The 67,645-nt window shown below is 45.6% G+C and overlaps 4 protein-coding genes across 6 annotated transcripts in view; all 4 read left to right on the forward strand.

Moving 5' to 3' along the window:
* The first annotated feature begins 713 nt into the window (after positions 1-713).
* Positions 714-18,226, forward strand: LOC121484153 (zinc finger protein 256-like). Its single transcript, XM_041742979.1, is given in 5 exon segments — positions 714-847; positions 1,119-1,378; positions 3,524-3,650; positions 8,551-10,700; positions 10,702-18,226. Coding segments are annotated over 4 exon segments (2,460 nt in total). The 5' UTR covers positions 714-847; positions 1,119-1,291; the 3' UTR covers positions 10,798-18,226.
* LOC121478609 lies at positions 15,317-32,917 on the forward strand. Its single transcript, XM_041733719.1, has 4 exons — positions 15,317-15,378; positions 22,424-23,090; positions 25,239-25,365; positions 31,465-32,917. The coding sequence occupies exons 1-4, from the start codon at positions 15,317-15,319 to the stop codon at positions 32,025-32,027; spliced, it is 1,419 nt and encodes a 472-aa protein (XP_041589653.1). The 3' UTR covers positions 32,028-32,917.
* An 8,820-nt stretch (positions 32,918-41,737) lies between these two features.
* On the forward strand, positions 41,738-55,635 carry LOC121484146 (zinc finger protein 418-like). Of its 2 annotated transcripts, none has more exons than XM_041742972.1 (3): positions 41,738-41,989; positions 44,657-44,783; positions 50,118-55,635. In XM_041742972.1, exons 1-3 carry the CDS (start codon positions 41,873-41,875, stop codon positions 53,018-53,020), a joined length of 3,147 nt encoding a protein of 1,048 aa, XP_041598906.1. In that variant the 5' UTR covers positions 41,738-41,872; the 3' UTR covers positions 53,021-55,635. The 2 variants fall into 2 exon arrangements, with proteins under 2 accessions (XP_041598906.1, XP_041598907.1); XM_041742973.1 differs by lacking the exon at positions 41,738-41,989 and adding an exon at positions 42,253-42,510.
* A 9,511-nt stretch (positions 55,636-65,146) lies between these two features.
* LOC121484145 (zinc finger protein 850-like) overlaps positions 65,147-67,645 on the forward strand; it is a 12,226-nt gene continuing 9,727 nt past the window's right edge. The window contains exons 1-2 of one of the 2 annotated variants that reach the window (XM_041742971.1): positions 65,147-65,330; positions 67,433-67,559. In XM_041742971.1, coding sequence (XP_041598905.1) covers positions 65,289-65,330; positions 67,433-67,559 — 169 coding nt within the window. In that variant the 5' untranslated portion in view covers positions 65,147-65,288. The other variant, XM_041742969.1, reaches the window with a different exon arrangement.

Consider the following 67,645-nt stretch of genomic DNA (forward strand, 5'->3'; position numbering starts at 1 on the left):
GGAATTTTGTATTCATCCTAACCAATTCCAAAACTGACTAACGTTTCGGGATACAAGCATTGATGAGCAACATCTTTCAACTATGTACATTCATTATATATCTGGAGTGCTGTACGAAATGACATGTAATTTACCTAAGTAAAAGGATTTGAGAGCACCTAAAATAATAGTGTCTTGGAAGCTGACTGAACTTCCTGGAGTCTAAAATTATGACCTCTCTCCGCCTTTATTTATTTTTAAAGTTTTTATTTACTTATTAATGAGAAACACGGGGCGGGGGGACGGGGGCGCTGAGACACCGGCAGTGGAAAAAGCAGGCTCCCTGCAGGGAGGCTGACCTGGGATTCGACCCTAGTTCTCCAGGATCAGGCCCTGGGCTAGAGAGACTAAACCGCTGAGCCACCCAGGCCGCCCCTTTCTCTGCCCTTAACGGGAAGTGATGACAGTGCCTCTGGGTAGGAGCAGCACTTTCCAAAGGCCCCAGGATGCCAAGTGACCTCCGCTCCAGTACTCCTGGGTGGAGGACCCCCTACGGGAGGCTGCCTGAGCTCTGGAAACCACACTACCGGGAAGAGCCTGGGCACGGCGTAGCGAGGAGCCAATGAGGGAACACAATGCCGCGTTTCTAGGCGGGCGCCATCCTAGGGGGCGGGACTTCCGGCCTCATTTCGCTGTAAATACTTTTCCTCTGGTTGGGTCTGTTTATCCCCCAGGGGTCGGGCTCAGGTCGGGGTGACTAGTCGTGAAGACGCAAAGGGACCCACTGTCCTCGCCAGGCACACGGAGGGCCGGGCCCATTCCGCCTCCGAGTCCGATGGCTGCGGCCGCGCCCAGGACCCCGGCGCAGGTAAACGCTCGTCCCCCGGACCCTCCCCGCTCTCCCTGCACCCAGACCCCTAAGCCCGAGCGCGGGGCGCCTGCTCGTGGCCCTGCGGCCCCGGCCCCGGCGTTCCGGACGGGGAGGCGCCGGTGTGCCGGGTCCCCGCGGGTGAGCGCCTGCGGGCTGTATTGCTGCAGCGGGCAGCAGGGGAGGGGCGGGCAGGGGCTGACTGCGGGGGTGGGGGTTCGCTGCGCCAGCAGCGGTGAACTGCACGTGTCCATTCTTTCTGTCAAAGCAGGTGCCGCGCGGCCAGTGAGGCCTGCGCCCTCGCTGCCTGACGGGGCCGTCTGTCTTGGCGGTGCTGAGAGGGGGGCGACCCGGGTGTACATAGGCTTTATCTGGCCGCAGAGAAGGGCACGCCCCGCGGGGGTAAGCGAGGAGGAGGGAATCGCAGTAGTCGGTGGATTGTTGATGGACTCCGTGGCCACCGTGGACGTGGTGAACCGGTTGACTGGTCTATGTTCTGAGAAGGGCCGAGGCCGATTGTGGGTGTTGCAGGTGAGAAAAGGAAGGGAGGAGTCAGGGCAAACCCCAGGGCCTTCGTTACGTGAACCTTAAAAAGTGCCAGTTCCCCGCAAAAATGGATTGATGTAGGAGCGACAGAGAACTGCGGTTTGGAATAAAGCAGCTGAGTCAAAATAGCGGGCCAGTGTGGAGAACAAGAGAGAGGTAGTCTATTTTAAGGGGAAAGGGGGGAAGTTGGGGAGGCTGTTGTAAACTACAAGTCCACTGGAGTAAGTTGGGAGTTGCGGCTTCTCATTGGCTGAGCTGTTGGGTGCGGTGATCAGGAAAGCCTGTCTTTTGGGGTCTGAGGTAGTGAAGTCGTGTCCCATATAAGGTCAATCCCATCGCTTTCTGTTGGGCCTGCAGTTGATCACATTGGTAGTGCCTGAGAGCTCCCCGAAGTGCAACCTCGCGACTCCAGTTTAGTGAGGTTTCCCGTTATGAATAGCAGCGTAAGGGATTGAAGCTCCCGTGAACCTGATGGAAGTTAGCAGTATGTTGATTATCGCTTGGGGTGTCCTCACTTGTCTTGACATGGTTAAGCATCTTAGATGTTTTAGGAAAGTGTGAGTGATGGTGTGGAGTGGGCAGCTGGACAGGACATTTTGGGAAACTGGGGGAAAGTTGCAGATTGGAGGCTTCCCAAAGTGATGGCTGTTGTGCGGAGCAGGGGGAGAATTGGGTCCCATATAGGAAGGGCATGCAGGGACGCCTGGGTGGCTCAGCGGTTTAGCGCCTGCCTTCCGCCCAGGGTGTGATCCTGGAGTCCCGGGATGGAGTCCCACATCAGGCTCCCTGCGTGGAGCCTGCTTCTCCCTCTGCCTCTGTCTCTGTGTCTCTCATGAATAAATAAATAAAATATTAAAAAAAAAAAAGGAAGGGAATGCAGAGAATATTAGCAGTGCTATTAGTAGGTCACCGAGTCCTACTAAACTGTGCTGAAGAGTGGTTCTGTTGTTCAGCGTGACTTTGTATAGTTGCTGGGCATTGCGAACACAGGTGAAGGTAGAGAGAATGATCTGGCAGTCAGATGGGCAAGCCTTCCACAGGGTGATGGATGGAACAAGAGATAGCAGAGGACAACTGGGAGTTTTGGGGGTTTTTTGTTTTTGGTTTTTTTTTTTTGTCTGTCTGTTTTAAGGCGGCTCCATGCCCTTGTGGAGCCCAAAATGAGACTTGACCTCTGGACTCTGAGATCAAGAGTCAAATGCTGAACCTACGAGTGTTTGGGAAACAGGGGCTACTATCTTACCAGTTTTGTAGGGCTTCACCAGAATTTTGGGATCAGCTTTTACCATATTTGGGGTCTTTCAAAGTCTTGCTGCTGGATAAGGTCTGGGCAGATGTGATCATTGCTGCTTCACTGTGCCTGGCAGGGAGACCTTTAGTGCTGGGGTCTTCACAACGGTTCAATGGACAGTGGTGGGTTCTGATGGTTGAGGGACAGCATGGGTAGCACAGAAGTAGAAGAGGGTCTGTGAGTATCCTAAGTTGACATGTGCTTGTGAGTGCCTGTCATTGAAGGGAGGATTACAGGCAGGTTGAGGAGGGCTTCTCAGCAGCATCTGAGACTTTCCCTCATTTGGGATTCATGAGAGTCCTGGGGCGGTAGTGGAGCCATCAAACATCCTTTGGATGACCTGTGACTAGTACAAGGTGAGAGAATCGTGTGGTGTGGGGGCAGGAAGGCGTGGGCGTTCATCTGTGGGGTCTGAAGACAGGAGAGAGGTACAGTCTACAGAATCATGTGCACATGGAGAGGAAGTGTGAGCCAAGGACCTCAGGGTCCTGATATTGAGGACTCTCTGTTAAAGCAGGGCCCATACCTGGCTGTCTCAGGGCATAATCTGGGAGCCTGCATGGGAATGGGCTCCTGACAGGGGGATGGGACCTTGCAGGCCACACCCAGATCTTAGATTGCACCTACATGTCCCGTGTCTGTTACTACTGAGGACTGAACAGTGATTGACGGGAAGGCGAGAGGAGTGCAGCATTAGTGGCACCAGGACCTGGCATTTATCTTACAGTGGGGAGCTGAGGTGGCAGGGGAGACTGGGGTGCTGTGTGGGGGGGGGTTGGATTGTGGGTTCTCAGAGAGAGAGAGAATGTTCATGGTTCCATCTGTCGCTCTCCTGACAGGGTGGCGTGACCTTTGAGGACATTGCCGTGTACTTCTCCTGGAAGGAGTGGAGACTTCTGGATGAGGCTCAGAGACGGCTGTACCACCATGTGATGCTGGAGAACTTTACGCTTATATCCTCACTGGGTAAGGCCTTCACCATCCTCATTCACCTGGAGTAGTAGACTCTGTATTCCACATCCCCCTCCTCTCTTTTCCAGGGGATGGTTTGTCCTTCTCATGTGTGGCCTGTGGGCACTGCTTGCTTCCCCAGCTTTCTGGGTAGTTGCTTTTGTGGCTAGCTCTGAGTTGTTGGTGTTTCCTTTCCTCTGCCCTGCAGTCCCTGTACCCTGTGTGCTGAACCCTGAGGGTGACATTGGAGGTCAGTAGTCCTGCAGTGAAGCTGATGGATTGCACCTGGCTTGCCCTCTGCCCGGCTGGGTACAGGTGTTCCGATCCGTGCCATTTCTGTGGCCCGCCTTTTGATACCTTGTGACATTTCCTTGTGCCTGCCTGTGCCTGAAACTGCAGGCATTGGCATGTTTACTTCTTAAGTGGACCATGGGCTACTTCTCAGGAGTGTCCTCTATGGTTCTTCCTGTAGTGTTTACATCTCTTCTTCCATCTGGTCGCCTTCCTTCAACTTTTGAGAAATGATTAACAAATAAAATTATATTATTGAAAGTATATTATATGATGATTTGGGATGCCTGGGTGTCTCAGCAGTTGGGCGTCTGCCGGGTGTGATCTCCGTTCAGAGATCATGTCCCGCTCTGGGCTCCCTGTGGGGAGCCTGCTTCTCCCTCTGCCTGTGTCTCTGCCTTTCTCTGTGTCTCTTATGAATAAATAAATAAAATCTTTAAAAATAAATAAGGTGTATTATATGATGATTTATTATAGAATATGAAACTATTACCTAAATTAAGGCAATCAACACACCGATCACTTGATATAACTTTTTTCAGCAGCCCGGGTGGTTCAGTGGTTTAGTGCTGTCTTCAGCCAAAGGCGTGATTCTGGAGACCTGGGATCAAGTCCCACGTCAGGCTCTCTGCATAGGTCCTGCTTCTTCCCATGCCTGTGTCTCTGTGTGTGTGTGTGTGTGTGTCTCTCATGAATAAATAAATAAATCTTAAAAAAAATTTACTTTTTTGTTAGTATTGTTGAGAAAGCTTAATATCTACTCACTTACCAAATTTCAGGTGTACAATACAGTATTAACAACTGTATTCAAAGCAGCCCGGGTGGCTCAGCGATTTAGCGCCGCCTTCAGCCCAGGGCGTGATCCTGGAGACCTGAGATGAGTCCCACAGTTGGGCTCTCCGCAGGGGGCCTGCTTCTTCCTCTGCCTGTGTCTCTGTGCCTCTCTCTCTCTCTCTCTCTCTCTCTCTCATGAATAAATAAATAAAATCTTAAACAGACAAAGAAAAGAACTGTATTCAAACTGCTGTACATTCGGTCCTTAGAACTTACTCATGTTTTAAGTGAAAGCGTGTATCCCTGACCACCATCTCCCCATTTCCACCAGTCCTAGCTTCTGGCATCCTGTTTTCTTTTTTTGTGAGTTTGGGTATGTTTGTTTTTTCAAGAATATCCTTATATGTAATACTGTGCAATACTTGTCTTTTACTGTGTGGTTTATTTGACTTAGCATAGTATTTTTCAGGTTCATCCATATTGTGGCAAGTGGAAATTTTGCTTTCTTTTTTATGACTGAATATTCCTGTGTATGTGTGTATACTAAATGTTCTTTGTCACTTTAAACACACAGGCACAGTTAATGATATTTCCACATACTGGTTATTGTGAATAATACTGCAGTGAGTATGTGTGTGAAGATACTCTGTGGAGATACTGATTTTCTTTGGTATACATACCTAGAAATGACAATGGTGGACCATGTGGTAGTTTTTTTGCTTTTGTTTTTTTGTTTTTGTTTTTGTTTTTTAATTTAAACTTAGTTAACATGTAGTGTAGTAATAGTTTTTGGAGTAGAATTCCATGATTTGTCACTTACATGCAATTCCCAGTGCTCATCACAAGTGCCCTCTTTAATATTCATCGCTTATCTGGCCCATCCCCACCCACTTCCCTCCATCAACTCTTAGTTCTGTATCCTTTTTCTTTTTCTTTTCTTTTCTTTTTTTTTTTTTTAAGATTTATTTATTCATGAGAGACACAGAGAGGGGGTGTGGGCAGAGACACAGGTAGAGGGGAGTAGCAGGCTCCCCAAAGAGAGCCCAATGCAGGACTCAATCCTGGATCCCAGGATCAGGCTGTGAGCCAAAGGCAGACGCTCAACCACTCAACCACCCAGGCGTCCCTTTTTTTTTTTTCTTTCTCCTTTTTCTACTCCCCCTTCTCATTTGTTCATTTGTTTTCTTAAATTGCAGATATGAGTGAGATCATATGATATTGTCTTTCTTTGATTGACTTATTTCACTTAGCCTAATAACCTCTAGTTTCATCCATGTCATTACAAATGGCAAGATTTCATTCTTTTTGAAGGCTGAGTAATACTCCATTATATAAATATACCACATCTTCTTTATCCATTCATTAGTCAGTGGACATATGGTTCTCTTCTTGTCAATAATGCTGCTGTACACATCAGGGTGTATATACGCCTTCTTATCTGTGTTTTTGTATCCTTTGGATAAATATAGTTGTTGGTTTGTAGGGTAGTTCTGTTGTTAACTTTTTGAGCAACCTCCATAATGTTCTCCAGAGTGGCTGTACCAGTTTGCATTTCTCACTAACAGTCCAAAAGTGTTCCCCTTTTTCCACATCCTCACCAACACTTGTTTCCTGTGTTGTTAGTTTTAACCATTCTCACAGGTGTGAGATGATATCTCATCATGGTTTTGATTTGTAGTTCCCTGATAGGAATAGTGTTAAGCATCTTTTCATACATCTGTTAGCCATCTATCTGGATGTCTTCTTTGGAAAAATGTCTATTCGTGTCTTCTGCCCATTTCTTAACTGGATTATTTGTTTTGTGATGTTGAGTTTGGTAAGTTCTTTATAGATTTTGGATAGTAAGCCTTTATCGTATATGTTGTTTGCAAATATCTTCATCCATTCTGTAGGCTGCCTTTTAGTTTTGTTGATTGTTTCCTTTGCTATGCAGAACCTTTTATCTGGATGAAGTCTCAATAGTTCATTTTTGCTTTTGCTTCCCTCATTTCTGGCAACGTGTCTGATAAGTTGCTATGGCTGAGGTCAAAGAGGTTTCTGTCTATGTTCTCTAGGATTTTGATGGTTTCTTGTTTCACATTTAGATCTTTCATCTGTTTTTTAATTTTTTTTTCATGTATGGTATAAAATAATGGTCCAGTTTCATTCTTTTCCATGTTGCTATCCAGTTTTCCCAGCACCATTTGTTGAAGAAACTGTCTTTTTTTTCCTTTGAATAATATTTCCTTCTTTGTGGAAGATTAGTTGACCATAGAGTTGAGGGTCCATTTCTGGGCTCTCTTTTCTGTTCCATTGATCTATCTATCTGTTTTTGTGCCAGTACCATACTATGTTAATCACTACAGCTTTGTAATAAAACTTGAAATCCGGAATTGTGATGCTTCCAGTTTTTTCTTTTTTCTTTTAAGATTTTATTTATTTATTTATGAGAGACACAGAGAAAAAGCAGAGACACAGGCAGAGGGAGAAGCCAACTTCCTGCAGGCACCCCAATGTGGGGCTCAATCCCAGACCTGGGATCCGGGATCATGCCCTGAGCTGAAGGCAAATGCTCACTCATCCTCTGAGCCACCCACGCACCCCTCCAGTTTTGTTTTTCTTTTCGGAATTGCTTTGGCTATTCAGGGAATTTTGTGGTTCCATACAAATTTTTAGGATTTTTTGTTCTCGCTGTGTGACACATGCTGGTGGTATTTTGATAAGGATTGCATTAATTTTAATTTTTTAAAAGATTTTTTTTTTTTTATTAGAGAGAGAGAGAGAGAGAGAGAGGCAGAAACACAGGCAGAGGGAGAGGCAGGCTTCATGCCGGAAGGCCGATATGGGACTCGATCCCAGGACTCCAGGATCAGGCCCTGGGCCAAAGGCAGGAGCCAAACCACTGAGCCACCCAGTGATCCCTCCTACAGTATTTTTCTTTTCTGTTTTCTTTTTTCTTTTCAGTAGGCTCCACACTCAGCATGGAGCCAAACACAGGGCTTAAACTCACGACCCTGAGATCAAGACCTGAGCTGCAATCAAAGATCAGATGCCCAACTGACTGAGTCACCCAGGGGCCCTGTCCTACAGTATTTCTATCTTCCTGGTACCATGTAGTTCCTCAGCTAGGGCTTCCAGGGAAGAGTCCTTCATGTATCAGAGTATGCTGCAGACATGACCAGGTGGGCTCAGAGAGGACCTGTTTCTGGCGAATCACAGCTGGGAAAGCTGGTGATATTAGGCCTCTGTTCATATCATACTGGGCACCTTTGTTTGTTCAACCAGAGTTTGCTGTAGTTGGCAATGGCCACACCCCATTTCTGGCTTTCTTTCTTCTCTGTTGGCAGTTTGTGGACTTCTGGGTTCTGTTTCTTTGGTGATGCCTTGACTTCCAGCGCAGGGGTAATCGGTGCTCCTCGGGCCTCCACATCTCACCCCTTTCTCTCACTGCTCTTTCTGTGTAGTCCAACATTCACACTTGCCCAGTTTGCCATGAGATGTTAACAAATCCCTGAACTGACCTTGAACAGTAGCAAATTTCTTGTGATTGGATTTTCCAAAGCCTTCTACTCAGCCAAATATCTGCAGCAAAAATGGGCCTACTCGAAGCTGTGGGCAGAGAACAAGTTGTAGACCCTGGCTCTCTTCCTGGTGTCATACCTTAGTTTTGTATTCTTCTAGTGAGCTCTCCATGATACTTTGATCTTAAGGGCCCAGTAACACACAGCAGTCACTCCTTCAACTGAATTCCATCTCCAGTGTCTAGAAAACCATGCCATACATTTATGCTCAGGTAAGACTGGCATGTATGTGATTGGCTTACCCATCACTATAGTCAACACATATTTCACCAGCATTTCTTTGTGTTCAGGTTGCTGCTGTGGAGCAGAGGCTGCGGAGGCACCCATTGAACAGAGTGCTTCTGGAGGTGTGTCACAGACCAGGACGCCCAGGATAGCTCTGACTTCCCGGATGACCCACCCCTGTGAGATGTGTAGTCTTGTCTTGAGAGACATTTTCCACTTGGCTGAGGAGCAAGGAAAAGAAAACAGCCAGAAACTGTTAAGGTGTGGGGCATGTGGGAAACGATTTTATTTTAGTATACGGTTTAAACAGCAGCAGGAGCAGCACATGGCTGAAAAACCATTCAGAAACCGTGTAGACAGGGTCTCTGTTGTGAAGAGCTGGGGACTCCACAATTCTGGAAAGTCCTTTACCTGTGGGGAAGTTCAGAAAGATTTTCTGTCTGGCTCGGGGCATCTGCAGCAAGAGGCCACTGAGAGTAGGGAGAAGCCGAACACAATCATCCAGTGCAGAGCAACTTTACAAAGCAGAAAAAGTCATTATCCTTGGGGAGAATGCAAGAATGCCTTTGGTCCCCAACATTCACATATTCAGGACCAGGGTGTTCACCTTGGAAGACAGTGCTTTATGTGCAGTGACTGTGGGAAGTCTTTTAGCACTCATACTGCTCTCCATTATCACCAGAGAGTTCACACTGGAGAGAGGCCTTATGAGTGCAGTGAGTGTGGCAAGTCCTTTACCCGAAGACATAGCCTCAATGTGCACCTAAAGGTTCACTCAGGTGAAAGGCCTTATAAGTGTAATGAATGTGGGAAATCTTTTATTTGTAGGTATGAACTCCAGTATCATCATAGAAGTCATTCTGGAGAAAAACCTTATGAGTGTAGTGAATGTGGAAAATCTTTTACCTCTAGCTCTGCCCTCAGTTATCATCAGAGATCTCACAGAGGAGAAAGACCTTATGAGTGCAATGAATGTGGGAAATCTTTTACTTCTGGGTCTTCCCTCAGGTACCATCAGAGAGGTCACACGGGAGAAAGGCCTTATGAGTGCAGTGAATGTGGGAAATCCTTTAGACAAAAATATTCCCTCTCAATACACCAGAAAATTCATAGTAGAGGAAGCCCTTATAAATGCAACAAATGTGGGAAATCTTTTTCTTGTAGTTCCAGTTTCCATTATCATCAGAGAATTCACACAGGAGAAAGGCCTTATGAGTGCAGTGAGTGTGGAAAATCTTTTATCAGTAGCACTGCCCTCCATTATCATCAGAGAATTCATACTGGAGAAAGGCCTCATGAGTGCAGTGACTGTGGGAAATCTTTCAGCACTCATAGTGCTCTTCGATATCATCGCAGAGTTCACACTGGAGAGAGACCTCATGAGTGCAGTGAGTGTGGCAAGTCCTTTACCCGAAGAAATAGCCTCAATATGCACCTCAAAGTTCATTCAAGTGAAAGGTTTTATGAGTGTAATGAATGTGGGAAATCTTTTATTTGTAGGTATGAACTCCAGTATCATAACAGAGTTCATTCTGGAGAAAAACCTTTTGAGTGCAATGAATGTGGAAAATCTTTTACCTCTAGCTCTGCCCTCACTTATCATCAGAGATCTCACAGAGGAGAAAGGCCTTATGAGTGTAGTGAATGTGGAAAATCTTTTACTTCTGGGTCTTCCCTCAGGTACCACCAGAGAGGTCACACAGGAGAAAGGCCTTATCAGTGCAGTGAATGTGGGAAATCCTTTAGGCAAAAACATTCCCTCTCAATACATCAGAGAATTCATAATGGTGGAAACCCTTACCAATGCGACAAATGTGGGAAATCTTTTACTTTTAGTTCCAGCTTCTATTATCATCAGAGAATTCACACAGGAGAAAGGCCTTATGAGTGCAGTGAGTGTGGAAAATCTTTTATCAGTAGCACTGCCCTCCATTATCATCACAGAGTTCATACTGGAGAAAGGCCTCATGAGTGCAGTGAATGTGGGAAGTCCTTTATCCAAACATCTTCCCTCTTAGTACACCAGAGACTTCATAAGAGAGAAAGGCCTTACGAATGCAGTGAATGTGGTAAATCCTTTACCTATAGTTCCAGTTTCCATTATCATCAAAAAGTTCACACTGGAGAAAGGCCACATGAGTGCAGTGAATGTGGGAAGTCCTTTATCACTCGTACTGCTCTCTGTTACCATCACAGGGTTCACACTGGAGAACGGCCTTATGAGTGCAGTGAATGTGGGAAATCGTTTAGGGGAAAATCTAACCTCTCTCAACATTGGAAAGTTCACACTAGAGAAAGGCATAATTGTATAATGAATATGCAATTTCCTTATTCAGTGTAATGACACTGGTGAAACTCTCTGAGGAGGCATTTGCCTGATTTGAATCTTTTACAGTTGGAGATTCCTTACAATTTCAGTTATGTTGGAATATATGTGGCTAAGTTGCATTTTCTAACTTGTCCAGAGATCCCTCTAAATTTATGTAACTGACAGTTCAGTGACTATTTCACCTCTGCCAGCTGTTAGGTCCACACAGTGCGCACCTGTCCTCACCCCAGTGTACTCCTTGTACTCAGGCTGACTTCTGTTCTCATGAATTGCAGCAGATTAGCAGTAACCTGAGGTCTTAGGGGTCAGCTTTCCTTCTTCCTTGAATACCTTCAAGGCATGGACCTAAATCAGTGATGATCCAGAGAATATCATGAGTTTGGCTGGCAGTTTACAGAGAATGACTACGTTTTTCAGGGATACCTTGGTCTTATGTGATGCTTGTGATGAGTTTTTCCAGCTTCCAGGTCACAGACCGGAGAACTATCTGCTGCACGTTGATTTGGCCGACATGGTAATCAAGGCCTTACTGTTTAAGTCCTTTTTGATTTTGAATTTCTACTTACTGTACAGGCTAATTTATAAAGAGACATGGGCTCATCAGTCATCAAAGGCTCACCTTATTAGGAATCTCCAATTATCTGTGCCTGTGGAGGGAGAGGAGGAAGGCAGAAAACAGCTTGCCAGGTTTTTTGTTTTTTGTTTTTTTTTAAGTAAATTTGTGTCCAACTTGGGACTCAAACTCAAAACCTCATGAATCACAGGCTCAGGCAGCCTGGGTGGCTCTGCGGTTTAGCGCTTGCCTTTGGCCTAGGGCATGATCCTGGAGTCCTGGGATCGAGTCCCACGTTGGGCTCCCTGCATGGAGCCTGCTTCTCCCTCTGCCTTGTGTCTCTGCCTCTTTCTCTCTGGATCTCTCATGAATAAATAAATAAAATATTAAAAAAAAAAAAAAAAAAAAAGAATCACAGGCTCTACTGACTGAGCCAGCCAGGTGTTTCAGTAAGCAGCCTGCCAGTTTTGACTAAATTTGCATTGCTGCCCCACAGCCTCCTATGCAGGGCTTTCTGGTTTTCATTTGAGGCCTGGATGCCATGTGATTTTAGGATCCTCAGTGATGACCCCAAGGAGGTGGCAAGTATGAGACCCTCAGATGCTTCTGCAAGCAGCATGAATTTTTCCCCATACTCAAAAGAGATCTCACAGGGAATGTCAGCACCATTGAGGTGGTATCTTCCCATGTCTACAAACAGCTATGTGCTCTGATGTCCACAGTTCACTAGGCTAGGGTCACTGGTTCTAAGACCACAGGGGGCAGGGGGAAACTGTAACTGGTACAGAAACACTGGCTTAATAGGAAATGGAGGAGACTGCATCCAACTGGATGCAGTGTGCCTTTTCTAAAAGTGCATCCGGACAAGTTTCTGTGACAGTGACTGCAGGATTAGTGTGTGCACAAATCTGAGGAGGTATAGGTGTGCCTTTCTTATGTAGCTGAAGTCATTGTCAGATAAAATAATTGAAAGCTATTGATTCCTTTACCCCCCTCATTGTTTACCACTTCAAAGCCATTACTGCACAAAGAGGAAAACAAGATATTAAAGGGGGTGGAGGGGGCGCCTGGGTGACTCAGTGGTTGAGTGCCGGCCTTCAGCCCAGGATATGATCCTGGAGACCCAGGATCGAGTTCCACATCGGGCTCCCTGCATGGAGCCTGTTTCCCCCTTTGCCTCTCACTCTCTGTGTGTCTCATGAATAAATAAATAAAATCTTAAAAAATAAATAAATAAAAATAAAAGGGGTGGAGGAATCTGTAGTTTTTTGATGTGGCTCTTAAGACCCAGGCACTGTTCCTGTTGGCTCTGGTGGAAATGTCCTTCATTGCTCCCGGTATTTGCAGACACCGAGGTAAGACTGACCCCTAGAGGACATGGGAACAGGTGGGACTGTCAGTATAGGGTTGCCAAACATATTTTTGAGCTGATTTTTAAAACTATAAAGGTTTAATTTACAGATGCTAATAAACTGCGTGTTTAAAAATGTACAATTTGATAAGTTTTGACAAGCATATGAATCTCTGAAAACCATCATAACCTTGATAATGACTATATATGTCATGGTATATTTACCTCCTGCCCTATTACAATCTCTCCTTATGCTACCCACCTCTTGGTAACCATTGTACTTTGTTTTGCAATGGAAGCCATCACACTTTTTATTTATATGTTTGGAATCAAACTGTTTACTCTTTTTTTTTTCCTGATTTCCTTTGTGTTTTATAATTACTTTGACTTTCATCAATGATATTATGAGTAGCTCACTTTTCTAACATTCTTATGTTTGGGTATGCTGCTGTTACTTTATTCATCCTTTTTATGGGCTTTTAGGTTATTTCTAGATTTGCCTATTGAAAATAAAGCACTCAACAAACATTTGTGTCAGTACTTTCATATAGACATGCTGTTTTTATTTTTGTCAGTAATGTTCAATATCTGAGTCACGTGGTAGATGAATACTAACTTAGAAACTGCTATACTGTGATCAAAATGATTGTTTGCCAAAAAAAAAAAAATGATTGTTTGCTTTTGCATTCACATCAACAGTGGATGGAAGTCCATATCTTCTACATACCTGCCAACACTTGATATGACCATTCTTTAATTTCAGCTCATGTAATAAGTGTGTAGTATAATCTCAGTGTAGTTTTATTTTTTAAAAGATTTTTATTTATTTATTCATGAGAGAGAGAGGCAGAGGGAGAAGTAGGCTCCCTGCAAGGAGCCCCATGTGGGACTTGATCCTGGACCCCAGGATCATTCCCTGAGCTGAAGGTAGACTTTCAACTGCTTAACCACCCAGGTGTCCCCTTAGTGTAGTTTTTATTGCATTTCCTGAAGGATTCATGATTTTGAGCATCTTTTGTTTTACTTGCCAATTATAAATCTTATGTATTTCTTTTCCATTAACATCATTTGCCTATTTTCTTGTATGTGAGTTACAGCAATTTTCCTTTTCATTTACAAATAAGACACTAAAGCAACAAAGGCATGTTTAAAAGAAAACCCCAAGCCCTGAGTACAGTTGCTTTGCTACCACTACATCACCAAACCTGGGCTTAATAGCTAACCTATTGTAGATGAGTAGTTTTAGTTTTAAGTTGTATGTTGTAGTTTTAACTTTTCCTCAATCAGCCCAAAGTTTCCTGGTTACAGTAGTGATGTAATCCACCTAATAAGTCCCCATTGTCCCCCACAAATGGGGATGACTTTGCCCAAATAATCCTTTTTTTTTTTTAATATTTTATTTATTCATTCACGAGAAGCACACAGAGAGGGGCAGAGACATAGGCAGAGAGAGAAAGAGAGAAGCAGGCTCCATGCAGGGAGCCTGATGTGGGACTTGATCCCTGGACTCCAGGATCACACCCTGGGCTGAAGGCAGGCGCTCAACCGCTGAGCCACCCAGGCGTCCCTCCTTTTTTGTTTTTATGACGTCCTTGTCCTGCCTTTAAAACCTTTCTGCCCCATTGGAGCTCCCTTAATATTTACAAGATGGGATGCTGTTCAATTCATAAATTGTTCAATAGAGATAATTTGATCTTCAAATTTACTCAGTTGAATATTGTTTTTTTTTTTTAGCAGAAACACTATATATGTTTAAATTTAGCGTGCATTCTTACCATCATGTTAGCACTTTCATAAGTGCAGGCATGCAGAAATATAAAAATTCATCCCTGATGTAGTGTTTGCCTCTTTACAAAGTTAAATTCTCCCATTATGATTGCGGGATATTCTCAGAGAAAGCACTGAAAAGCTGTACTTGGGTGTTTGGTGGAAAACTAAACTTTGGCATCTGCAGGAGATTTTACAAGCCCAGGCAGACAGCAGATTTGGGGGCTGAGAGCTGGCTGGAGGTGTGCAGGAGTCTCACAGGCAGGAGACATTTATCCTGACCGGCCGGAGGGGAGAGACTCCCTGAACACCCTGAGGGGTGAGTGTAAGTCAGGCTGGTCTCACATTAGTAAAGACAAGGTTGGCACACCCGGCAGAGTTGCTTCCTCCCATCCCACGCGGTATATGGGAAGAACGTCTCACCGTGGAGTGCCAGCCTCCAAGTGATTTAATTCCTTCTCTTTCTGTAACAATTAACTGCTAATCACCCAAAGAATCGTCATTCCGTGTCTCCGATCTGGGCTTTGTTTCCAGACAGCTAGCTCAGGGGAAGTTGGATGGGCCCAGGAGGGGACGGGCGCTGGGGTCATATCCGGCCTCCCCCTGACCTGGAAGTACTTGGAGCCTGGGGCAGCGGGAACTCTATCAGAAAAGACAGGGATTCCCCTGAGTGGTATTTCACCTGGAACATCCGGTCAGTGCCGGCCTCCCTCTCCACTGGAAGGATGGGAGTCCAGGTGGTGTAGGGCCTCTACCAGAACGAAGAGGGTCCCTAGTTCAGGCATGTGGGAAGCTGCGGAGTCCTTTTTTCCCTCCTGGACACGGAGGATCATGGTGCCATCTCGCAAAATCAGCCAGGAAGGGGCCGGGCCTGCAGAAGGGCCTGGTGCCTGGTAGGACGGCAGGGGTGGCTCAGGAAGAGAGGAGACACCTGGCAGTTGTTGGAAGGACCCTCTGGGTTGAGTACCCATACTTTGCTGGAGCCGATATTCCTATCAATCCTTAAGGTGGTGCCTGCCCACAGCTCTGGCCATTCTTGCTCCCCAGGGACACAGCACAGTCCACAGATGTGTCCTCCATTCCTCCCACAGGCATCATCATGACTGCTCTGGCTCCTCTTGGCGGTGATGGAGTGTAGACGTCTGGACTAAACTCAGTGGATTATGTTGTCCATGATTATTTTAATGGAAAAAAGCCTCAGGCCCAAGATGATCAAGAAATTATGACCTTGTTGTACTGCCCCAGCACAGGGGTGTGAGAGCACCTAACCTGGGGTTCCTAAACAGACTAGATTTGGCCACTCCCCAATTACAAAATCCAAAGGCTGAGAAATGTGTGGTGGTTAAAGAAGAAAGGACCTCAGCGAGGACAATGCAGGGAAGACAGTGGAATAACCTCTCAAAAATTGTCTCCAAAGTGCTCAAAACGCTTCCGGGTTTGTAGAAGGAAAATGTGGGGCAAAGGTGAGTAGGGACTTGCTGGTAGGCAGTAAAAGTCAAATAGGTCATTGTCCTGGAGTCAATCATGGGTGGGGTCTTGCATGTTCAGGGTAATCCTTAGTGCTTAAGGTGTAGTTTGGGTTCCCATCAGAGGATGCTTTGCCATCAGGGTCTTCCATCTGAGTCGAGACAAACTGGAAAGAAGAACCTGGCTAGAAAGTTTGAGGTCAAATGGGGGCAGCCAAGGTCCTCTTTCAGTACTAAGAGAAACAGTATGTATGTGTGAAGCCACTTTGGGCCCTCAACCAACCTAGTAATCCTAAGGTTTAACAAGAACACTTAGCCCACATGATTGATTAACATTTCTCTGTTCATCTATAGATCATGCATTCTCTCCTAGAAAGAGTGAGCACTTATGCATGCCACAAAGCAAAACAGACCCTCTTGCACAACCCCTAGGCACTAAGGAACCAGACCTCCTTGTACCACCTACCAGCACTGTGATAACATCTATAGCTAGCAGCACCAAGTGTGCATATAGTCAAGAAATGTTACAGACCAATGTAGTCCCTTTACTGGTCACTGTCCTAACATTAACAACCTGTAGGCAAGACAGAAACCTCGGAATTGGCATTTGTACTAGAATCTACCTTCTCCCTAGGTGGCCAGTCTCCTGATAAAGATCATGTTCTGTTCCAATCAACACCTGCCTCGTTAGTATTGACTTCTGGGAGTTCTAGGTAGCCAGAACTGGGTTTTGGAAACAGAGGAGGGTATTTGAACACAGAGACACACACACAGAGCAACCCATCCATGTGAAAAAGCAATTCTAGGGATACCTGAGTGGCTCAGTGGTTAAGTGTTGGTCTTTGGCTCAGGGTGTGGTCCTGGGATTCCGGGATCAGTCCCATATTGGGCTCCCCTTGAGGAACCTGCTTCTCCCTCTGTCTATGTCTCTGCCTCTCTGTCTCTCGTGAATAAATAAAATATTTCTTTTAAAAAGAAAAAGCATACCAACTGCAAACATTGTTTTTCTGCAACCACTCTGGTTAGAAGCTTTTCACTTTTTTTGTTTTAAATATTTTATTTATTTATTTGAGAGAGAACTAAAGGAGCACAAGCAGAGGGGAAAGGAAGAAGCAGGCTTCCCTCTGAACAAGGAACCTGATGTGGTGCCTGATTTCAGGACCCTGGGATCATGAGCTGACCTGAAGGCAGACACCGAACTGACTGAACCACCCAGGTGCCCCAGAGGTTTTCACTTTCAATGTTCATAAAGGAGTAATAATCCATTAATAATAGAAAATCAGACACTCTAGACTTATTTAATGAAGATAACACATGAGTATTGATAAATTTTGTAGCTTCTGTTCTGAAATCCTACAGCTGTAGAGGAGATTCATGTGAAGAACAGTAAGTGCCCGGTCTTCAGGAACCACAACTAGTGGATGGAATGTTTTACTTTGTGTCTATTTTACCCAGATATGTCTTAACTAATTCTTGGGCTACCACCAAAGTGTCTGAGTCAGTAAGTCTCAGTTGTGGGCTTAACATGAGCATTTCTAATGAATTGACATGAGCTAATGGAGAGAGTCAATGCAGAGATGAAACTATTAAAACAGGTTATTTAGGGAAGGTCAGGCTGACTCCCTCCAGGCTTCAATACAGGGAGGCTGTAGATCTACAGGCTATGATGAGCAGCAGAGCAAAGGGTTCAAATGCACGTCTGCTGAGTGTCTCTGCAGTGAGCCAGGCAGGCTAAAGGCTTAAAGGGCTAGAGTCCCAGGGTCTCCACTGCAGAACTGTGCACAGGAAGACACCTTGCCACCTGATTCTTTTGCTTGAAACTGCAAATCTACAAAGAGACCACTACATGCAGGTGGCTCCAATGCCCTAGCCACCTACATAAGCAAATTGAAACTTAACCTGGAGCAAATTCTTGTAAATGCCTCAATGGTGAAACCAAAAAAAAAAAAAAACAAACCCAAACACACACAGTCATCTGTATTGCTCTCCATGCTGGGCATGGAATCTACTTAAAGCATCCACTTAGAACAAAAACACAAAACAGTCAACTAGAGTTTCTCAAATAAGACCTTAAGCTATAAGCAATCATATAAATTATAGCTTTGTTTCCCCTTTGAGTCTACAAAAGCCATTTCCACATTTGATTTGGTGCTGTCTGAATGGATTTGGTGTTTGTTCAGATAGATTCTTTGAAATTTTCAAATAACTCACTTCATTTAAGAGAGCTAATAAAAAAAAAAAAAACTCCATAGAACACAGCCTTGCTCAATGGTGTTCTTTTTTTTTTTTTTTAAGATTTTATTTATTTATCCATGAGAGACATAGAGAGATGCAGAGAAAGAGGCAGAGACACAAGCAGAGGGAGAAGCAGGCCCCATGCAGAGGGCCCGACATGGTACTCAATCCCAGGTCTCCAGGATCACGACCCAGGCCGAAGGCAGGTGCTAAACCGCTGAGCCACCCGGGCTGCCCCTCTTATTTTTTTTTTTTTTAAGATTTTTATTTATTAATTCATGAGAGAGAGAGAGGCAGAGACACAGGCAGAAGAAGAAGCAGGCTCCATGCAGGGAGCCCAACATGGGACTCGATCCCGGGACTCCAGGATCACACTCTGGGCCAAAGGCAGGCACTAAACCACGGAGCCATCCAGGGATCCCCAATGGTGCTCTTATTACTCAGGGCTCCTAGGATGCCAGGGTGGCTCAGTGGTTGAACGTCTGTCTTCAGCTCAGGGCATGATCCCGGGGTCCTGGGATCAAGTCCCACATTGGGCTCCCCTCAGGGGCTTGCTTCTCCCTCTGCCTGTGTCTCTGTCTCTGTGTGTTTCTCATAAATAAATAAAATCTTTTAAAAAGAATGAGGGCTTCCCTTCTGGCCAATTAATTATTGCACCTGGTCCCCTCGTCTCACAAAATCACCTCTCCTTGTTTCCATTTTGACATAGAATATAACTTAGTAAATCTTTTTTCATGTTTCCTGTGTTTTCTTTGAACATAATACACGGCATTTGAAGGCAGGACTCCTTGTCTTCTGCCTGCATTTCTCCCATGCATCTACCAAAGTTTCTGAGAAACCAGTATGTACTCAATGCATATTTGTTACAACAATGAATAAACAACATTTCAATTTTACTTGCATTTTTATTCCAAGCATCTTACATTGCTTCCTTAACTCTCCCTCCAAAGTGGTGTGAAAATTAGTAAAGAAAACCATATTTAAAATGGAGATCTAGGGATGCCTGGGTGGCTCAGCGGTAAGCATCTGCCTTTGGCTCAGGGCATGATCCTGGGGTCCCAGGATCGAGTCCCGCATCAGCCTTCCTGCATGGAGCCTGCTTCTCCTTCTGCCTATGTCTCTGCCTCTCTCTCTCTCTCTCTCTCTGTGTGTGTGTGTGTGTGTGTGTGTCTCTGATGAATAAATAAAATCTTTAAAAATAAATATATAAATAAAATGGAGATCTAATAGAGTGCCTGGGTGGCTCAGTCCTTGAAGCATTCAGCTTTTGATTTTGGCTCAAGTCATGATCTCAGGATTATGAAAGTTAGCCCCACATTGGGCTCTACCCTCAGCAGGGAGTTTGCTTGAGAGCCTCTCTGTCCCTCCCCCACTCATTCTCTCTCTCTTTCTCTCTCTCTCTCTCTCTTTCAAATAAATAGAATCTTTTAAATGAAATGGAGGATTCACACAGGGAGGAATAGATAATCAGCAGGGAAAATGAGTATTATTTTTATTTTGAAGAGGGAGGATGCTTTCTCAGTACAAATTTAATCTCCTGTTTTGAAAAAAAGGAAGATCTCTACTTGCCCCAGGAACCACACACTAACCAGGACATGCAGCCAATGAAAAACTGTCACAACTGGAAACTTTTTCTTCGATGAACTTTTACTGATAGCAAACCTCCCACTTTCTTATTAAACCCTAATAAAATCTGACGTTAGCTTCTAACTCTTCAGTCTTGATTGTGGTTTGTCGTGGTTGCTAATCCCCAGTTGAAATTCCTCTATTAGTCCTGAATAAACTAAGTTTTCTAGTAAAATAACTGGTTATTTACTCATAGAGATGACAGTAGCATTGCTCAATGTTTTCAACAATGAGAAAGTCACATTTTAGAGATAAAAGCCTTACCATAGTGACCAAGCACATTGGTCCACCACAGTCACATGCTCCTTTGATATTAACTTTTCTCAAACATCTTAGGCTTCTTCTAAAAGCTCTCTAAGGGGGCACCCCTGGTGGCTCAATGGTTTAGCACTGCCTTCAGCCCAGGGCCTGATCCTAGAGACCTGGGATTGAGTCCTATGTCAGGTTCCCTGCATGGAGCCTGCTTCTCCCTCTCTGCCTGTGTCTCTGCCTCTCTCTCTCTGTGTGTGTGTATGTGTGTCTGTGTGTGGCTCATGAACAAACAAGTAAATAAAATATTTTTAAAAAATAAAAAAAGCTCTGTAAGGTCCTCTAAAAAAAAGAAGAAAGGAGGAAGGGAGGAGGAAGGAGGAGGGCGGGAGGAGAAGAAAGGAGGAGGGAGGGAGGAGAAGGAAGGAGGGAGGAGGAAAACAGATGCCTGGGTGGCTCAGCAATTGAACTTCTGCCTTCAGGTCGGGGTCTGGTTCTGGAGGCCTGGGATCGAGTCCCACATCAGGCTCCCTGAATGGAGCTTGCTTCTCTCTCTGCCTGTCTCTGCATTTCTCTTTCCCCAAGTCTCTCATGAATAAATAAATGAAATCTTTAAAAAATATAAAATTCTCTGAGGTCATAACTGGTTTTTTTTTCAGCTCTTATTGATGTGTTGGGAGATAGAATGTGGATTTCCTCATAGCTATTTCTGCCACTATCTTCAAATAGCTCCATAACCCTTATGAACTACTTTCTGAAATGTGCATTTTATGGCTGTTTTTCTGTGATTAATTCCTAAAGCAACACAATTGCCAGTGCCTGAGGAAAGAAGAATCACTTCCCAGTAAGGAGATGAGATCACTGAATTCAGATAAACCTTTGTTTCAGGGTTCAGATACTCCCTTTGCACACTCACTGCAACTGAAAATGGCAATATGTGTTTGATTTGAAAAATAGCATCAGTTAAGTTCCACTATGTATGGGGTGATATTAGATTCCTAAAGGAAATTAAGGACATTTGAAATTATGTAGTAAGAAATATATGGATACAAGTGTTCCTTAATAGAAGGGACACAACCACTATACAGGCAAGAGAGGATTAGTGTGGAGCCAGAGGCTGACTCTGTCACTGACCACTTCATTCAGGGTGGCCTAACATTCCTGCTCTTCTTCAATATCAGAGAACTGTAAGGGGTGTAAAAGAGTAAACCACAGGCCTCAAATGGAGTCACTTCTGTTAGGCCATGTTACAAACCAGGGAGTAATTCTAAAGCTCAATGCACTTTCAAACTTCCTCAGAAATTTAGTTCCAAGCTCAGTCAGGAATTTTCTGGTCAGCACCAAAAAGGCAATCTGCCACATGGATGGGCCATCTCAATTCCCAAAGAAATATGAGATATTCTCCTAATAAGAAGACTCTTTTGTCCCCACAATAAGGTGACCTCACCTGACATAATCCTTTGTTCTGTTTATGACATTTAGGTCTTATCTCTAAAAACCTATCCCTTTCTGTACTGCTTGGAGCTGCCCTTTACCTGCTGAAAGAGATGCTGCCCAAGTCACAAATCACTGACTGAAGCCAATAGACCTTACAATGTCTTAGACTTAATTTTGTGTTGTTTAACACGGACTTCTGTATTCTTTCTAACCAATTCCAAACTGACTATAACGTTTCGGGATACAAGCATTGATGAGCAACATCTTTCCAGCTATGTACTTTCATTTAATGTATCTGGAGTGCTGTACGAAATGACATGTAATTTACCTAAATAAAAGGATTTTTGTTTTATTTATTTATGATAGTCACACAGAGAGAGAGAGAGGCAGAGACATAGGCAGAGGGAGAAGCAGGCTCCATGCACCGGGAGCCCACCCGGGCCTCCAGGATCGCGCCCTGGGCCAAAGGCAGGCGCTAAACCGCTGCGCCACCCAGGGATCCCTAAATAAAAGGATTTGAGAGCATCTAAAATAATAGTGTCTTGGAAGCTGACCGAACTTCCGGGAGTCTGAAGTTATGACCCTTCGCCTTTAACAAGAAGTGATGCTAGTCCCTCTGGGTAGCAGAAGCACTTTCCTGCAGCCCTCAGGATGCCACGTGACCTCCGCTCCAGTACTACCGGGTGGAGGACAACGCCCCCCCCCCCCCCCCCCACACACACACCGGAGGGTGCACACACACCGGAGGGTGCCTGAGCTCTGGGAACTACACCACCGAAAGAGCCTGGGCACCGAAGGCGCACGAGGGGCCAATGAGGGCACAGGACGCGGCGTTACTACGCGGGCGCAATCCCCGGGGGCGGGACTTCCCGCCTCATCTGGTGTAGGTACTTTTGCCTCTGGTTGGGTCTGTTTATCCTGTAAGGTTTGGGTTCAGAGTCGGGGTGACTAACCCTGAACACCCGAAGGCACATGCTGTCTTCGTCGCACCCAGTGGGGGCCGGGCCCCGCACCGCCTCTCGAGTCCAATGACAGCGACCGCGCCCAGGACCCCGGCGCAGGTAAACGCTCGTCCCCCGGACCCTCCCCGCTCTCCCTGCACCCAGACCCCTAAGCCCGAGCGCGGGGCGCCTGCTCGTGGCCCTGCGGCCCCGGCCCCGGCGTTCCGGACGGGGAGGCGCCGGTGTGCCGGGTCCCCGCGGGTGAGCGCCTGCGGGCTGTATTGCTGCAGCGGGCAGCAGGGGAGGGGCGGGCAGGGGCTGACTGCGGGGGTGGGGGTTCGCTGCGCCAGCAGCGGTGAACTGCACGTGTCCATTCTTTCTGTCAAAGCAGGTGCCGCGCGGCCAGTGAGGCCTGCGCCCTCGCTGCCTGACGGGGCCGTCTGTCTTGGCGGTGCTGAGAGGGGGGCGACCCGGGTGTACATAGGCTTTATCTGGCCGCAGAGAAGGGCACGCCCCGCGGGGGTAAGCGAGGAGGAGGGAATCGCAGTAGTCGGTGGATTGTTGATGGACTCCGTGGCCACCGTGGACGTGGTGAACCGGTTGACTGGTCTATGTTCTGAGAAGGGCCGAGGCCGATTGTGGGTGTTGCAGGTGAGAAAAGGAAGGGAGGAGTCAGGGCAAACCCCAGGGCCTTCGTTACGTGAACCTTAAAAAGTGCCAGTTCCCCGCAAAAATGGATTGATGTAGGAGCGACAGAGAACTGCGGTTTGGAATAAAGCAGCTGAGTCAAAATAGCGGGCCAGTGTGGAGAACAAGAGAGAGGTAGTCTATTTTAAGGGGAAAGGGGGGAAGTTGGGGAGGCTGTTGTAAACTACAAGTCCACTGGAGTAAGTTGGGAGTTGCGGCTTCTCATTGGCTGAGCTGTTGGGTGCGGTGATCAGGAAAGCCTGTCTTTTGGGGTCTGAGGTAGTGAAGTCGTGTCCCATATAAGGTCAATCCCATCGCTTTCTGTTGGGCCTGCAGTTGATCACATTGGTAGTGCCTGAGAGCTTGCCGAAGTGCAACCTCCCGACTCCAGTTTAGTGAGGTTTCCCGTTATGAATAGCAGCGTAAGGGATTGAAGCTCCCGTGAACCTGATGGAAGTTGGCAGTATGTTGATTATCGCTTGGGGTGTCCTCACTTGTCTTGACATGGTTAAGCATCTTAGATGTGTTAGGAAAGTGTGAGTGATGGTGTGGAGTGGGCAGCTGGACAGGACATTTTGGGAAACTGGGGGAAAGTTGCAGATTGGAGGCTTCCAAAAGTGATGGCTGTTGTGCGGAGCAGGGGGAGAATTGGGTCCCATTTAGGAAGGGCATGCAGGGACGCCTGGGTGGCTCAGCGGTTTAGCGCCTGCCTTCCACCCAGGGTGTGATCCTGGAGTCCCGGGATGGAGTCCCACATCAGGCTCCCTGCGTGGAGCCTGCTTCTCCCTCTGCCTCTGTCTCTGTGTCTCTCATGAATAAATAAATAAAATCTTAAAAAAAAAAAAAAAGGAAGGGAATGCAGAGAATATTAGCAGTGCTATTAGTAGGTCACCGAGTCCTACTAAACTGTGCTGAAGAGTGGTTCTGTTGTTCAGCGTGACTTTGTATAGTTGCTGGGCATTGCGAACACAGGTGAAGGTAGAGAGAATGATCTGGCAGTCAGATGGGCAAGCCTTCCACAGTGTGGTGGATGGAACAAGAGATAGCAGAGGACAACTGGGAGTTTTGGGGTTTTTTGTTTTTGTTTTTGTTTTTGTCTGTCTGTTTTAAGGCGGCTCCATGCCCTTGTGGAGCCCAAAATGAGACTTGACCTCTGGACTCTGAGATCAAGAGTCAAATGCTGAACCTACGAGTGTTTGGGAAACAGGGGCTACTATCTTACCAGTTTTGTAGGGCTTCACCAGAATTTTGGGATCAGCTTTTACCATATTTGGGGTCTTTCAAAGTCTTGCTGCTGGATAAGGTCTGGGCAGATGTGATCATTGCTGCTTCACTGTGCCTGGCAGGGAGACCTTTAGTGCTGGGGTCTTCACAACGGTTCAGTGGACAGTGCTGGGTTCTGATGGTTGAGGGACAGCATGGGCAGCACAGAAGTAGAAGAAGGTCTGTGAGTATCCTAAGTTGACATGTGCTTGTGAGTGCCTGTCATTGAAGGGAGGATTACAGGCAGGTTGAGGAGGGCTTCTCAGCAGCATCTGAGGCTTTCCCTCATTTGGGATTCATGAGAGTCCTGGGGCGGTAGTGGAGCCATCAAACATCCTTTGGATGACCTGTGACGAGTACAAGAGTGAGTGGTGGGAGAATCGTGTGGTGTGGGGGCAGGAAGGCGTGGGCGTTCATCTGTGGGGTCTGAAGACAGGAGAGAGGTACAGTCTACAGAATCATGTGCACATGGAGAGGAAGTGTGAGCCAAGGACCTCAGGGTCCTGATATTGAGGACTCTCTGTTAAAGCAGGGCCCATACCTGGCTGTCTCAGGGCATAATCTGGGAGCCTGCATGGGAATGGGCTCCTGACAGGGGGATGGGACCTTGCAGGCCACACCCAGATCTTAGATTGCACCTACATGTCCCGTGTCTGTTACTACTGAGGACTGAACAGTGATTGACGGGAAGGCGAGAGGAGTGCAGCATTAGTGGCACCAGGACCTGGCATTTTCTTACAGTGGGGAGCTGAGGTGGCAGGGGAGACTGGGGTGCTGTGTGTGGGGGGGTTGGATTGTGGGTTCTCAGAGAGAGAATGTTCATGGTTCCATCTGTCGCTCTCCTGACAGGGTGGCGTGACCTTTGAGGACATTGCCGTGTACTTCTCCTGGAAGGAGTGGAGACTTCTGGATGAGGCTCAGAGACGGCTGTACCACCATGTGATGCTGGAGAACTTTACGCTTATATCCTCACTGGGTAAGGCCTTCACCGTCCTCATTCACCTGGAGTAGTAGACTCTGTATTCCACATCCCCCTCCTCTCTTTTCTAGGGGGTGGTTTGTCCTTCTCATGTGTGGCCTGTGGGCACTGCTTGGGTCCCCAGATTTCTGGGTAGTTGCTTTTGTGGCTAGCTCTGAGTTGTTGGTGTGCCCTTTCCTCTGCCCTGCAGTCCCTGTACCCTGTGTGCTGAACCCTGAGGGTGACGTTGGAGGTCAGTAGTCCTGCAGTGAGGCTGATGGATTGCACCTGGCTTGCCCTCTGCCCAGCTGGGTACATGGGTTCAGATCCGTGCCATTTCTGTGGCCCGGCTTTTGATGCCTTGCTTTAGGTGACATTTCCTTGTGCCTGCCTGTGCCTGAAACTGCAGGCATTGGCATGTTTACTTCTTAAGTGGACCATGGGCTACTTCTCAAGAGTGTCCTCTATGGTTCTTTCTGTGGTGTTTACATCTCTTCTACTCTCCGCCTTCCCTTGAGCTTTAAGATATTATTGACAGATAAGAATATATCAGTGAAATTACATTATATGATAATTTTTGATATACCTTATAAGATTGGTGTAGTTTTTTTTAGTTTTATGTATTTGAGAGAATGAGAGGGAAAAAGTGTGTGTACTTGCACGTGCAAGCAGAGAGTAAAGGAAAGGAAGAGAGAAGCCTAAGCTGACTCAGTGCTGAGAACGGAGCCTGTGGTGGGGCTTGATATGAGGACCCTGATACCACTACCTGTGCAGAAACCAAGAAATTGGATGCTTAAACCACTGCACTACCAGGCACCCTTACTTTATGAAATTATTAACAAAATGAGGGACACTTCGGTGACCCGGTTGTTGAGCGTCTGCCTTTAGCTCAGGGCGTGTTCCCACAGTTCCAGGATCGAGTCCCACTTTGGGCTCCTTGCATGGAGTCTGCTTCTCCTTCTGCCTGTCTCTGTCTCTCTCTCTTTCTCTGTCTCTCATGAATAAATAATTAAAAACAAAAACAAAAACAAAATGAAGCTATAGCACACCATCACTTAACATAATTATCTTTTTTGATCGTGATAGTGAGTCAAGAACTTAATACCTATCCTGTTATCAAAATCAAGTGTCGAGGGATCCCTGGGTGGCGCAGCGGTTTAGCGCCTGCCTTTGGCCCAGGGCGCGATCCTGGAGACCCGGGATCGAATCCCACGTCGGGCTCCCGGTGCATGGAGCCTGCTTCTCCCTCTGCCTGTGTCTCTGCCTCTCTCTCTCTCTCTGTGACTATCATAAATAAAAAAAAAAAATTAAAAAATTAAAAAATTAAAAAAAAAATCAAGTGTCGAATACGATATTAATGACTGTAATCAACCTGTTGTACATTAGAATCTCAGAACTTCCTTATCTTGTAAGTGAAAATGTGTACCCCTGACCAACATCTCCCCATTTCCCTGAGTCCCTAGCTTCTGGCTTTCTACTTTGTTTATAGGAGTTTGATTTATTTCTTTTTTATATAATACTTAGATAAGTGATACCCTACAAGGCTTGTGTTTTGCTGTCTGCTGTTTTGACTTTGCATAATGTTTTCCAGGTCCATCTGTGGAAAGTGACTATGTTGCCTTCTTTTTTTTATGGCTGAATATTCCTGTGTGTGTGTGTATGTGTGTGTGTACTAAATTTTCCTTGTCTCTTTATTTCATTTATTCATTTAAATACAATTTATTTTTTTTGGGCTGCCCCAGTGGCTCCGTGGTTTAGCACCGCCTTCAGCCCAGGGTGTGATCCTGGAGACCTGGGATCAAGTCCCACATCAGGCTTCCTGCATGGAGCCTGCTTCTCCCTCTGCTTGTGTCTCTGCCTCTCTCTCTCTCTCTCTCCCTCTCTTTCTGTGTCTCTCATGAATAAATAAATAAAATCTTAAAAAAAATTATTTTATTTTTTACATATACTCCATATACAGTGTGGGGCTTGCACTTATAATGCCAAGATCAAGAGTCACATACTTTATGGACAGAGGCAGCCAGGCTTGCCTCCTTTGTCACTTTAAACATTCATACACACTTACTGATGTTTCCATTTATTTACTGTTATGAATAATACTTCAGTGAATATCCATGTTCAGATACTTATGGAGAGACCGATTTTGTTTCTTTGGGATACATAACTAGAAATGGCAATTGTGGACTATATGGTAATTATATTTTAAATTTTTGGTGGGTTGCCCTAATCTTTTCCATAATAATTTCCCTATTTCCATTTCCAGCAGCAGAAATCAAATGTTATTTTCTCTGCACATCCTGACCAACATGTTACTTCTTGTCTTTTTGGTAAGAACCATTGTAACAGGTAGGAGGTGATAACTTATGGTTTTGCTTTGCATTTCCCTGATGATCCTGATCACAGGTTACTCATTTGTACGTCTTTTTTCACTGTCATGTATTTCATTGGCTCTGCTGTAACTTTTCAATTTGATATAGTGGTACTTGTTACTTCTTGGTTTTGTTGTTTATGCTTTAGATGTCATATTCAAAAAATCATTGCCAGGAATAAGATTAAGGAGGCTTTTCTCTATGTTTTTTTTTTAGGAATTTTAGTTTAAGGTCATATGTTTAGGTCTTTAATCAGTTGCAGTTTCATTTCCCTGTGTGCTATAAGATGGGGATCCAATTTCATTGTTTTTTTTTATTGAAATATTCAGATTTCACAACAGTATTTTATTATTTTTAAAATATTTTTTTTATTTGAGAAAGAGCAATTGAATGCATGCACAAGGAAGGGAATGCCAGATGGGGAGAGAGAGAAAATCAAGCAGACTCTGACCTAAACACAGAGCATGAAGTTGGGTTTGATCCCACAACCATAATAAGATCACCACCTTGGCTGAGACCAAGTGTCAGATGCTTAATTAACTGTACCACTCAGGCACCTATTTTTAAAAAATATTTTGCTTATTTATTTTAGAGAAAGAGAAAGAGGGATAGCAGGGAAAGGCTAAGGGAGAGGGAGAATGATTCCAAAGCAGATTTTCTGCAGACCATGGAGTCCAATGCAGGCTCCATCTCACAACTGTGAGTTCATGACCTGAGCCGAAACCAAAAGTCGAACACTCAACAGACCGAGCCACCCAGGCACCCCTCACAATGGTATTTAAAGATTTGTTTATTGGGGTGCCTGGGTGTCTTAGTCGGATAAGCATCTGTCTTTGATTCAGGTCATGATTCCAGGGTCCTGGGATCAAGCTCCGCATCGCTTCTCCCACTCCTCCCTGCTTGTGTTTTCTCTTTTTATCTCTGTTTCTCTCTCTTAAATAAATAAAGTCTTTAAAGAATAGTAATAATAGGGGGATCCCTGGGTGGCTCAGCGGTTTGGCGCCTGCCTTTGGCCCAGGGCGTGATCCTGGAGTCCCGAGATCGAGTCCTGTGTCAGGCTCCCGGCATGGAGCCTGCTTCTCCCTCTGCCTGTGTCTCTGCCTCTCTCTCTCTCTCTTTATGTCTATCATAGATGAATAAATAAATCTTAAAAAAAAAAGAATAGTAATAATAGTTAACTTATTTTTTTAAAAGATTTATTTATTTATTTGAGAGAGAGAGACCAAGATAGGAGAGGCAGAGGGAGAGGAAGATAGACAATCCCAAGCAGCTCCTAGCTAAACAATGTGGAGATTGCTCTCACCACCCTGAAATGAGAACCTGAGCTGAAACTAGGAATTGAAGCTGAATCAACTGTGCCACCCAGACTCCCCAGAGATTTCACAACATTATTAAAGAGATTTTTCTGCCCCATTGTGGGTTTTTGGCATAATTGTAAACAATTAGTTGACTATATATGTGTGTGTTTACTTCTGGGATTTTTCTTCTATTCCCATTGTCTGTTTTTAAGCCAGTACCCTATTATTTTGAATACTATAGCTTTGTAATCTAGTTTTGGAATCAGAAATGTCCTGCCTTCAGATTTGATTTTCTTTCTCAAGATTGCTTTGGCTTGGAATATTACTCAGCCATTAGAAACGACAAATACCCACCATTTACTTTGATGTGGATGGAACTGGAGGGTATTATGCTGAGTGAAATAAGCCAATCAGAGAAGGACAAACATTATATGGTCTCATTCATTTGGGGAATATAAAAAATAGTGAAAGGGAATAAAGGGGAAAGGAGAGAAAATGAGTGGGAAATATCAGAGAGGGAAACAGAACATGAGATACTCCTAACTCTGGGAAACGAACAAGGGGTGGTGGAAAGGGAGGTGGGCGGGGGATGGGGGTGACTGGGTGACAGGCACTGAGGGGGGCACTTGATGGGATGAGCACTGGGTGTTATGCTATATGTTGGCAAATTGAACTCCAATTAAAAAAAAAGATTTCTTTGGCTTTAGCCTTTGGTTGAATTGGTGACAGTGATACTAGTGTCCCCTGTGGAGCAGGCAGCTGGAGTCTCTGTTGAGCAAGGATTCCAGTAGTACCTGCCCTGTGGCTGATGGAGATAGCCTCAGCCCTTATTTCCCACCCATCCCCATTTGTCTCTGCTAATACACTGTCCAGCTTTCTTTTCTGTGTCCTTGTGCCCTTTTTAAGCTCCATTGTGTACTACCCAGTCTTTTTTTTTTTTTTTTTTTTTTTTATGATAGTCATACAGAGAGAGAGAGAGGCAGAGACATAGGCAGAGGGAGAAGCAGGCTCCATGCACCGGGAGCCCGACGTGGGATTCGATCCCGGGTCTCCAGGATCGCGCCCTGGGCCAAAGGCAGGCGCCAAACCGCTGCGCCACCCAGGGATCCCATGTACTACCCAGTCTTAATTGCACTTTTGAGCTCCCTGAGATAATGCTATTCATAGATGACTGTTAAATTAATTTTTCTTGGGGTGAAAGATGGTATCTCCTATTCTGCCATCCTCTTTGGGACAGTTTGGTTGTCCATGTGCCTATCTTCCTACAGTATTTTTTTTTTAAGATTTTATTTATTTATTCATGAGAAACAGAGAGAGGCAGACATAGGCAGAGGGAGTAACAGGCTCCTCGCAAGGAGCCTGATGCAGGACTCGATCCTCGACCCCAGGAGGATCCAGGATCTGAACCACCCAGGCATCCCTCCTACAGTATTTCTATCATCATGGTACCGTGTGGTTTTCAGCTTGAGCTTCCAGGGTAGAATCCTGTGTGTATCATAGTATGGACATGCAGCAGACATGACAGGTGATCTCCTAGGGGCCCTGTTTTTGGCAAATCTCAGCTGGGAAAGGCGTGAAATTAGGCTTCTATTCAGATCATACTGGGCACCTTTGTTCATCCAGAGTTTGGTGTGATTGCTGATGGACACACCCCTTTTCCATGTTTCCTTCTTTACTCTTGACAATTTGTGGATTCTGGGTTCTAATCCTTTGGTAACTACATAACTTCCAGTACAGGAGTAATCGGTGCTCCTCAGGCCTCCACATCTCATTCATTCCTCTCACTGGTCTTTCTGTGTACTCTAGCATTCACTGAATGTTTTACCATGAGACATTCACATGTCCTTATTTTTAAAATTTTTTTTCTAAAAATTTTCTTTATTAGAGCACAAGCAGGGCAGGGATCAGAGGGAGAGGAAGAAGCAGGTTCCCTGCTGAGCAGGGAGCCCGGTGTAGGGTTCAGTCCCACGTCTCTGGGACCATGACCTGAGCCGAAGACAGACAGGTAAGTAACTGAGCCACCCAGGTGCCCCATTTACCTGTTCTTAAACTGATATTGAACAGCTGCAAATTTAGTGTGATTGAATTCTTCTACAACTTTGTACTTAAATAAGTATCACCAGCAGAAGTGGTCCTAAACTAAGTTGTGGGAGGAGAAGTAAGGTTTAGACCCCTTGGCTCTCTTCCTTATGTCATACCCTAGTTTGATATCCTTCTAGTGGGATCTCCATAACAGTTTGACTTTCAAGGCACAACAATGCACAGCAGCCACTCTTTCAACTGAATTTCATCTCCAGTGTCTGGAAACCATGCCATACACTCATTCTCAGGTGAGACAGTGGCATGTATATGATATGTATGTGACTGTCATGTATGTGACAGTGGCATGTGATGGGGTGAGCCCCCTGCTATAGTCAACACATATTTTACCAGCATTTCCTTGCATTTAGGTTGCTGCTGTGGAGCAAAGGCTGCAGAGGCACCCATTGAACAGAGTGCTTCTGGAGGCGTGTCACAGACCAGGACACCCAGGGCAGCTCTGTCTTCCTGGATGACCCACCCCTGTGAGATGTGTGGTGCAGTCTTGAGAGACATTTTCCACTTGGCTGAGCATCAGGGAAAAGAAAAGAGTCAGAAACTGTTGAGGTGCAGGGCATGCGGGAAACAATTTTATTTCAGTATAAAGTTTCAACAACAGGAACATCACGTGAAACAAAAACCATTCATAAACATGGACACAGTATCTTTTGTAAAGAGCTGGGGACTCCATGATTCTGGGAAGTCCTTTTCCTGTGTGGAGGTTCAGAAGGACTTCCTGTCTAGCTTAGGGCATCTACAGCAAGAGGCCACTGAGTGGGGAGAAGCCAAACACAATTACACAGTGCAGGACATCTTTACAAAGCAGAAAAAGTCATTATCCTTGGGGAGAATGCAAGAATGCCTTCGGTTACAAACATTCACATATTCAGGACCAGAGTGTCCACCTTGGAAGACAGTACTTTATGTGCAGTGACTGTGGGAAAATGTTCAGGTACACATCCTTATTTGTGATACACCAGAGATTTCATATTGGAAAAGGACATTATGAATTTGAAAAATATGGAAAATCCCTTTGGCAAATGTCAACCCATAGTCAACATGGAGATATTCACAGTGGATCCAAGCAGTACACATGCAGCAAATGTGGGAAATCCTTAAACTGCAAATTTGTCATTTATCCCCAGAAATGGCACAATGGGGTGAAGAGTAATGATTGCATTACATGTGCAAAATCTTTAATCCATAGATCAGGTTTTATTACTTACAGGGTTCAGCCTAGAGAAAGGTTTTATAAGTGTGGTGGCTCTACAAAATATTTTACATTTATGTCAGCCCTCCATTATCATCAGAGATCTCACACAGGAAAAAGACTTTATGAGTGCAGTGAATGTGGGAAATCTTTTACCACTAATTCTGTCCTCCATGCTCATGGGAGAGTTCACACTGGAGAAAGGCCTTATGAGTGCAGTGAATGTGGCAAGTCCTTTCTGCGAAAATATAGCCTCAAAGTACATATAAATGTTCATTCAGGTGAAAAGCCTTGTAAGTGTAATGAATGTGGGAAATCTTTTAAGTGGAAGTCAACACTGATTAAACACCATAGAATTCACACAGGAGAAAGCCCTAATGAGTGCAGTGAATGTAGGAAATCTCTTATCTGTAGCACTCACCTCCGTTATCATCACAGAATTCACGTTGGAGAAAGGCCTTATGAGTGCAATGAATGTGGCAAGTCCTTTATCTGATGAAATATCCACAGGTACACTGATTCACTCAGATGAAAGCCTTTATAAGTGAAATGATTGTGGGAAGTCTGTGAAATGTAAGTCAACATTGATTAAACACCAGAGAATTCACACTGGAGAAAGGCCTTATGAGTATAATGAATGTGGGAAGTCTTTTACTACTAATTTGGCCCTCTGTTATCACCATAGAGTTCACACTGGAGAGAGACCTTATAAGTGCAGTGAATGTGGCAAGTCCTTTGTCAGAAAAAATAGCCTGAGTGTATGCCTAAAGGTTCACTCAGGTGAAAAGCCTTTTAAGTGTAATGAATGTGGGAAATCGTGGAGGTGTAAGTCAACATTCATTCAACACCAGAGAATTCACACAGGAGAGAGGCCTTATGAGTGCAGTGAATGTGGGAAATCCTTTACCAGTAGATCTGCCCTTCATTCTCACCAGAGAGTTCACACTGGTGAATGGCCTTATGAATGCACTGATTGTGGGAAATCTTTTACTACTACTTCTGACCTTCATTCTCACAAGAGTTCACAATAGTGAAAGGCCTTATTTGTGCACTGAATGTGGCAAGTCCTTTATCCAAAGAAACACTCTGTACACGTGAAGGTTTATGCCAGTGAAAGTCTTTATAAATGTAATGAATATGGCACATCTTTGAACTATAAGTCAACATTGATCCAACACCAGAGAATTCACACAGGAGAAAAGCCTTGTCTGTGCAGTGAATGTAGGAAGTCTTTTAGTTATAGCCGTACCCTCCTACATCATTGTCAGAGTCACTTTGCAATAAGCCCTTATGATTGTAGTGAATGTGGGAAATCTTTTACTTGTAGTTCTTCTCTCTATGATCACAAGTGAGTTCACACTGGAGAAAGGCCTTACAAATGACACGAATGTGGGAAGTCTTTCACTGCTCGTTCCCTCCTCCGTTCTCACCAGAGACTTAACACTGGAAAAAGGCCTTATGAGTGCAGTGAATGTGTCAGGACCTTCCAAAGAAATATCTTCAATGTACACCTAAAGGTTCATTTGGGTGAAAAGCCTTATTAAGTGTAATGAATGTGGGAAATTGTTGAAGTATAAGTTGATATTCGTTCAACACCAGAGAATTCACACAGGAGAGAGGCCATATGGTTGCAGTGAGGGAAATCTTTTATTAGTTACAGTGCTCTTAGTTATCATCACAGAGTTCACAATGGAGAGAGACCTTAGGAATCCTGAAGATGTGGGAAAACTTTCAGCTAAATTTCTTTTTTTTTTTTAAAGGATTTTATTTATTTATTCATGACAGACGCAGAGAGAGAGAGAGAGGCAGAGACACAGGCAGAGGGAGAAGCAGGCTCCATGTAGGGAGCCCAATGTGGGACTTGATCCTGGGACTCAAGGATCACGCCCTGGGCTGAAGGCAGGCGCTAAACCGCTGAGCCACCAGGGGATCCCCTTCAGCTAAATTTCTAATCTCATTCAACTTGAGAAAGTACACAGTAGATAAAGTTCTTAATAGGTGATAATATGAACTGAATGGTTATGTTCACTAATGGTGACATGTCGAATCCCTGTCCTCTAATGCAGTAGGAGTAGCAGGTGCTATCTTTTGAAGGTAATATTTATTAGAATGGGTCATGTGTGTAGATCCCTAATGAATGATATTGATGTTTTATAAGAATCTGAGATAGCTAGCTTCCCCTACCAATCATGTGAGGACCCTTTGAGAAGATCTCCAATCAATCAGGAAGCTGGTCCTTGCCAGACACAAAACCAGACCATATGGGGAATGTTATGTGAGGAATCCAGCTTCCAGAACTGAGAAATAAATAAATGTTGCTTACAAGCCACCCAGTTTATCATATTTTGTTAGAGCAGCCTGCGCTCAGACAAACATGAAGAATATGGGTAATTCTTCGGGCAAAGATACTGTTTCAGAGAAATCAGAATACACCCTGGAGCAAGGCCACATGATTAAGGTGAAGGACACCATTCCTTTCACCAAACTTCTGTCTTTATTCCACATCTGAGAGTTCACACTGCAGAAAAGCTTTAAAATGGCAGGGAAGATGATATTTCCTTCCCTAGTATATGATGCTGAGAACCTTTATGAGGCAGCCCTCTTCCCAATTTGAGCTTTGTTCACCTGAATGTCCACAATGGAATGACTTCCTTAGGTTCCAGGTATTTGAGAAAAATTTGGAAGTTGTACTCTGTGATCTGATGTATTCAAAGTCCTTGCTGGAAGTCACTGCCAGATCCTGTGGCAGACGTCCTTTCACTTCAGCCACCTTGATGGTCCCAATAGTGAACTTCTGTCACCACCCATATGCTCAACACCATATGCATTATCCATTAGTGATGCAGACCTTTGCTTTGTCATTTGCTGATGGCAATTATGGGTGTCTGGAACTCCTTATTCCCTGCTATGTTAGGGCATGGATGTGAGCCAGTGTAACCTCAGTACCTCATCAATATTCTGGGTGGTGTTTTGCCGAGAATGAGTAAATCTGGTAGGGGCATTGTTGGTCTCCTGAGGATTGTGATAAATCTTTGTGGCTTCCAAGTCAGCAACACGGAATTAGGTGCTAAGTGTTGCTCTCCTTTAGATATTGCTGTCTTTTTGATTGAATTACCATGAATCTTAGGTATCAGATTCACGCTAAGGGGTGGTTTGAAATTAGAATTGGGCTCTGCCAGCACATAGGAGATTCATTGTCTCCCAAATTTACTGTATCTCCGAACGGATGATTGCAAATAAATAATACATATGTACGTCAGTTCTACTCTTCAGCTTGGGCCTCAATTTGTATTGAAACTCAAGACCTTTGTTATGGGCTGAATTCTGTACCTAAAATTCACATGTTAAAGTTTAACCCCCAGTACCTCACAATATGACTTTAGTTAGAGACTCTTTAAGGAGATGGTGAAGTTGATGGGCTATTAGGATGGACTCTTATGAGATATGACTGGCTTTGTGATAAGAGGAGATGAGGATACAGGCACACACAGCTGACCATGTGAAGATAGGGAGCCCCTCTATAAGCCAAGGAGTGGAGTCTCAAGGAGCTAACCTTGCTGACACCTTATATCCGATTTCTAGACTCCAGATTTGTGGGAAAATAAATTTCTCTTATTTTCCCAGTGTGCAGTACTGTATTATAACACTTCTAGGAAATACAGCCTCTTAGGATCCACATCTGGGTTTTATGTTCTGGATGCCAGGAAGTTTTGAGTGCTCACAGGTCACCCTGAAGAGGGAGCAGCTGAGACCATCTCCAGTGCTTGTGGAGACCATGTGAATATTTTGCTTGTCCACAGCTGATAGCGCATAGTGCCTTCCACTGTTGAGTGGAACTCTACCTCAGATCCTTCAGAGGAGTTATGTGACCTGATGTACAGTATTCACCTGTGACACCACAGGGGAAGGGGAACTGTAAGTGGTCATCTAGATGACTACGTAATTAGGTAATTAGAGGAGATATCAGGCCCCTAGTGGAGTACATATGGTGTCAAAGTGTATCCACAGATGTAGTGAGTAGCTGGGCAGGATCAGTGTGCACAGAAATTCATCACTTCAGACACAGGTATCCTGTGTAACAGATCATTGTCATAAAATAATCCAAAAGTCTCTGAATTCTCCTATTTTCTGGGGTGTTTAACATGTCCAGGCCATTGTGGTGCAGGCAGGAAAAAGCTAAAGACCAGGGAGAACGCATAGTCCAGGGAAGTAGCTTTTGTGGCCCAATGGAGGGGAGGGGGGACATCTTCCTTCCAGGTACACCCTAGCATCTACAGCAGAAGAAGGAAATGTTACTGGAGGTGGTGCAGAGGCCTACTCTTGCTTGGTCAAGATAATCAGTCCCAATGTCCATAAACAAACGATTTCTCCAAGGTGGACTTCTCAGCATTTTTCTCTGGTCTGAAGGCTTGGAGGTGGTTTTGCAAACATGTCCTTTCAGTCAACACCCTTTTCTTCCTTGGACATATACCAGTATTGATCTCTTCATGTGTTTGAAACATTTGTGTTATTTCCAGGATTTGGGTTATTTTCAGCTTTTGACTTTCACAAACCCCTCTATATATTTTCATTAGATTTCCTTATGCAGGGCACGTTGGTGGCTCAGTTGGTTAAGTGTTTGCCTTTGGCTCAGGTCATGAATCCATGGTTCTGGGATGGAGACCCCATCAGGCTCCCCGCTCAGCAGAGAATCTGCTACTCCCTTTCCCTCTGCCCCTTACCCTACTTGTTTTGTCTCTTGCTCTCTCTTTCAAATAGATAGGGCAGCCCGGTGGCTCAGCGGTTTAGCACCGCCTTCAGCCCAGTGTGTGGTCCTGGAGACCCGGGATCAAGTCCCATATCGGACTCCCTGTGTGGAGCCTGCTTCTCCCTTTGCCTGTGTCTCTGCTTCTCTCTCTCTCAGTGCCTCTCATGAATAAATAAAATCTTTTTAAAATTCCATATGCAAATAGAGTCTTCATTTCTCTTCTGTTAAAACTCAGAGCTTAATGCCTAAGTCACAGGTAGGTCAGTGTTAACATTTTCATGAATGGGGTCAATATGGGATTCTAAACTTCACTATTGTATTCTTACCAGGCATGTATGAGAGTTCCAGTATTTCCAGTCCCTGTCAATACCTGGTACCGCCAGTCTTTAACGTCCGCCTTTTTATTACGCATGTTGCACTATGTTCTAATTGCATTTCCTAGGGATTTCTGATGTTGAATATTTTTTCATTTGTTTATTACCTATATGACTTCCTGGGTAAAATTCCAATTTGTATCATTTGCCTGTTTTCTCTCTCTCTCTCTCTCTTTTAAAGATTTTATTTATTTGTGAGAGAGAACACAAGCAGAGGGAGGGGCAGAGGGAGAAGCTAACTTCCCACTGAGCAGGGTGCTGGATACCTGGCTTGATCCCAGAACCCTGGGATCATGACCTGAACTGAAGTCATGTGCTTAACCAGCTGAGCCACCCAAGTGTCCCTTGTCTATTTTCTTTTATGTGAGTTTCAGCTAGTTCCCTTTTCAATTACAAAAACTATATACATACGGGCAGCCTGGGTGGCTCAGTGGTTTAGCGCTGCCTTCGGTTCGGGTCGTGGTCTTGGGGTCCCAGGGTCGAGTCCGTGTCAGGCTCCCTGCATGGAGCCTGCTTCTCCCTCTGCCTGTATCTCTGCCTCTCTCTCTATCTCATGAATAAATAAATACAATCTTAAAAAAAAAAGACTATATACATACAACAAAGATAAATGTTAGAATTTTCTAATTCTTACATGGTGTGACATTTTTCTCTGTGGAGTCATGGTAATACTAGAAGGCTATTTCTTCATTATTTTTCCAGATTTTTTGTGTTTTGCTCAATATCATGGCCCAAAACACTTTACATGTATAAATCTAGGGTGCATTTTTACCATGACAGGGTCATTTTCTTAAATTTAGGCATTCAGAAAAACAAAAATTCATCCCTGATGTGTGGTGTTTGCCAATATCCAGAGTGTAAATCCCACACTCCCCCCCACCCCCTTATGAGAACAGGATATGCTCAGAGAAGGTTCTTAGAAACTGCATTTGGGTGTTTGGTAGGAAACCACTCACTGTGGAGGCTGCACGCTGGCTGGAGGTGTGCAGGAGCATCACAGGCAGGATAAGTTAATCCTGACAGGCTGGAGGGACCTCCTTGAACACTCAGGGGTGACTGTAAGGCAGGGATGTGGGGGACACACCCACACCCACTGGGTTCAGAGTTGCTTCCTCTGATCCCACCTGTACATTGAAAGGATTTCCCACTGTGGAGCACCAGCCTCCAATTAATTTAATTCCTTCTCTTTCTGTAATAGTTGACTGCTGGTCCCCAAAGAGTCGACATTCCGTGCATCTCACCACTGCTCTGGGCTTTGTTTCCAGACCACTGTCTCAGGAAGCTTGCAGGGCTGGCCACTTCCAGCCTCCTCTTGGCCGGAAAGGACTGAGAGACAGGTGGGACAGGGACTGTCCTGAGAAAGACAGGGATTCCCCCCTGGGCAAGACCTCACCCAGAACATCCATATCAGTGCTGACCTCCCTCTCCACCTGAAGGGCCAGAGTCCAGGCAATATAGGGCCTTGACCATAAAGAAAAGGTTTCCTTGGTCAGGCTTGCAGGATCTGCGGAGGCCTTTTATTTCTTCCACACACACTTGGGATCATGGTCTCATCTAGCCAGGAAGGGGCTTGTGGGGTGGTCTGCTGCTGGGTGAGAGGGCAGGAGTGGCACAAAGACAAGACACCTGGCAGTTGTTGGAAGAACCCTGGGTTGAGTACCTGTAATTCACTGGAGCTGACGTTTTCACCATCAATCCTTGAGGCATTGCCCTGCCCAGAGCTCTCTGGCCATTCTTGCTCTCCAGGGACACAGCACAGTCCACAGGTGATCCTACATTCCTCCCACATGCTCTATCGTGACCACTCTGGTACCTCCTGGCAGTGACGGGGTGTAGATGCCTGGACTAAACTCAGCAGATTAGGTTGTCCACAATTATCTTAAGGGGAAGAAAACCTCAGGAGTTGGTTTGTCAACAAATTCTGATTTCTGACTTTGTTGTAGTTTCAGGGCACAGGGGTGCAAGAGCACCTAACCTGGGAGTGCTTTGTTTGACAGATTAGCTTTGGCCACTCTATGGTGACAAAATCCAATGGCAGAGAAAGTTGTGGTGGTGAAACAAGAAAGGAATCTCTTTCAGCCTGACCAACACAGGAAAGACAATGGACTAGCCTTTCAAAGACTGACTCCAGAGTGATGAACAAGAGTTTGAGGTTCATATAAGGAAATATGGGGCCAAGGTGGATAGGTACATGCAAGGAGGTGGTGAACATCAAACAGATCGTTGTCTTGGAGTCAGTGGATTGAGTTTGCTGGCTCAGGGCAATCATTAGTGGTTGAGGGGGTAGTTTGGGTTCTCATCAGGGGATGCTTTGCCATAACGGTCAATGGTCTGCATCATGAGACCGCTGGAAAGAAGAACTCAACTGGAATGTGAGCTCAATCTGGTGGCAGCTGAGATTCACTTTTCAGTACTAAGAAAAACAGTATGTATGGTTGAAGCCACCTCAGGCCCTTGGGTGACCTAGTAATCTTACAGTTTAACAAGCATCCTTAGCCTACATGATTAACTTTTTGTTTATCTACAGATCATGCATTCTCTCCTAGAAAGAGCTGAGCACTTCTGCATGCCACAAAGCAAAACAGACCCTCTTGCACACACCCTTGCACCACTGCGATAACATCTATAACTAGAACCATCAAGTCTGCATGTTCAAAAAGTGTTAAGGACTGCTGTGCTCCCTTTACTGGCTAACTGCCCTAGAATCCTTTAAAAACGCCTGGGAGGGCAGCCTGGGTAGTTTGGGCCACGGCATGATCCTGGAGACCCAGAATTCGAGTCCCATGTCGGGCCCTCTGCCTGTGTCTCTGACGCTGTCTCTGTGTCTCTCCTGAATAAATAAATGGAATCTTAAAAAAAAATGGTTTAAAAAATAATAAAAACTCCTGGGAGAGGTAGAAACCTTGAGGTTGATCTTTGTACAAGAGTCCACCTTCTCCCCAGGTGGCCAGCCTTCTGAATAAAGCTCATTTTCCTTTCCAATCAATACCTCTCTCTTGGGCAGCCCCAGTGGCGCAGCGATTTAGCGCCGCCTGCAGCCCAGGGTGTGATCCTGGAGACCCTGGATCGAGTCCCACATCAGGCTCTCTGTATGATGCCTGCTTGTGTCTCTGCCTCTCTCTCTCTCTCTCTCTGTCTCTATGAATGAATAAATAAAATCTTAAAAAAAAAAATACCTCTCTCTTGAGTATTGATTTCTGTAGTGCTAAGCAGCTGAAGTTGGGAATGTATGTGAACACAGGCCCAGACAGAGCAATCCACCTGTGTGCCAAAGCAATTCTAAAAGGATATCATACGGGGATGCCTGGGTGGCTCAGTGATTGAGTGTCTGCCTTTGGCTCAGGTCCTTAATCTCGTGTCCTGAGGTAATCTGTCACATGATTGGGCCCTCTTACCCAAAAGTTGAGGCATACCCCTAGTAAGACTATTTTGCCTCACATTAAGGCGCCCTCACCTGATATAATCCTTTTTTTTTTTCCTGTTTATAATGTATTTGTCCTATCTTTAAAAACCATTCTGGGTGCCCTAATGGCTCAGTCGGTTAAACATCTGCCTTCAGTTCACGTCATGATCCTAGAGTGTAGGATCCACCCCACATCCAGCTCCCTACTCTGTGGGAGGCCTGCTTCTCCCTCTGTCCCTGCTCATGCTCTCTCAAATAACTAAAATATTTCTAAAAGAACCAAAAGACCCTTTCCCTTTCTGTACTGCTTCCTTGAGGCTGCCTTCTACTTGCTAGATGGGATGCTGCCCAAGTCAGAAATCGCTGAATAAAGCCAACAGCCCTTTAGGAGGCAGTGTTGAATTTTTATCATTTAGAAGGGAGGTTTCTATTGTTTTCTATTGTTCCTAACTATAAAACGTATTCTAACGCTTCAGGGCGCAAGAACTGATGAAAAACAACCTCTCCAGCAACTCAATACACACCTTTCTTTCTGAAGTACCTCAAGAAATGATAGGTCATTTACCCCTGCGAAAGGATTGGAGATTTAAGAGCATCTAAAATAATAGTTTTCTCCTTTGAAAACTGTTATGGAGTCTGAAATTATGGCTCTTCTTCACCCTTAATAAAGAAAAAAGCTGGTCCCGCTATTGAAGCAGGATTTCCCGGCAGACCTTAGGATGCCACCAAAAAAAGCCCTGAACCTCCAGGGTGTAGGACCCACTACCGGAGACGGCCAGACCTTCTGGGAACCACACCACCTGGAAGTGCCCGGGCACTGAGGGAGCGGCGAGGAGCCAATGAGGGAATAGGAAGCGGGGTTATGGGCGGGCGCAGGCCCCGGGGCGGGACTTCCGGCCCGTTACGACCTTAGGCATCTTTTTCCGTTTGTTTACCTTGCCTGGGTTCAGGAAAGCAATTTCGGAAATATTGCTGATCGAGAAGAGGTAAGGGCAGGCTGTCGCTCCAACGCAAGACTGGGGTCCGAGGCTCCGCAACGCTTCTCATGATGAAGCCTGGAAAAAGAATGATGGTCCGGGTGTCCGCTCCGCTCCCTCAGCTCTCGGCCCTACTCCGCCTCCCGAGTCCGATGGCGGTGGCCGCGCCCAGGGCCCCGGCGCAGGTAAACGCTCGTCCTCAAGACCCTCCCCGCCCTCCTCGCACCCAGACAACTAAGGCCCGAGCGCGGGGCCCCTCCTCGTGGCCCTGCGGCCCCGGCCCCGGCGTTCCGGACAGGGAGGCGCGGGTGTGCAGGGACCCCACGTGTGAGCGCGGGTGCGCTGTATTGCAGGGGAGGGGTTGGCTGGGGCGGAGGCTGCGGGGGTGGGGGTTGGCTGCGCCAGCAGCGGGGAGCTGCACGGGTCCATTCTTCCTGTCAAAGCAGGTGCCGCGCGGCCAGTGAGGCCTGCGCCCTCGCTGCCTGACGGGGCCGTCTGTCTTGGCGGTGCTGAGAGGGGGGCGACCCGGGTGTACATAGGCTTTATCTGGCCGCAGAGAAGGGCACGCCCCGCGGGGGTAAGCGAGGAGGAGGGAATCGCAGTAGTCGGTGGATTGTTGATGGACTCCGTGGCCACCGTGGACGTGGTGAACCGGTTGACTGGTCTATGTTCTGAGAAGGGCCGAGGCCGATTGTGGGTGTTGCAGGTGAGAAAAGGAAGGGAGGAGTCAGGGCAAACCCCAGGGCCTTCGTTACGTGAACCTTAAAAAGTGCCAGTTCCCCGCAAAAATGGATTGATGTAGGAGCGACAGAGAACTGCGGTTTGGAATAAAGCAGCTGAGTCAAAATAGCGGGCCAGTGTGGAGAACAAGAGAGAGGTAGTCTATTTTAAGGGGAAAGGGGGGAAGTTGGGGAGGCTGTTGTAAACTACAAGTCCACTGGAGTAAGTTGGGAGTTGCGGCTTCTCAATGGCTGAGCTGTTGGGTGCGGTGATCAGGAAAGCCTGTCTTTTGGGGTCTGAGGTAGTGAAGTCGTGTCCCATATAAGGTCAATCCCATCGCTTTCTGTTGGGCCTGCAGTTGATCACATTGGTAGTGCCTGAGAGCTTGCCGAAGTGCAACCTCCCGACTCCAGTTTAGTGAGGTTTCCCGTTATGAATAGCAGCGTAAGGGATTGAAGCTCCCGTGAACCTGATGGAAGTTGGCAGTATGTTGATTATCCCTTGGGGTGTCCTCACTTGTCTTGACATGGTTAAGCATCTTAGATGTTTTAGGAAAGTGTGAGTGATGGTGTGGAGTGGGCAGCTGGACAGGACATTTTGGGAAACTGGGGGAAAGTTGCAGATTGGAGGCTTCCAAAAGTGATGGCTGTTGTGCGGAGCAGGGGGAGAATTGGGTCCCATTTAGGAAGGGCATGCAGGGACGCCTGGGTGGCTCAGCGGTTTAGCGCCTGCCTTCCACCCAGGGTGTGATCCTGGAGTCCCGGGATGGAGTCCCACATCAGGCTCCCTGCGTGGAGCCTGCTTCTCCCTCTGCCTCTGTCTCTGTGTCTCTCATGAATAAATAAATAAAATCTTAAAAAAAAAAAAAAAAGGAAGGGAATGCAGAGAATATTAGCAGTGCTATTAGTAGGTCACCGAGTCCTACTAAACTGTGCTGAAGAGTGGTTCTGTTGTTCAGCGTGACTTTGTATAGTTGCTGGGCATTGCGAACACAGGTGAAGGTAGAGAGAATGATCTGGCAGTCAGATGGGCAAGCCTTCCACAGGGTGATGGATGGAACAAGAGATAGCAGAGGACAACTGGGAGTTTTGGGGTTTTTTTTTTTTGTTTTTGTCTGTCTGTTTTAAGGCGGCTCCATGCCCTTGTGGAGCCCAAAATGAGACTTGACCTCTGGACTCTGAGATCAAGAGTCAAATGCTGAACCTACGAGTGTTTGGGAAACAGGGGCTACTATCTTACCAGTTTTGTAGGGCTTCACCAGAATTTTGGGATCAGCTTTTACCATATTTGGGGTCTTTCAAAGTCTTGCTGCTGGATAAGGTCTGGGCAGATGTGATCATTGCTGCTTCACTGTACCTGGCAGGGAGACCTTTAGTGCTGGGGTCTTCACAACGGTTCAGTGGACAGTGGTGGGTTCTGATGGTTGAGGGACGGCATGGGCAGCACAGAAGTAGAAGAAGGTCTGTGAGTATCCTAAGTTGACATGTGCTTGTGAGTGCCTGTCATTGAAGGGAGGATTACAGGCAGGTTGAGGAGGGCTTCTCAGCAGCATCTGAGGCTTTCCCTCAGTTGGGATCCATGAGAGTCCTGGGGCGGTAGTGGAGCCATCAAACATCCTTTGGATGACCTGTGACGAGTACAAGAGTGAGTGGTGGGAGAATCGTGTGGTGTGGGGGCAGGAAGGCGTGGGCGTTCATCTGTGGGGTCTGAAGACAGGAGAGAGGTACAGTCTACAGAATCATGTGCACATGGAGAGGAAGTGTGAGCCAAGGACCTCAGGGTCCTGATATTGAGGACTCTCTGTTAAAGCAGGGCCCATACCTGGCTGTCTCAGGGCATAATCTGAGAGCCTGCATTGGGAATATGGTGACAGGAGGATGGGACCTTGCAGGCCACACCCAGATCTTAGATTGCACCTACATGTCCCGTGTCTGTTACTACTGAGGACTGAACAGTGATTGACGGGAAGGCGAGAGGAGTGCACCATTAGTGGCACCAGGACCTGGCATGTATCCCGCGGTGGGGAGCTGAGGTGGCAGGGGAGACTGGGGTGCTGTGTGTGGGGGGGTTGGATTGTGGGTTCTCAGAGAGAGAGAGAATGTTCATGGTTCCATCTGTCGCTCTCCTTACAGGGTGGCGTGACCTTTGAGGACATTGCCGTGTACTTCTCCTGGAAGGAGTGGAGACTTCTGGATGAGGCTCAGAGACGGCTGTACCACCATGTGATGCTGGAGAACTTTACGCTTATATCCTCACTGGGTAAGGCCTTCACCGTCCTCATTCACCTGGAGTAGTAGACTCTATTCCACATCCCCGTCCTCTCTTTTCCAGGGGGTAATTTGTCCTTCTCATGTGTGGCCTGTGGGCACTGCTTGCTTCCCCAGCTTTCTGGGTAGTTGCTTTTGTGGCTAGCTCTGAGTTGTTGGTGTGCCCTTTCCTCTGCCCTGCAGTCCCCGTACCCTGTGTGCTGAACCCTGAGGGTGACATTGGAGGTCAGTAGTCCTGCAGTGAGGCTGATGGATTGCACCTGGCTTGCCCTCTGCCCAGCTGGGTACATGTGTTCAGATCCGTGCCATTTCTGTGGCCCGGCTTTTGATGCCTTGCTTTAGGTGACATTTCCTTGTGCCTGCCTGTGCCTGAAACTGCAGGCATTGGCATGTTTACTTCTTAAGTGGACCATGGGCTACTTCTCAAGAGTGTCCTCTGTGGTTCTTTCTGTGGCGTTTACATCTCTTCTACTCTCCGCCTTCCCTTGAGCTTTTAAGATATTATTGACAGATAAGATTATATCAGTGAAATTACATTATATGATAATTTTTGATATACCTTATAAGATTGGTGTAGTTTTTTTGGATTTATATATTTGAGAGAATGAGAGGGAAAAAGTGTGTGTACTTGCACGTGCAAGCAGAGAGTAAAGGAAAGGAAGAGAGAAGCCTAAGCTGACTCAGTGCTGGGAACGGAGCCTATGGTGGGGCTCGATATGAGGACCCTGATACCACTACCTGTGCAGAAACCAAGAAATTGGATGCTTAAACCACTGCACTACCAGGCACCCCTACTTTATGAAATTATTAACAAAATGAGGGATGCCTGGGTGACTCAGTTGTTGAGTGTTGTCCTTTGGCCCAGGGATTGGCAAGTTTACTTCTTAAATGGACCATGGGCTACTTCTCAAGTCTGTCCTATATAGATCTTTTTATAGTGTTCACATCTCTTTTTCTACCTTCCTGCCATGAGCTTTTTTGAGATATTAACTATTGAAAATATAGTATAGAATGACTTAATACATTATGAAAATGTTTTTTTAAGTTTATTTTTGTATTTGAGAGTGAGAAAATGTGAGGCAGTGGGGGACACCTGAGGGAGATAGAAACTCAGCTGAGCACAGAGCCTCAGCAGGGTTTGATCTCTCAACCCAGACGTCAGTTCCAAACCAACCAAGAGCTGGACGTTAAATTGACTAGGCCAGGATGCCTGGGTGGCTCAGCGGTTGAGTATCTATCTTTGACTCCAGGCATGATCCTGGGGTGGGATGGAGTCCCTCATCAGGTTCCCGGTGAGGAGCCTGCTTCTCCCTCTGCCTGTGTCTCTGCCTCTCTCTCTGTCTCTCATGAGTAAATAAATAAAATCTTAAAACAAAAAATGACTAGGCCCTTCAGGTGCCCCAATATTATGAAATTATTAACAAAATGAACCTAATGAACACAGCATCAATTGACATAATTACATTTTTCGTCCCGGTGGTTTGAAAGCTTAATATATCTACCCTTATAGCAAATTTCAAGTGTACAGTACAATATTAGCAACTATAGTCAACGTGCTGTATATGAGATCCTCAGAACTTATCTTGTAAATGAAAGGGTGTACCCCTGTCTGACATCTCCCCATTTCCCTCAGTCTACAGCTTCTGGCATTCTGCTTCCTATTTCTAGGAGTTTAACTTATTTCTTTTCTTGATGAATATCCATATAAGTGGATTGTTAGCCTTTGTCCATATACAGAATTTGTATTTTGTTGTGTAGCTTAGTTGACCTAGCATAATGTTTTCCAGATTTATGTGTTTTACGGCAAGTGTCACTATTGCCTTCTTTTTTATGGCTGAATATTCCTGTACACTCTTTTTTTTTTTTAAGATTATTTATTTATTTATTCATGAGACACACAGAGAGAAAGACGGGCAGAGACACAGGCAGAGGGAGAAGCAGGCTCCATGCATGGAGCCCGATGCAGGACTCGATCCCAGTTCTCCAGGATCACGCGCTGGGTTGAAAGCAGCGCTAGGGATCCCTGGGTGGCGCAGCAGTTTGGCGCCTGCCTTTGGCCCAGGGCGCGATCCTGGAGACCCGGGATCGAATCCCATGTTGGGCTCCTGGTGCATGGAGCCTGCTTCTTCCTCTGCCTGTGTCTCTGCCTCTCTCTCTCTGTGTGTGACTATCATAAAAAAAAAGTAAAATTAAAAAAAAAAAAAAGAAAGCAGCGCTAAACCGCTGAGCCACCCAGGCTGCCCCTGTACACTCTTTTATGGATGACTATTCCTGCCCTGTGTGTGCTAAATGTTCTTTGTCACTTATTTTATTTATTTGTTTAGATAGTATTTATTTATTTATTTGTAGGCTCCATGCCCAATGTGGGTCTTGAACTTAACCACCTTGAGAGCAAGAGTTGGATGCTCCACAGACTGTCATCCAGGTGCCCCATGTTTGTCACTATAAACACTCACACATGCTTGGTCATGTTTCCATATATTGGTTATGTGAACAATACTGCAGTGGATTTTCATATTCATATACTTTCTGGAGATACTGATTTTGTTTCCTTGGGATACATACCTAGAAATGGCAATGATGGACTATATATAGTTGCAATTTAAATTTTTGTGGGTCGGGACCCCTGGGTGGCTCAGAGGTTTGGCGCCTGCCTTAGGCTCGCCTCGGCAGGAGACCTGGAGACCCAGGATCGAGTCCCGCGTCAGGCTCCCTGCATGGAGCCTGCTTCTCTCTCTATGCCTCTCTCATGAATAAATAAATAAAATCTTTAAAAAATAATAATAATAATAATAAATTTTTGTGGGTCTCCCTAATACTTTCCCTTTTTTAAATTTTTTTTATTTTTTTATTTATTTATGATAGTCACACAGAGAGAGAGAGAGAGGCAGAGACACAGGCAGAGGGAGAAGCAGGCTCCATGCACTGGGAGCCTGATGTGGGACTCGATCCCGGGTCTCCAGGATTGCGCCCTGGACCAAAGGCAGGCGCCAAACCGCTGCGTCACCCAGGGATCCCTCCCTAATACTTTCCATAATGACTTCCCTATTTACATTCTAGGTGGCAGTATTCAGTGTTTTTTTTTTGTCTGCACATCCTGACCAACATGTTACCTCTTGTCTTTTTGGTAATAGTAATTGAACCATATAGAAGGTGATATCTTGTGGTTCAGTTTTCATTTCACTGATTTTTCCTGATTGTTAACAAGTGTTACTCACTTATACATCCTTTTCACTCTGTTTCTTTGGCTCTGCTGCAACTTTTAATTTGATATAGTCGTACTTGTTATTTTTTGCTTTTGTCATGTATGCTTTAGATGTCATATTCAAAAATTCATTGGTAGGAATAAGGTTAAGGGGATCCCTGGGTGGCGCAGTGGTTTGGCGCTTGCCTTTGGCCCAGGGCGCGATCCTGGAGACCCGGGATCGAATCCCACATCAGGCTCCCGGTGCATGGAGCCTGCTTCTCCCTCTGCCTATGTCTCTGCCTCTCTCTCTCTCTCTCTCTCTCTCTGTGGCTATCATAAATAAATAAAAATTAAAAAAAAAAAAAAGGAATAAGGTTAAGGAGGCTTTTTCCTATGTTTTTCTAGGAAATTTAAATTTAGGGCTTGAGATCGTATGTCTAAGTCTTTAATCAGTTTTAAGTTCATTTCCTTGAGTAAGATGGGGATCCAGTTACATTGTGTCTTAATTTGGATATTCAGATTTCACAAAAGTATTAAAAGAGATTCTTCTTTCCCCAGTATAGATTCTTGGCCTAATTGTCAAGATTACTTGTCTATATATATATTGCTTTACTTCTGGGCTCTTTATTCAGTTTTACTGGTCTGTTTTTATGCCAGCACACTAATATTTTGAAAAGAATAGCTTTGCAATATAGTTCGAAATCAGAAGTGTGCTGCGTTCAGCTTGATCCTGTTTTTCAAATTGCTTTGGCTTCAGATATTAGTTATCTGGATGGCCAAAGATGCCAGTGTTCTCTTTGGAGCAGGCAGTAGGATTCTCTGCTGAGCAGGGACTGCGGTAGCACCTGTGCTATGGCTGATGGAGATAGCCTCAGACTGATTTCCTATCCATCCCCGTATGTCTATGCTCATACAGTCTCCAGCCATCTTTTCTGTGTGCTTATGCCCTCTTTTATGCTCCACTGTGTTCTAGTCAGTGTTATGGGCTCTTGAGCTGTCTGAGGTTAATGTCATTCATAGATGGCTGTTGAATTGATTTTTGTTGGGGTAAAGGATGGTTTCTGCTTTTCCACCATCCTGCTGACATCAGTCGTGTAGGGTGTTTTTCTTTCTTGTGTCCTGAGTGGCTCTAGAACAGTCTTAGTGGTTCAATTGGCCTGTTTTCCTACAGTATTTGTATTGCCTGGGACCCTGTGTTGCTCAACTAGGGCTTATAGGGAAGAGGCCGTTGTGTAACATGGTATGGACATGCTTCTCACATGACCAGGTGGCCTCAGGGGAACCTGTTTCTGGTGAATAGAGCTGGAGAAGGTACGATATTAGGATTGTGTTTAGATCATACTGGGCACCTTTTGGTTTTTTTGACCAGAGTTTGGTGCTGTTGCCAATGGCCACACTTCATTTCTTTCTTTGCTTCCTTGCTGTTGACAATCTGTGGACTTCTGGGTTCTACTCCCTGGTAATTCCATGATGTCCAATGGAAGGGTTGTTGATCCTCCTCAGGCCTCCACATCTCACCCATTTCTCTCACTGCTATTTCTGTGTAGTTCAACATTCACCTCTGAAAATTTTGCCATGAGATATTCATATGCCCGTAAGCTGACCTTGAACGAAAGCAAATTTCTTGTAATTATATATTCCTACAGCCTCTATTCAGCCAAATGGCAGCAGCAGCAATGGTCCTTCACAAACCTTTGGGCAGAGAACAAGTTGCAGACCCTTTGTTCTTTGTGTCATACCCTAGTTTTTTATCTTTCTAGTGTATTCTCCATGATACTTTGACCAGTTGGGCCCAGGAATGTACAGCAACCTCTCATTCAAATAAATTCCATCTCATTTGTCTGTAAAAACAGACTGTACAGTCAGTCATGCCTAGATGAGTGGGCTCACCTCTTCGCTTTAGTTATTAACACATGTTTCAGGACACCTGGGTGGCTCAGCAGTTGAGCGGCTACCTTTGGCTCAGGGCATGATCTGCAGTCCTGGGATCGAGTCCCTCATCGGGCTTCCTGCGTGGAGCCTACTTCTCCCTCTGCCTGTGTCTCTGCCTCTCTCCCTGTGTCTCTCATAAATAAATAAAATCCTTAAAACAAAAAAAAAACACACACACATGTTTCACCAGCCTTTCTTTGTGTTCAGGTTGCTGCTGTGGAGCAGAGGCTGTGGAGGCACCCATTGAACAGAGTGCTTCTGGAGGTGTGTCACAGACCAGGACGCCCAGGGTAGCTCTGACTTCCCAGAAGACCCACCCCTGTGAGATGTGTGGTCCAGTCTTGAGAGACATTTTCCATTTGGCTGAGCAGCAGGGAAAAGAAAACAGCCAGAAACTGTTGAGGTGCGGAGCATGTGGGAAACGATTTTATTTCAGTATAAAGTTTGAACAGCAGCAGCACGTGGGAGAAACACTATGCAGAAACGGTGTGGATGGGGCCTGTGATGTGAAGAGCTGCAGAATCCATGATTCAGGAAAGTCCTTTACCTGTAGGGAAGTTCGGAAGGACTTCCTGTCTGGCTCGAGACATCTGCGGCAAGAGGCCACTGCGAGTGGGGAGAAGCCAAACACCATCACACAGTGCAGGGCAACTTTACAAAGCAGAAAAAGTCATTATCCTTGGGGAGAATGCAAGAACGCCTTTAGTCCCAAACATCCCCATGTTAAGGACCAGGGTGTCCACCCTGGAAGACAGTGCTTTGTGTGTAGTGAATGTGGGAAAACATTCAGGTACAAATCGTTATTTGGTATACACCAGAGATCTCATACTGGAGAAAGATATCATGAGTTTGGCAAATATGGAAAATACTCTAGGCAAAGATCAACCCTGAGTGAACATGGAAAGACTCATAGTGGATCCAGGCGATACACATGTAGCAAATGTGGGAAATCCTTAGGTCCCAAAACTGTGCTCATTCATCCCCAGAGATGGCATCATGGAGTGAAGAGTTATGTGTGCAGTGAATGTGCAAAATCTTATAGCTGTAGCTCAGTGTCGATTACTCATAGAGTTCAACCTGGAGAAAGGTTTTATAAGTGTCGTGGCTGTGGAAAATCTTTTCCCTCTATGTCTGCCCTCTGTTATCATCAGAGATCTCACACAGGGGAAAGACCTTTTGAGTGCAGTGATTGTGGCAAGTGTTTTACTGCTCGTTCTGTCCTCCATTCTCACCAGAGGGTTCACACTGGAGAAAGGCCTTATGAGTGCAATGAATGTGGCAAGTCCTTTTTGCGAAGAAATAGCCTCAATGTACACATAAAGGTTCACTCAAGTGAAAGGCCTTATAAGTGTAATGAATGTGGGAAATCTTTGAAGTGTAAGTCAGCATTCATTAAACACCAGAGAATTCACACAGGAGAAAGGCCTTTTGAGTGCAGAGAATGTGGCAAGTCCTTTCTCCGAAAAAATACTCTCAATGTACACATAAAGGTTCACTCAGGTGAAAGGCCTTATAAGTGCAATGAATGTGGGAAATCATTTAAGTTTAAGTCAACATTCATTAAACACCAGAGAATTCACACAGGAGAGAGGCCTTATGAGTGCAGTGAATGTGGGAAATCTTTTATATCTAGGACTGACCTCCGTTATCATCAAAGAATTCACACTGGAGAAAGGCCTTATGAGTGCAGTGAATGTGGCAAGTCTTTTGTCCGACAAAATATCCTCAAAGTACACAGAAAGGTTCACTCAGGTGAAAGGCCTTATAAGTGTAATGAATGTGGGAAATCTTTGAAGTGTAAGTCATCGTTGATTAAACACCAGAGAATTCACACAGGAGAAAGGCCTTATGAGTGCAGTGAATGCGGGAAGTCTTTTATTACTAGTTCTGTCCTTCATTCTCATCAGAGAGTTCACACTGGAGAAAGGCCTTATGAGTGCAGTGAATGTGGGAAAACTTTTACCACTAGTTCTGTCCTCCGTGATCACCAGAGACTTCATACTGGAGAAAGGCCTTATGAGTGTAGTAAATGTGGGAAAACTTTTACCACAAGTTCTGCCCTCCATTATCATCACAGAGTTCACACTGGAGAAAGGCCTTATGAGTGCAGTGAATGTGGCAAGTCTTTTGTCCGAAGAAATAGCCTGAGTGTACACCTAAAGGTTCACTCAGGTGAAAAACCTTATAAATGTAATGAATGTGGGAAATCATTGAAGTGTAAGTCAACATTCATTCAACACCAGAGAATTCACACAGGAGAACGGCCTTATGAATGCAGTGAATGTGGGAAATCTTTTTCTGCTACTTCTGTCCTTCGTTCTCACCAGAGAGTTCACACGGGAGAAAGGCCTTATGAGTGCAATGAATGTCAAAAATCTTTTACCTCTAGTTCTGCCCTCCGTTCTCACCAAAGAGTACACACGGGAGAAAGACCTTATAAGTGCAATGACTGTGGCAAGTTCTTTCTCCACAGAAATAGCCTCAATGTACATATTAAGGTTCACTCAGGTGAAAGACCTTATAAATGTAATGAATGTGGCAAATCTTTGAACTATAAGTCGACGTTCATCCAACACCAGAGAATTCACACAGGAGAAAAGCCTTATCTGTGCAATGAATGTGGGAAGTCTTTTAGTCATAGCTGTGCCCTCCGGTATCATCGTCAAAGTCACCTTGGAATAAGTCCTTATGACTGTAGTGAATGTGGGAAATCTTTTACCACTAGTTCTGTCCTCCGTGACCACCAGAGACTTCACACTGGAGAAAGGCCCTATGAGTGCAGTGAATGTGGGAAATCTTTTACCGCTCGCTCTGTCCTCCGTTCTCACCAGAGAGTTCACTCTCGGGAAAGGCCTTATGAATGCAGTGAATGTGGCAAGTCCTTTGTCAGAAGAAATAGCCTCAATGTACACATAAAGGTTCACTCAGGTGAAAAGCCTTATAAGTGTAATGAATGTGGGAAATCTTGGAAGTGCAAGTCAACATTCATAAAACACCAGAGAATTCACACAGGGGAAAAGTCTTTCACTTGCAGTGAATGTGGGAAATCTTTTATTAGTTACGGTGCTCTTGGCCATCATCACAGAGTTCACAGTGGTGACAGGCCTTAGGGGTCCTGGTATTGTGGGGAATCTTTCAGCTAAATCTTCAGTCTCCTTCAACATGAGGAAGTCCATAGTAAATAAAGTCCTTGTGGGTGATATTACGAACCGAATGTTTATGTTCACTAAAATCGATTTGTTGAATCCCTGTCCTCTAATGCAATAGGATTAGCATGTAATGTCTAGGGATATAATTTAAAGATATAGTTTCATAAAAATCTGAATTCACCCTGGAGTGAAGCCTCATAAGTAGGTGAGTAACAAAATTCCTTTAGCCAGTTATTTGTATTAATTCCCCCACTTGAGAGTTCACACTGCAGAAAGACTTAAAATAGCATAGAAACTGATATTTCCTTGCTTAGTATCTCTGGAGGAGAACCTTTATGAGTCCATCACCTTCTTGAATTCAGCTTTGTTTACCTGAATGTCCACAGTGAATTGACTGTCCGTAAGTTCTAGCCTTTTGGGAAAAATTCAGAATGTGCATATTGCGTTCTGATATGTTTGAAGTTATTGTTAGAAGTCACTGTTATATTCTGTGGCAGAAGTCATTTTACCTCTGCCACCAGGATGATCCTGATAATATACATTAGTCACTACCCAATATGCTTAGCAGTGCTGATGTCTTTGTGTTGTCATTTGCTGATGGAAATTATGAGTAATTGGACCTCTTTATTTCCTTCTTTTTTTTTTTTTTTTTAAGATTTATTTATTTATTTATTCAGAGAGAGAGAGAGGCAGAGACACAGGCAGAGGAAGAAGCAGGCTCCATGCAGGAAGCCCGACATGGGACTCGATCCTAGGTCTCCAGGATCACACCCCAGGCTGCAGGCGGCACTAAACCGCTGTGCCACCGGGGCTGCCCTCTTCGTTTCCTTCTAATTTTGGTCATGCATGTGACCTCGTTTTGATTATCAGTACCTGATCTGTGTCCTGGGTGGTTACTTGCACAGGAAGACTAAATCCCTTAGGGACTTTGTTGGTCTTTTAATGCTTTGGATTAAAGCATTAATGAAGCTTCCAAGTCAGTAATAGAGGAATTGGATGCCACTTGTTGCTCTGGTTTATGCATTAATAGGTCTTTTTATTTAATTACCTTTAATCGTAGGTGTTGTATCCATTCTTTTTTTTTTTTTTTTTTAAGATTTTATTTATTCATGAGAGATTCAGAGAGAGAGAGGCAGAGACACAAGCAGAGGGAGAAACAGGCTCCATGCAGGGAGCCAGATGCGGGACTCGATCCTGGTTCTCCAGAATCACACCCTGGGCCGAAAGTAGCACTAAACCGCTGAGCCACCAGGGCTGCCCAGTTGTATCCATTTTAAGGAGTGGTTGGAAAGCAGAGTTGGGCTCTGCTGGCACTTAGTAGTGAACAGATTTCATTGCATCACAAATTTATTGTGCCTCAGAGAGGAGAATACCTACATATGTACATCTTTACTGTTCTCCATCCTGGGGAATTTGCATTAACTCTAACAACCTATCTGATGGGCTGAATGTGCACCCACAATTCCTATTTTGAAGTTGTAACCTGCCAGTACCACACAATGTGAGTATAGTTATACATGGCATCTTAAAAAAGATCATGAAGTTGAAATGGGTTATTAGGATGGACTCTTAGGCAGTCTAGCTGGTTTCATGATAAGAGATGAGGATATGGGTGCACATGGATGACCATCTGAAGACAGGGAATCCCCATCTACCAGCTAAGGAGAGGCCTTAGAAGAAACTAACCTTGCTGATGACACTTTATGTCCAATATCTGGACTCAGATTTGTGGGAAAATAAATTTCTCTTGTCTAATCACCCAGAGTGTGGTACTGTGTTACATCAGTTTTATTTAATACAGCCTCCTAGGGGCCACATCTGGGTTTTGTGTTCTAGATGCCAGGAAGTTTTGCGTGTTCACGGGTCACCCTGAAGAGGGAGCAGCTGAGACCATCTCCAGTGCTTGTAGAGACTATGTGAATATTTTGCTTGTCCACAGCAGATACCACATAGTGCCCTGCACTGTTGAGTGGAGTCTCTAACTCAGATTCTTCAGAGGATCCATGTGACCTTTGTACAGTATTCACTTGTAACACCACAGAGGCAGGGAAACTCTAATTGGTAATCTAAATGATTGGGTAATTAGGGAGTAGAGGAGTCATCAGGCTCGTTTATGGAATGTATCTATTATAAAAATGTATCACAGATATAGTGACTGGCTGGGCAGGATCAGTGTGCACAGAAATTCTTTAATTTCAGAGACAGGTATCCTGTGTAACAGAGGTCATTGTCATAAAATTATCCAAAAGTCTCTGAATTATATCCTCTCTCTGGTGCTTACATGTCAAGGCTGTTTTGGTGCAGGCAAGGAAAGGATAAAAACAGGAGATTTCATAGGCTAGGGATGTAGTTTTGTAACCCTGCCTTGCCAGCATTCTTACAGTATCCTATACAAATATGGCAGACACCTGTTCTGAAACATCCATCTCCCAGGTTTTCTCCCAGATACTCCCCATAATCTAGGGCTGTAAAAAGCAGGTCTTAACTGCCAGTGGTGGTGTGGAGTTCTACTTCTGTTAAGATTGCCAAAGGTTTGCTTCTGTCCTGAAGTTCTTAAATAAACCATTCCTCCTCAAGCTGGAGTTCTCACCCTCTTTCTTTTTTGTTTTTTAGGATTTTATTAGAGTACAAATTGGGGTAGGGGCAGAGGGAGAAGCAGATTGCCCACTGAATAGGGAGCCTGATGTGGGGCTCCATTCCAGGACTCTGAGATGACCTGAGCTGAAAGCAGATGCTTAACCGACTGAGCAACCCAAGTGCCCTCACACCTTTTTTCTTTGGTCATTCGGCTCTGACGTTTCACATATATGTCCCTTTTAGCCAACAGTACTGTTTTCTTCTCCAGATTTACACCACTACTGATCTATTTCATTAGAGCATTTGGCACATTTGGCTTATTTCCAGCTTTTGACTTCCACAAACAAACTTCTCTATATGTTTTCATTATAATTCCTTATGCAGATAGAGGGTTCATTTCTCTTATGTTAAATCTCAAAGTGCAATGCCAAAGGCAGAGGTGGGCCGGTGTTAACATTTTCATGAAAGAGCCAAAATGGGATCTAAGCTGTTCACTATTGCATTCCCACCGGGCATGTATGAGAGTTCCAGTATCTCCAGCCCCTGCCAATACTTGGTAGTGCCAGTTTTTAAGGTCAGCTCTTTTAATACATGTGTAGTGCTATGTTGTAATTGCATTTCCTAGGGATTTCTGATTTTTTTCATGTGTTTACCCTTACAAGCCCAGGCAGACAGCAGATTTGGGGACTGTGAGCTGACTGGAGGTGTCCAGGAGCCTCACAGGCAGGAGACATTAATCCTGACAGGCTGGAGGGGAGGGACCTGCCTGAACACCCTGAAGGGTGACTGTAAGTCAGGCTGGTCTCACATTAGTAAAGACAAGGTTGCTGTGCCCACCTGACAGAGTTGTTTCCTCCCATCCCATCCAGTACACGGGGAAGGATTTCTCACCGCAGAACGCTAGCCTCCAAGTGATTTAATTCCTTCTCTTTCTGTAACAGTTGACGACTAGTCCCCAAAGGAAACTACGTTCTGTACATCTTACCACTGCTCTGGGCTTTGTTTCCCGTCAGCTGTCTCAGGGGAAGTCTGCTGGGCCTGGCAAGGGCAGGCGCTGGGGTCACATCCCGCCTCCCCCTGACCTGGAAGGACTGGGAGCAGGAGGGTGTGGGAGGAAGTGAAGCCTATCTTAGAATAGATCTGGGGTCAGTGTTCTTTTTTTTTTTTTTTTTTATTTTATTATTTTTTTTTTTTAAAGTACATTCAAGCCATTGTTGTTTTGTTTTTTCCCATCCACCCTATGCCCCTGAGCTGGATAAGGTAGATATGACCATTGCATTTTGTAAAGGAGGGAAATATGCTTGAAAACACTGATCCACAGACCATACATGGACCTTTGAGCACAGGAGGTGCTGAATTCTACAAGGGAGGATGCTCGGTGGTTGTAAGGTACATTTTCTTTCTTTTTTTTTTAATTTATGATAGTCACACAGAGAGAGACAGAGAGGCAGAGACACAGGCAGAGGGAGAAGCAGGCTCCATGCGCCGGGAGCCCGACGTGGGATTCGATCCCGGGTCTCCAGGATCGCGCCCTGGGCCAAAGGCAGGCGCCAAACCGCTGCGCCACCCAGGGATCCCTTCTTTTTTTTTTTTAGATTTTATTTATTAATGAGAGACACACACGGAGAGGGAGAGAGACAGAGACACAGGCAGAGGGAGAAGCAGGCTCCATGCAGGGAGCCTGATGTGGGACTCGATCCAGGATCTCCAGGACCACGCCCCAGGCTGCAGGCAGCGCTAAACCCCTGCACCCCTGGGGCTGCCCTGGGGTCAGTGTTGGTGCGGTTTTTGTTTGTTACCTCCAGGTGGTGACTTTGCCATTTGGTTTGAACTATCCCTTTTGACCTTGTGCCCGTTTTGATCCACTTTCCGGCCTCCATGCCAAGCAGCACCCTCTCCACCTGAGGGCTCCCATGTCCGAAAGATCCTTTGCAGTTGCTGACTGGGGGATACACAGGAAGGTCCGGTTTCCTGGTTCAACATGAATCTGCCACCTGGGTTCCGACAGGTCTCGGCTCCTCTACACTGTCAGCTTAGTGGCCAAAACAGGGGACCCTCACCTATAGTGCACTACTTCTGGGATTCTAGAAGTCTGGCACTGACTTCTAGACTTTTACTGGCTATGCATAATAGTGGAGGACAGGAAGACAGCCAGTGTAAATCTCTTTAAGGCTGCCCTTAAACGAACAAGGGGTGGTGGAAAGGGAGGTGGAGGGGGGCGGGGGTGTGGGGGTGACTGGGTGTCGGGCACTGAGGAGGGCACTTGATGGGATGAGCACTGGGTGTTATGCTATATGTTGGAAAATTGAACTCCAATAAAATAAATAAGTAAATAAAGTTAGGGTATGTAGGCATAAAAAAAAGAAAGGCTGCCCTTAATGTCTGCGGGCTTTAATGTCAGTGGCTTAAAAGCAATCTATTTCACCTACTAGCATTTTTATTTTTGAAAAACAAAAATAAAAAAAAGAAAAACAAAAATAGAGAAAGAGGGAAAGGAAAAAAAGGAAGGAAGGAAAGAAAGAGGAGAGAAGGAAGGCCAGGATGGGTACAGCCCATCTTGCAAGGAAGAGGGTACCCAGATTAAGTGCTTTAATATGGGAACCTGGAGAGGCCTTTTATTCTATGGACCCTTGCATGAGCATGATGGCATCTTGGGGAGTCAGCGAGAAAGGGGCTGAGCACGTGGAGATTGGGATGCGGTCTCCTGAGGACCTCAGTACCAGGCAGAAAGGTAGGGGTGGCACAGGGACAGAGGAGACACCTGGAAGGAGTTAGGACCCTGGGTAGCAGATTTAGGAAGGACTCTCTGGGCTGAGTCCCCATACTTCCTCTGGAGCCTAAGTTCCCACCACTTATACTTATGGCAATGCCCTCCCAGAGTGTTGACCTGGTAGATCCCTCAGGGACACAGCACAGTCCACAGGTGATCCTCCATTCCTCTTACATGCACCATCATGACCGCTCTGGCATCTCCTGGCGGTGTCGGAGTATATATGTCTGGACTAAACTCAGCAGATCAGGTTGCTCACGATTATCTTAAAGGAAAAAAACCTCAGGAGCAGGTTTGTCAACAAATTCGGACTTTGTTGTACTGTCAGGGCACAGGGATACAAGAGCACCTAACCCGAGGGTCCCAGACAAACTAGGTTTGGCCACTGCCTGGTGACAAAATCCAAAGACAGAGGAAGAGGTGATGATGAAACAGGCATCAGGGTCTTCCATCTGAGTCAGGGGACAAGCCGGAAAGAAGAACCCAACTGCAAGATTTGAGGTCAAAATGGGGGCAGCCAAGGTTCTCTTTCAGTACTAGGAAAATCAGTATGTATGGGTGAAGCCACCTCGGGCCCTTGGGTGACCTCGTAATCTTAAAGTTAAAGAAGCACCATTAGCCCATGTGATTGGTTGTTTCTCTGTCTACAGACCATGCATTCTCTCCTAGAAAGAGCTGAGTACTCTGCATGCCACAAAACAAACAAGATCCCCTTGCACAACCTCCCAGCACTGTGATAACATCTATAGCTAGCACTGTGGAGTCTGCATGTTGTCAAGAAGTGTTAAGTACTGCTGTGCTCCATTTACTGGCTAACTAACCCAAACTCTTCTAAAAACCTCTTCATGAGGCAGAGACTTTGGAGTTTTTCTTTGTACAGTGGTCTGCCTTCTTTCCACATGGCCAGCCTCCTCATTAAAGCTCCTGTATCAAAAAAAAAAAAAAAAAAAAAAAAAAAAGCTCCTGTATCTTTCCAGTCAGCACCTGTCTCTTGATTATTGGCTTTATAGTGATGTGCAGCCAAACTTGGGTTTTGCTAACAACATATTTGAACACAGAGCCCCACAGAAATATTGCAATCCTTCCATGTGCCAAAGCAATTTTGAAAGGATACCATACTGGGATGCCGGGGTGGCTCAGTGGTTGAATATCTGCCTTTAGCTCAGGGTGTAATCCTGGAGTCCTCCCGCATCAGGCTCTCTGCATGGAGCCTGCTTCTCTCTCTGCCTATGTCTCTGCCTCTCTCTGTGTCTCTCATGAATAAATAAAATCTTAAAAAAAAATAAAAGGATACCATACTGCTGATAATTGTTTTTCTGCATTGAGGTAGTTGATGTGAAATGCCGGGGTGAGGGATCACACAGTCAAGAAAGAATTCTTTACTCAGGAAAGGATTTGGTGAGAAAAAAGTGATTGATTAAAGCACGGTGACAGGATCCATGGTCAGAAAGAGCTGCACTGTGACTGATTATATAATTTTCATTTGGGACTGGGGTAGGGAAAATGTTAGTCTGTAAAGTATTTTAGAAGCAAGGTTTCCAGGACTTTGAGAGGTAGCTGTTGTTAGGTCAAGGTCATTTGCTGCTGTCTACTAAAATCTTAGTACTGAGAGCCCCTTCAAATGTAGATTAGTGGGCTCTTTGTTTAGAGAACGATGCTCTTGTATACCTTGAGGGAATAGGTAGAACTAAAGGAAGTTTCCAAAGGGATATTCATATGGTAAAGAAGATCTACCGGACACTGGCATTTGGGCTAAAATCGTCTTTTTCCTTTAGGAAAGTGCTAACAAAAAAACAACAACAACAAAAAAAGGAAAGTGCTAACGCTGAGGGAGTTACCTTCCTGGAAGGTCACCCTCCCTGTCTCAAGTAGTTGTCAATGGGGAGTAAGTTGTAAAGAATTTTAATTTTTTTTCTTTTCCCTTGTTCTCCACATCAGTGATTAGCCGGTTTTCATTTTTATGTTCACAACGGAGTAATAATCTGTTACTAAAAGCAAAACCAGACATTCTAGACATTCCACTTTTTTTTTTTTTTAAGATTTCATTTATTTAGTCATGAGAGACAGAGACGGAGAGAGAGAGAGAGGCAGAGACACAGGAAGAGGGAGAAGCAGGCTCCATGCAGGGAGCTCGATGTGGAACTCAATCCTAGGACTCCAGGATCACACCCTAGGGCTGAAGGCAGGTGCTCAACCACTGAGCCACCCAGGTGTCCCTAGACACTCCACTTTTAATGAAAGAAACAAATGTGTGCTGATAAATTTTCTGCCTAGGTTATGAAATCCTGCAGCTGTAGAGGACATTTGTGTGAATCACAAGAATATCAGGTGCCTTGTCCACAGGAACCACAGCAAGCAGATGGAATGCTTTATTGTGTGTCTCTCTCACCTGGAGGCTTCTTAAAATACTCATTCTATGGCTACCCCCAAAGGCCCTGAGTCAATAGGTGTGTCTTGTGGGGCTGAGAATGAGAATTTCTAATGAGCTGAGGTGAAGCCGATGGAGAGCTCAGTGCAGAGATGAAACTGTAAAAACAGGTTATTTAGGGAAGGTGAGACTGCCTGCCCCAGGCTCCAGTACAGAGAGGCTGTAGATGTACAGGCTGTGATGAGCAGCAGAGTCAAAGGTTCTTTTTTTTTTTTTTTTTAAAGATTTTATTTATTTATTCATGAGACAGAGAGAGAGAGAGAGAGAGAGGCAGAGACACAGGCAGAGGGAGAAGCAGGCTCCATGCTGGGAGCCTGATGTGGGACTTGATCCTGGGACTCCAGGGTCACGCCCTGGGCTGAAGGCAGGCACTAAACCACTGAGCCACCCAGGGATCCCCTAGAGTCAAAGGTTCTAATGGACACCTGCTGAGTAGCTTTGGTGAGCCAAGCAGGCTAAAGGCTTAAAGGGTGGGAGTCCCAGGGGCCTCACTGCAGAGGACTCCACACAAAGCCACCCTCCTATATTTTTGCTTCCAACTATTAAGAAAGATATTAAGACTCAGATGGCTATGGGACGCCTGGGTGGCGCAGTGGTAGAGTGTCTGCCTTCCGCTCAGGGTGTGGTCCCAGAGTCCCAGGATCAAGTCCCACATGGGGCTCCCTGAAAGGAGCCTGCTTCTCCCTCTGTCTATGTCTCTGCCTCTCTCTGTCTCTCTCTCTGTATCTCATGAATAAATAAATAAAATCTTAAAAAGAAAAAAAAAGATTCAGGTGGCTTTAATGTCCTACCACCTATATAGGCAAACTGATATTCTTGTCAAAGGTAAAAAAAAAAAAAAAAAAAAAATGGAACCTAAGAACACCCAGTCAGAAATGGCTAACAAGGCTTTCCCAAATAAGGCAATTCCTGAAGCTACAGCCAATCATATTACTTGTTTGCTTTGCTTCCGTTTTTTTTTTTCTACAAAGGCTTTCCCCCTAGTTTGATTTAGTGCTGTGGAACTGGATTTGTGTTGCTAAAATGACTTCTTCAAAGTTTTCATATAGCTCACTTTATCTTTAACAGAACTAATAAAAATAAAAACCGCCAGGCCTCATGCTAGCTCAGTGGTTATACTCTTATTAAGGAGGGCTTTCTTACTGCCCAGTGTCACGTTCCATCCAATCCCCTCTTCTCACAAAATCACCTCTTCTTGCTCCATCACTCCTGCTACAACCTAACATGCAATATAACTTAGTATTTCTGCTTTCATGTTTCCTATGTTTTCTTGAACCTTATAAAAGCCACAGGAAGGCAGGACTGCATGTCTTGTGCCTACATTTCTCCCATGCACCTACCAAAGTTCCTGAAAACCCCATATGCGCTCAGTGCACTTTGTTAGAAGAGTGGATAAACACGGGCTTTCAATTTCCTGGTATTTATTTATTTATTTATGATAGTCACACACAGAGAGAGAGAGAGAGAGAGAGGCAGAGACACAGGCAGAGGGAGAAGCAGGCTCCATGCACCGGAAGCCCGACTTGGGACTCGATCCCCGACCTCCAGGATCGCGCCCTGGGCCAAAGGCAGGCGCCAAACCGCTGCGCCACCCAGGGATCCCCAATTTCCTGGTAATTTTAACTCTTCAGGTACCCTAAATGTACTCTTCTAAGTTTCTCCAAAGTAGTGTGAAAATTAGAAGAGAGAACTCATGGAAGATGTATTAAGGAATCACAGTACAAACCGGTATGAGAAGCATAATCAGCAGTTAAGAAGGAAGACAATTTTTATCTTGACAAAGGAGACTTTCTAGGGATGATTTTAATCTCCTGCTTTTTTCTTTCTTTCTTTTTTTTTTTTTTTTTAAGAATTTACTTATTCATGTGACACACTGAGAGAGACAGAGACAGAGACAGAGACATAGGTATATAGAGAGAAGCAGGCTCCATGCAGGGAGCCTGACATGGGACTGGATCCCAAGACTCCAGGATCAGGTCCTGGTCTGAAGGCAGCACTAAACCGCTGAGCCACCTGGGCTGTCCAATCTCCCGTTTTTAACAAAAGAAAGGATGATCTCTCCTTGCCCCAGCAATCACACTCTAACCAGGGCATGCAGCCAATAAGAGACTGCCAAACTCAGTCTTGTGTTTCTCAAGGACATTTTATTGAAAGTTATCCTCCCCAATCTTCTGCTAAGACCTAACAAAAGCTGACTTTTGTTTTTTTTATTTGTGGTTTGCCATAGTGTGCTTATCCATAGTTGAAATTTCGCCATTATTCTAGAATAAACTCAGTTTGCTTATAAATAACTGGCTATTTATTTAAGGTTGACCGGTAGCATAGCTCAATGTTTTCAGGAATGAAAAAAAAAAACACATTTTCAAGATAAAAGCCTCACAGTGTCAGGCACATTTTTAGCACAATGATATGCTGTTTGATTCTATCTTTTCTCAGACTTCTTAAGCCTTCTCCTAAAAGTTCTCTGAAGTCATAACGCTTTTTTAAGCCTTTACTGATATGTAGGAAGATGGAATGTGGGTTTCCCCAGAGCTATTTCTAACACTGTCTTTAAACATCTGAAATGTGTTTCACTGCTGTTTTTTGGAGATAAGTTTAATTCCTAAAGCAACACTACTGCCAGGGCCTGAAAAAGATAGAATCACTTCCCCACAAGAAGTTGAGATCATTGGGTTCAGATAACCCATTATTTCAGTGTTTAGATTATTTCTTTGCACACATGCTCCAACTGGAAATGGCAACGTGTTCTATACCAAAACCAACAATCATTAAGTTGCTCTGTGTTTGACATGTCAGACTCTTATTTTTTTTAAGAATTTTTTTTTTTAAGATTTTATTTATTTATTCATGAGAGACACACAGAGAGAGGCAAAGACACAGGCGGAGGGAGAAGCAGGCTCCATGCAGGGAGCCGGATGCGGAACTCGATCCCAGGTCCCCGGGGTCACACCCTGGGCCCAAGGTGGGCGCTCAACCTCTGAGCCACCCAGGCGTCCCTGACATGTCAGACTTTTAAAAGGAAATGAATATATCTGAGAATATGGAGCAAGAAATATATGAATAAAAGTGTCCCTCAATAGTTGGGACAGAATCAGTATGCAGGCAAGAGAGGTTTAATGTGGAACCAGAGTCTTACTTCATCATTGTCCCCATAATTCTGGGTGACCTACCATCCCTCATCCCCATTCATGTAACCAACCTGTATAGGGTATGAAAAAGGAAACAATTGGGCTCCAAATGGAATCGCTTCTGCTAGGTAGGCCATGTCACCAAACCGCGGCAGAATACTAAAACTCATTGCATTTACAACCTCCCCCAGGAATTTAGTTCCCACTGCTAGGAATTTTCTGGTAAGCAATAAAAAGGTAATCTGTCATATAGATGAGCCCTCTCCATCTCCCAAAAGATGAGGGATTCCTCTAATAAGTCTCTTTTGTTCCCACAATATGGTGAATCTATTCTTTTCTGTTTTTGATGCTGTTTTACTACCTTTAAAAACCTTTTCCTTTCTGTAGCTTTTTGGAGCTGCCCTCATCCCATCCCTTAGATGGGACGCTGCCCAATTCACAAATTGCTGAATAAAGCCAAGAGAGCTTTACAATGTGATGAGTTGAATTTTTGTTAACTGGAAATTATAGTTCCCAATCAAGCCTACTGAAACTTACAAAACTGACTTTAATGCTTCAGGGTGAAAACTTTTGAGGAGCAGCAATATATTCCCAGCTATGTGAAGTCTCATTTATTTTGGTACTGCTGTCCCGAAGTAATGTCATCTCAGTAAAAGAATTTGGGACTATCTAAAATAGTAGTTTTCTCCTTTGGAAGCTGGGCCTAATGGAGTCTGCATTCATGACTCCTCTCTGCCTTTAAGAAGGAGTAAAGCCAGGAGTCCAGGGTGGCTCAGTTGGTCAAGCCTCTACCTTAGGTTGGGGTCACGCGTGATCCAGAGTCCCATAAGACTGCTCACCGGAGAGCCTGCTTCTCCCACTCCCTCTGCTTCTCCCACTCCCTCTGCTATTCCCCTGCTTGTGCTCTGTCAAGTAAATAAAATCTCAAAAAAAAATAAATAAATAAAAGCAATGGTCATATACTTCTGCATAGGAGCACCACTTTCCTGTAGCCTTCAGGATGCCACGTGACCTACGCTCCAGTACTCCAGGGTGGAGGATCCCGACCAGAGACCGCCTGAGATCAGGGAACCACACCACCCGGAAGAACCTAGGCAAGGGCGCAGCGAGGAGCCAATGAGGGAATAGGACGCGGGGTTTCTAGGCGGGCACCATCCGCTGGGGCGGGACTTCCGGCCTGAGGCCCTGGCGGTCTTTTTACCCCGGTTAGGTTCGTCTGTCTCCTAAGGTTTCAGAGTGCCGGTTCAGAGTCGGGGTGACTAGTGAAGACGCAAGGGGAGGCACTGTCCTCGCCGCACACACTAGGACCGGGCCCCGCTCCGCCCCATGAGTCCAATGGCGGCGGCCGCGCCCAGGGCCCTAGCGCAGGTAAACGCTCATCCCCCGGACCCTCTCCGCCCTCCCCCCCGCCCCCGATTATCAAGGCCCTAGCGCGGGGCGCCTGCTCGTGTCCCTGAGACCCCGCATCGGTGTGCTGGGACCCCCGGTGTGAGCGCCGGCGCGCTGCGGTGCGGAAGCGGACCGCAGAGGCGGGGCGGGCTGGGGCAGAGGCTGCGGGAATAGCGGTGCGGGGTGGCTGCGTCAGCAGCGGGGAGCTGCACGTGTCCATTCGTTCAGGAGCAGTGACGGCCAGTGAGGCCTGCACCCCCACTGCCTGACGGGGCCGTCTGTCCTAGCGATGCCGAGAGGGGGGCGACCCGGGTGTACATAGGCTTTATCTGGCCGCAGAGAAGGGCACGCCCCGCGGGGGTAAGCGAGGAGGAGGGAATCGCAGTAGTCGGTGGATTGTTGATGGACTCCGTGGCCACCGTGGACGTGGTGAACCGGTTGACTGGTCTATGTTCTGAGAAGGGCCGAGGCCGATTGTGGGTGTTGCAGGTGAGAAAAGGAAGGGAGGAGTCAGGGCAAACCCTAGGGCCTTCGTTACGTGAACCTTAAAAAGTGCCAGTTCCCCGCAAAAATGGATTGATGTAGGAGCGACAGAGAACTGCGGTTTGGAATAAAGCAGCTGAGTCAAAATAGCGGGCCAGTGTGGAGAACAAGAGAGAGGTAGTCTATTTTAAGGGGAAAGGGGGGAAGTTGGGGAGGCTGTTGTAAACTACAAGTCCACTGGAGTAAGTTGGGAGTTGCGGCTTCTCATTGGCTGAGCTGTTGGGTGCGGTGATCAGGAAAGCCTGTCTTTTGGGGTCTGAGGTAGTGAAGTCGTGTCCCATATAAGGTCAATCCCATCGCTTTCTGTTGGGCCTGCAGTTGATCACATTGGTAGTGCCTGAGAGCTTGCCGAAGTGCAACCTCCCGACTCCAGTTTAGTGAGGTTTCCCGTTATGAATAGCAGCGTAAGGGATTGAAGCTCCCGTTAACCTGATGGAAGTTGGCAGTATGTTGATTATCGCTTGGGGTGTCCTCACTTGTCTTGACATGGTTAAGCATCTTAGATGTGTTAGGGAAGTGTGAGTGATGGTGTGGAGTGGGCAGCTGGACAGGACATTTTGGGAAACTGGGGGAAAGTTGCAGATTGGAGGCTTCCCAAAGTGATGGCTGTTGTGCGGAGCAGGGGGAGATTTGGGTCCCATATAGGAAGGGCATGCAGGGACGCCTGGGTGGCTCAGCGGTTTAGTGCCTGCCCTCGGCCCCTCGGCCCAGGGTGTGATCCTGGAGTCCCGGGATGGAGTCCCACGTCAGGCTCCCTGCGTGGAGCCTGCTTCTCCCTCTGCCTATGCCTCTGCCTCTCTCTCTCTCTGTGTCTTTCATGAATAAATAAATAAGAATCTTTAAAATAAAAAAAGAAGAGGGTCTGTGAGTATCCTAAGTTGACATGTGCTTGTGAGTGTCTGTTATTGAAGGGAGGATTACAGGTTGAGGAGGGCTTCTCAGCAGCATCTGAGGCTTTCCCTCAGTTGGGATACGTGAGAGTCCTGGGGTGGTAGTGGAGCCTGTGTGAATCTGTCAAACATCCTTTGGATGACCTGTGACAAGTACAAGAGTGAGTGGTGGGAGAATTATGTGGTGTGGGGGCAGGAAGGCGTGGGCGTTCATCTGTGGGGTCTGAAGACAGGAGAGAGGTACAGTCTACAGAATCATGTGCACATGGAGAGGAAGTGTGAGCCAAGGACCTCAGGGTCCTGATATTGAGGACTCTTTGGTAAAGCAGGGCCCATACCTGGCTGTCTCACGGCATAATCTGGGAGCCTGCATGGGAATATCCTGACAAGGGGATGGGACCTTGCAGGCCACACCCAGATCTTAGATTGCACCTACATGTCCTGTGTCTGTTACTACTGAGGACTGAACAGTGATTGACGGGAAGGCGAGAGGAGTGCAGCATTAGTGGCACCAGGACCTGGCATTTATCTTACAGTGGGGAGCTGAGGTGGCAGGGGAGACTGGGGTGCTGTGTGTGGGGGGGTTGGATTGTGGGTTCTCAGAGAGAGAGAGAATGTTCATGGTTCCATCTGTCGCTCTCCTGACAGGGTGGCGTGACCTTTGAGGACATTGCCGTGTACTTCTCCTGGAAGGAGTGGAGACTTCTGGATGAGGCTCAGAGACGGCTGTACCACCATGTGATGCTGGAGAACTTTACGCTTATATCCTCACTGGGTAAGGCCTTCACCGTCCTCATTCACCTGGAGTAGTAGACTCTATTCCACATCCCCGTCCTCTCTTTTCCAGGGGGTAATTTGTCC

Source organism: Vulpes lagopus, chromosome 2 (genome assembly GCF_018345385.1).
Source record: "Vulpes lagopus strain Blue_001 chromosome 2, ASM1834538v1, whole genome shotgun sequence".
Lineage (NCBI taxonomy): Eukaryota > Metazoa > Chordata > Mammalia > Carnivora > Canidae > Vulpes > Vulpes lagopus.

Coding starts and splice junctions, on each gene's coding strand:
- LOC121478609 (XM_041733719.1), top strand. CDS start 15,317: ATGGTGCCATCTCGCAAAATCAGCCAGGAAGGGGCCGGGCCTGCAGAA. Junction 23,091..25,238: donor GCCGATTGTGGGTGTTGCAG/GTGAGAAAAGGA, acceptor CTCTCCTGACAG/GGTGGCGTGACCTTTGAGGA. Junction 25,366..31,464: donor TACGCTTATATCCTCACTGG/GTAAGGCCTTCA, acceptor CCTTGCATTTAG/GTTGCTGCTGTGGAGCAAAG.
- LOC121484146 (XM_041742972.1), top strand. CDS start 41,873: ATGATGAAGCCTGGAAAAAGAATGATGGTCCGGGTGTCCGCTCCGCTC. Junction 41,990..44,656: donor CGCCCAGGGCCCCGGCGCAG/GTAAACGCTCGT, acceptor CTCTCCTTACAG/GGTGGCGTGACCTTTGAGGA. Junction 44,784..50,117: donor TACGCTTATATCCTCACTGG/GTAAGGCCTTCA, acceptor CTTTGTGTTCAG/GTTGCTGCTGTGGAGCAGAG.